At 42.7% G+C, this 60,836-nt stretch overlaps 2 protein-coding genes across 4 annotated transcripts in view; both read left to right on the forward strand.

Moving 5' to 3' along the window:
* TBCA (tubulin folding cofactor A) overlaps window positions 1-16,654 on the forward strand; it is a 31,003-nt gene extending 14,349 nt beyond the window's left edge. Inside the window, exons 2-4 of one of the 3 annotated variants that reach the window (XM_051643204.1) lie at window positions 2,585-2,690; window positions 8,668-8,794; window positions 12,519-12,605. In XM_051643204.1, the coding sequence (XP_051499164.1) occupies window positions 2,585-2,690; window positions 8,668-8,793 (232 nt within the window). In that variant the 3' untranslated portion in view covers window position 8,794; window positions 12,519-12,605. Of the gene's footprint in view, window positions 1-2,584; window positions 2,691-8,667; window positions 8,795-12,518; window positions 12,606-15,504 lie in introns of those variants that run through there. The other 2 variants (XM_051643202.1, XM_051643203.1) reach the window with 2 other exon arrangements.
* Window positions 16,655-32,756: 16,102 nt separating this feature from the next.
* OTP (orthopedia homeobox) lies at window positions 32,757-38,472 on the forward strand. Its single transcript, XM_051642994.1, has 3 exons — window positions 32,757-32,907; window positions 33,830-34,239; window positions 37,942-38,472. The coding sequence occupies exons 1-3, from the start codon at window positions 32,871-32,873 to the stop codon at window positions 38,470-38,472; spliced, it is 978 nt and encodes a 325-aa protein (XP_051498954.1). The 5' UTR covers window positions 32,757-32,870.
* The last annotated feature ends 22,364 nt before the right edge of the window (window positions 38,473-60,836 follow it).

The raw sequence follows: 60,836 nt of genomic DNA on the forward strand, positions 1-60,836 counted from the left end.
ACAAAGCACAGTGGAAAATTTGTATTTTAGATTCGATGTGTTTCTTTTTTTCTGCTACTTCTTCCATTCTGCTACTGAAATATACATTTGCTGCAGAAATAGTAGTAGATAAATATAGTAGATAAATACTCCTAAGTATTCCAGATATGAGAGATTTGGGCAAAAAATCCAGTTAAATTTAAACCAGGCCACCACATGCGGTCCTTAGGTGTTTGATAAAAGTATGCAAATTTGAATAGCACTCAGTTTGAAAAGTTAGTATGCACAGAGGGAGATATTAATATGAAAATGTAATGTGAAAACATAAGCAATGGCAAACACTGAGCCTTTTTGGTTTAGCTAAAAATTAAAATAATTAAAAATGCTGAGTTTAGTGATGCATGTTGCCTTCAGTTTCAATGGCATACTCATTTCAGTAAGTGAATCGACATAAAAACTGCATTTAATCATATCTTTCTTCCTCTGCCCTTCAAGGGAGTTTGCTGGTCTCATTAAAACAAAAAATCATCTGTCTCACAGGTTGTTTAAAATTAACTTTTTTGGAACTTAAGAACAGCAAAGCAAAGAATACTGTCTGGAACTAAATTAAGTAACCTTGATCAAACAATTAACTCGTCCTATATTAAATCAATATTTGCTGATGCTAATATTGGAGCTAGTTCCAGTAGCTGGAATTGCAGCCACTGATTTAGTGTCTTTATTATTAGTAATTAGTCTGCTGTCTTTCCCGAGTACTACTTCTCGAAGCTTGTACTTGGCTGACTTGTAGAAACTAGTCTAGACATACACCTACAGTACAGGCTCTACATGCTGCTAAAGCTTTTGTAAGGCTGAAGGCCCTCTCAGATGGTGTGACTCCGTGAGGGTTGACACAAGTTCAGGTGTATGTAAGCCCAACTTAGATCAACTGTTGTGAAGCCACAGCTTAAGGCTGTTTTAGCAAAACAATTTTTGATTATGTAAACCTTTAACAAAAGCAGAGAGAGTGTCTGCTGTTGCAACATCAGTATATTCTCTTTGGAATTTTTCTCAAGGTACTACTGTAGTAGTGTTTTTGTGGCTGTTTCAGTTCACAAAACGTTATTTCACCCCAGTACCATTCTGTCCATCCTCAGCAGCACTTCTAGTAGGATGCTAACTGTGATGAATTAGGAATGAATTTGCTCTGATGCACTTATGCACCCATGAAGCTCTCTATTACACGTTTTTTTTTTCATCTGCATATTCTTTACTTATTGGATCTGATTACTTTCTTTTGGCTATTAAGTTCTCCTTAAACTATCTTATACAGGCCGATCTGATGCTTATTTTTGTTTGAGGAATGGTCTCAGGTTTGCAGTAGCATCTCAATGTTTTGGTCCTGAATTAGCTGATCAGAAATTACTACATTATTCTCCAGATCCTGAAGGATGTTTTGGTTCTGATATGTAATCCAGCATATATCTAATTAATATATATAACAAAGTGTGAGATGCAATAGCAAAATTGCAGTAGCAACAAAAATAAAGTTTGATAATGGAATTACAATGTAGAAGTTACTGTAGCGCATCAGACTAGACCACCTTAATATTCCCTTCTGACCTCAAAATTTTTTTCTTAACTCTTGATTCCATACTTGTTAGCAAAAAGCATCCTGCTTCCACATACAGGTCCATTATTAGGACTAAAAGATAAATTGTTTTCCCTTTGAAAGACAGGCCATAGAGAAAATAGCTGTAATGTAGTTTATGGAACTGTTACTTCTGTCTGTAGTAGCCAAACCATCATAAAAGTAAATGGAGAAAACACTCAAAGGAACACAAGACTATGAAGCTACTTTTGGTAATTTGGGAATTTTGTAATTTGGGAATTTGACTTTTAATTGTTTTGTACAGAAACTAGGATGGGAAATAATGCCATTTAATGACTTGACTTGTAGTGATCAGGAAAAAAATACTCTGGGATCACAGTCTGTGAACCTGAAATCCTGTTTTGTTTATTTTCAAAGTTAGTACTAAGAAAGATGTCTATCATTATTTATCTAGTAAATGCAAGTGCAGCGGTGGTATTTGGTAGTAAGAAAGAGGAAAGACCACATAAGAGCCAATATAGGTCACTTGCAGAACTACCGGATCCTGGATCATGTTGAGAAAGTCTGGCAAATGCTGATAAGTGTTGTCTTTGCAGGCATCTTGTTTTGGCTACCTATGACCTGAGGACTTTTTTGAGATAGATAGCTTTCTTCTCTGTACTACTGTCTTTATTAGTAGTCATCCAGATCTATAAGGGAGCTTATGTGTTTCTTTAATGTATTTGAAATGAAGTACCAATATTTAGCATATTCTTTACGCATATTCTATCTGGATAAGCCCACAAAGAATCTTTACAAATGTTTTTATTTTAAATTCTTCTAATGAGAATCACTGTACGTTACAGCTAAATGCATTTCCTAGATGCATTTTTTTGCAGTGGTTAAGAACCTTTTTTTATTAAACTGTGTATTATCTTGCAGGGCTGCAGCTTTCAGGAATTTTTTATGTTATCAGTGATGTAACTTTTTGCTGTAATAGAATCAGATTAACACAATCACTTGGTTTAATTGCAGATTGGCAAAAGAAAAAGTTATGTATGAAAAGGAAGCAAAACAGCAAGAAGAAAAGATTGAAAAAATGAAAGCTGAAGCATGTGATGATTATGGAATTAAAAAGCAGGTAAAATATACTTAAGCTTGTTTTATAAAATCCTTCTTTGCTTTCATGTAATCATAGTAAACTGTAAATAAAAGAATGTCCTGTACCTTTTTCCAGACTCCTCTTATATAAATAGCAGACTAAAATCCTGGCAGTTATAAAAGTCATAATAAGCATTTGTAGAAACTTCTTTTACTCCAGAGTTACTGCCTGTGGATTACTTAGGACTTGGTGTCAGGATGGCTGTCACTCACTATCTATGTATGAGGCTATCATGGACTCTTTCACAGGCATAGCAGGAATCTGAAAGTATCTGGTCTGGATGCTTTTACGTAAGTGTGCCTGCTAGTTGCAAATGTTACGTGAAGTGAGAATGCTTGATAGTTAATATGAAGAGAAACATTTAAACTCTTGAGTATACCATTATCTCTGTGGTAAAATCACAGGCCTCAAAGAGAGCACTGGGTATGCAGCTGCTGGAGTTTGTAGTGAAGTCACTGACTAGCAATCTGCATGCTGTAGTTTCATCTGCTTAAGAGTATAGTTTAGTGTCACTATTAGAATATGATTTAAAGGACAGTGTCTGCAAATGGTACATGCTAGCTTGGAAGGAAGAGTGTCGAGTTTCCTTCTCATTGAGAGAGGCCTTATGTTTGGGAGATCTGTGTTTATTTTTTTACAGAAGGGTGGCACGTCTCTGTTTAGCTGAGGCCTTTATATTCTTTCAACTAAATATGTTGTATTTTAACTATGTTGTTGGGGTTTTTTTCTCAAGCATTTTCCAGATGTTTTCTCTTGAATCTACACAGAAACTGAAACTGTTAGTTAAAATTATTTTCATTTGTTCCAATAGTTTAGTGGCCTTGTGCTGTAAAACCTAGCTTGCTGTTTTCCCACCTTGCTTTTTAAACAATGGAATACATTAAACAAAGCTCAAATACAGAAATAAATGAAAAGAAGATCGGAGAAAGCCCCTTTAAAACAAACTAAACCAACCTTTTAGTAAGTTCAGATTCAGTTCATGGATATATGCCCTGTCTTGTTTTCATTATGCCATGGGAAAGAAATAAAGAATTTGTATACAAATAACGAATTGTATTTATAGAGCTGAGCTGTCTTATGCCTCACGAGAGACCGAGACTCCTACAAAATAGTAGTCTTTCTGAAGATCTGCTGGTGCTAACAAGAACTAATGAATGCAATTCTCATTTTTAGTGTCCCCCATTCATCAGATTATTTGACTGCACCTTGGTATTTCTGCAGTGATCTGCAAGATAGCACCAAAGTCAAAAAACAGCCGAGGCTGTGAACTTTTACTGTGAAACAAAATGTTACACACTACTTGAAGGTATCCTCAGAGACCAATGACAAAAGCCTTCACAGAGAACAGTCTCGATTCATTCAGAAATTGCCTAATACACTTTGAAAGCAATCAGTTCCTCCAATGACATCTTCACTTCTTGTTCTTTTAGTGTACTGTGCATTCTGGAAGTAATTAATATTTTAGATTATTAACAGTTTGGAGGCTCAGAAAGAATGCACACACTACACTTTTCATACGATCAAATCTAATAGTCTTAAAGAAAATGATGTAATACCAGGAGAGTTTGCTCAGAACCATATTTTGGATACAGTTAATACTTTGAGATGCTCTTCAGAAAAATGTGTAGTTACACATTTTAATAATTGTTTTTAGTTACTAATTCCTAATCTGAATAACTGTATTTATTTAAAAATATGGTTGTAGTCTTTATTTCAGTAATGAAAATTAACATTTGGATGATGAGAATGAATTAAATAATTTGAGACTAAGCGAATAATTTTAACTCTTATTTTAGCTGAGGTATTGGCTAAACCACATGTATATACAAATCAGTTCAGAGTTGAGGGAGGGATGCTTAAAAACCTTAAAATCATTACTCACCTCTCTTCTCATTTAGCTTTCTAGTTACAACTCTGCAGAACGCATGGTTTAACAGTACAGAAGTGACTATGGAAAATATTACTTTAAAATGAGTAATGCCATTCCTACGGCCTATGTAAGCTTTAGGGCATGTAAGGATGATTCAGTCCCTTTGTAGAACAATTGGGTTTGACACTGAATTTTTCTCCTCACTCCTTATGCAGGGGGGCAGCTTGTGGTTCCTGTGAACTCAAGTGATCTCTAGCCGAAGCAGTGACCAACAGGGGTTGTTTGCAGTTGTTAGGTATTAACTTTTACCTACACTGTCCAGAATGACTTATTTAATGAGGAGCAGATTCAGTACTCAAAACCAGAAAGGACAGTTTTCTTATGGTGCTGCTATACACTGACCAAGGTTATAATTTGAAGACCATGAGAAGATTCTTCCAGTAACCCAGGATAGTTCCCTTCCTCCCATCTGAGTATGTGGAGGCCCAAGCATGCTTTATCTCATTGTAGTTGGCTTCCCCCCTCATCTGCCCCCATGTCTGCATGGCACCAGTGTGTCAACAGCACCTGCAGTACATCAGCAAGTTCACTAATGACCAAAACAGGCCATTGTCTATGTATATGTTAATCAGCACAAGTTTTATTACCTGCCCCTACTGTGGTTTGTTTCCTCCGAGCCTGACCCCTGATCAGGGCTCTGCTGCATCAGGTCCTCATTATGGTTAGCATCAGTATCCCAGGGCTTCCACCATGGCAACACTATGCTTCCAATAAAGCCAGAGCTTTTACTTACTGAGTGTCATACCTGATGGGTTCACACCTGCTTTCCACATACATTACCATTGTCCTGGGTGTAGGTTGAATTTGCAGTAGTTGCTGTGTCTCAGCTCGTGTACTTCAGCTGAATCTGTGCTGGGTGAGAACTACCTGAGGTAGGTTGTATATCACAGGGAAAGAACTTCCAGCATTATGGGGCAAGGAAGGCCTTCCTTTTCCATTACTGATAGCTTATTCTTAAAAAATGTAAAAACCATACTATCTTGTGATTTTCTTTGTCTACAAAAGCCACATAAGAAATGTAGAATTTAGGGGAAAGCTTATAAACATTAATTTCAGCCATACTGGCAGAGAAAACATAATAAATGAAGAACAGTATTTGGGGAAGAAAAAATACTGTGGAAGAAGATTTTTTATCTCAAAATCACACAATCGTCAGCCATGAGACTTGTAGGGAAAATTATTAAGAACTTCAATAAAATACTACATTGAAAACAGCCTTATTAAAAAAAAACTATTTTATACAAAATTTATCAAGTTTGAAGAAGTTCAACAAACATACTGTAAGACTTTTTATGTATTCCACCAGGTGTAAATTCTGCATATAGTTTCTTTTTAGTTCTGTATATAGAACCCTGACTCATAGCAGCAAGTAGTGCAACTGTACTTCTGTGAGGATTTTTCCATAATTAAGCCTTCATTTTTACACAGATGTAAATGATTCTCGGTATATGAAGACTTCACACAGAGCTTCATAATGCTTCACCTGTAATAAAAACTTTTCACACTGAAATCACTCATGAGTGCAGACTAATGACAGGAACCAGTAGTTTTCTATATTTCTGTGGTTGTTGATGTGCCTCATACATAAACATCCTTTCCCAGCTAATGCTTTTATCTTGATGCTGGTTGTTCGTGGAAGAAGCCTGAGGTATCTATCTAGTTTTTATTAACTGTCATATTTTTACTGATAGTATTTCATTTTTAAGCTACCCTATAGTTCTGAATTACTTCCCAAGAAATGTCATCCCCAGGTAAATTAAAATCCAGTGAACTTAACATAGTATTTGCATGCAAAAGAGTACATCAGAGTACATAAACTAAGTCTTGCTAAGACACAGTTTTTTACAAGTATTAATAAAAACAGCAGTATTTGCTTTGTTGAGTGAAAGGTATCTCCTGAAAGAGCTACAAGAAATACATTGGTAAACAATGTATGCTGGAAAATTATTTTGGAAGATGAGTGCTGCTAATCTTGTTACTGAAGGAGTTCTTTCTGAAAGGAATGTAATACCGCTGTGTAACTTTTTCAGAAGCTCAGTTCACTTTTTACATTTTTAGCTCTTTTCATGCCCCATGTAATGGGTTCAAAAAGAATTTCTTACCAATCAAGTACAGTAAGATTTGGTGAAACATACATTTTCACTTCAGTCTGATTATTTTCATAATTTTTTAATTCTTCCCCACCACCCCCCAAAGAATAGCTGATCTCTGCTTAATAATCTGAACTATAGCTCTAGTTGCTTAGGTAAAGAGACACTGGACATGCTAATAAAGTCTAATGCTCCCCCTTATATATTTGGACAAAGTCCTTAACAAGGACAGTTAGTTTCCTTAAAAACTAGGAACTTAGAATTCTCTGTACTAAGTACAGAATAATATTCCTAACATACAACTGGTATTAAAAATGCTGTCCAACTTTGGTTTTATTGCCTAATGTGCTTTCTGAGAGAGACCAGGTGATGAAAGCTCATTACTGTGATCCTCCTTCTTCCCTTGTTTTCCAAAGGCTGTTTTCCCTTTTATCTAGGCAGGTCTAAGTATCTTTTGGATTCCAGATTTTATGGTTTATGCTGAAGATTAAAGTCACTCATGCAGGATTTAGAGTAAGTTAGTATGATGATACTCCTGTAGTAGAAAAGACCTGGCACCAATATGGGATATTAATTTCTTCTTCAGTTGGGCTCACTTTTCCTGTGCTGTAGAGGGAGGAAAATAATCTGGACTTGACTTCTCTGCCTTCTGTCTATCTAGGGAACATCCCATGTCTGTTCTGCCTCCAGTTTTAGCACAAATATTTCCCCAGACATTTCACATCCACAAAACAGACAGAGGATTCCTCACAAACCAAACCTTCTGGCTTATTTATACACATCTAACCAGTGTGCTACCTTTTCAGGATCTGTATCTTATCTTAAGAACAACCAAAAAAAAGCAACAGAAAAAAACCCCAACTCTCTCAACCTCTCCCCCAAGCTTAACTCCCCTCCACAAAAATTGTGTGAGGTTGGCAGAGAAAAAAATTGGCTATTATTTCTGACAAGGTTGAGCCCTTGCTATTAGAAGAGCAAGTCTTTCTTTTGTTGGTGTTTTCTTTACACCACTCCCAAATAAACCTCTTCATTCAGATGGTTACTGCCTTGTACCTGTTTATAAGGTGAGGTTTGCAAGTGTATCAACATTGATCTGTTCAGGTAGAATTTTGAGTTGCTGAGAGAAATGTGCTGTATGTTGATTAAATTACAATTTTCTGTAATAGATAATGATCCATTATAATCCACTAACTTAATTTTCAAGGAGCAATATCTTCAGTTTATGATACAGCTTATTTAATTAAAAACTTTTTCAGGGGAGGACACAGAGCTTTGCTTCTGTCCTCTGAAAAGCAGCACCATTTTTTAGCTTCAAGTCATGTGGTGTTCTCGCACCACACCCTGGTGCTGACAATGAAGAAAACCTGACAGTTGCACATTAGTGGAAAACAGTCAGTGACAACCTGTTTTCCAGAAAGACCAGAGGAACTTTTCTGCCTTTTGTGTCCTAAAGGGATTTGCTTCAGAAGAAACAGGATTAGCCCTCACCTGAGAGGAGCTGCAGAGAAAGCTCATTTGAAATACTGAGGCATTACATCTAGAGGGATTTCTTCTCCTCCAACTTTCTTGCTACAAATAGTATGAAGCCTGTGGTTAATATATGGCGGTTTCAGCACTTGAAATGCTCAAACACTATAGGAACAAAACCATGTTCTCCAATTCTTCAATGCAAGCTTCTCTTTGTGGTCCTTCAGAAGCATTGTCATCAATGTATTTGACAACTCACCTACAATGGAGTGCAGTGTGCTCTTGTATCTTGCATTTGTGGATAGTTCAAGCTTCTTTTGGGCCTCCTATGTGAAAATAAAACAAGTTGCTTCAAATTAAATAGAACTAATAAAGCTTGGTGTCCTACAGTTTTTGTGCAAGGTTTTTTTCCTGCTTTTATTAATTTAATGCTGTATCTCCTCTGAGTTCCTGCCTTCTCTCTGGCCAGCCTTCTACATCACCTGTGCTGTCCTACTCCGTATTTTCCTGCACCACCATCCTGGCCCAGCACATGGTGCTTTTATATCCTGTGGTAACCAGTGAGGTGAGGAGTAATACCATCCTGTGGATTTAAGGTACAAATACGTTGATTAGCCAGTCAGTAGGCTACAGCATGAGTGTTTGTATTACAATTTCTTCATTAGTGGGATGATTAATTTTGGAACCGTTTGGTGTTCCTGATACCTAGAGATGGCCTTTTGCTTTTCGATCTCTGTCCTTCCATCACGTATGGCTGCAATTAACCAATGGATTGCAAGTGTTGTACAAACTTTCTGATGAAAAGTAGTTCAAACCAGTAGCACTTTTCTTAGCAAACTTAATTGCATGTCTTTTCCTTCCTACCAACTTTGAGTAGAGCTCTACTGTTACGATTATCTGTGCAGCAGTGAAAGGGCAGGTGATTATCAGGCAGTATTTAAAAGCATGAAAATATATATTCATGTGTGTATGTAATTGGTACATATATGACTCACTCATATTTATCAGGTTGGGTTTTTTTAGCCTGTCATGCCTGTGTTTAGAAAACCACTCCTGTTACATAAAGCAATACTGTGACTATACCCTGTGACCCTGTAGTTCGCTAGACTGTCCTTCTAAGATCAAGGAATGACAGAGAGCCCTCTGGAGGTTTCCTTGTTGTTTTCAAATGATTTGTGTCTCTGCATAGCTCTCATCTCTTGGTTAGCTGTAGGTCAGCAGGGAAAAAAAACCCAGCAATAAACTCTGCTTCCATCTTTTTGAAGCAGATAAAACTCTTGTCCTCATTATATACACAAAATTGCTTCCTGTTGCAGCACAACTGGTATTGACACTCAGACACAGTAATACTTAATTGTATTTCTGAATTGTCAGATATTTGTTTCAATGTGTTTGGGCAACCCAAAAAGTAAAGAATCTGCCTATAGTAGCTTTGAGCTTTCATTTTGAGACCTGTTAAAAATCAAAGTTGCTTATGTTTAAAGGTTAATGTTAAAAGGCATTACCTCCTCAGCTGCTTCTCACAGAGTTGTGCTTGGCCCGTGTGCTTGTATCTTGAACGTGTACAGTAATTGTCTAATTTTAGTTATGGCGGCCTTCCACTTAAGCATCTGGTAGGTGGATCTATGTGTTTGCACCTGTTCTATCTATCACTGCAATCTGGAATTTACGGAAAACAGATTTAAGGGTTTTGAAGGGTGCATTATGCACACCGGTTCTTTGACATCTGATCCAATTAACAAAATATCCACATTGCATTTAGTAAATAGGTTATTTGCAACCCAACAGTTAAGAGAGCTGTATCCCATCTGAACAAACGGCCTTCTTTCAAAAGATGCCAGACATCTACTCCTTTAGTAGAAACACCTTCAATCCTGAAGGACAACTGACTAGAAATGGGGTGGGTTGAAGAGATTTGTTTAACTGGCTTTCTCAGTACACTTAAAGGAAAGGGGACATCATCCCCTTTCCTTTATAGCCACAATAGCTCTTTTGGTCCTATGTGCAGTTATTGACAACAAATTCAATTTGCTTTTCCCTGAAGATATTTTTGTGCTTTATTGCTTTTGTCTTAACACTGTATTTAGATGCACTTCAGTTACTCCTTTTTTTTTTTTTTTAATACTTCTGTTTGGCATTCTAATTCACGGAAACCTTGTAGATATTTATGGATCTTTGCAGAGTCAACTCATTTTCCTGTAATAACTTCCTTGTGACCTGCTTGTAATTTAAATAACTTGAAGCCAGAAAATCTAGCAGAGTTTTGATGGAATTTGGAGAGCAAACACTTTAAAAATGTCAGTCCTAAAGCTTGTATAAGTATTTGAGCTTTTGACTTGGGGGTTGGACTCAATGATCTTCAGAGGTCCCTTCCAACCCCTAATAATCTGTGACTTTGCTCTATTATATATATTTTTAACAGTAAATGGTGTGTCTGGCATTATCAGTATTAGCTGAAAAAATGTGTTTTATGCAGAATATATCAAAGTTTGCATACATAGTTATGTAACCAACTAATAATACTGGTTCCACAAAATTCCTGATCTAGTCTCTTTTTGAACCTACTGAATAGCTACCAGTATAGTTCCAGGACTTACTGTCCTGTTTTTTATTTATTAATGCATAACTGCAGGCAAATGTAAATAAAACTCAGGTACACCTTTGGATCTCAGTCAAATTCTGTTTGAACAGAGTGAATGGTGTAGTTTTTCCTCTTTTGCTACAGCAGCCAGGACTACAGCTTACATATTCTAGATTTATATGCCTTCCTAGATTACATATTGAGTGGCATGTATCAAATAAGTTACTACTTTTCATATTATCTACCAGCTTTACAGTACAAAACTATTTAGCAATGCTGGCCTAAGCAAATCATTATTGGATATTCTCACTTCTCTCCATATTCTTTATAGGATAAATTTTTACTGCATAAAGCAAAAGGCATCATCTTACGCAGTTTATGATGCACCTGATTCTGTGGAAGTTAGAAACCTTTATTTTATACATTCACTGCTGAAAGTGTAATATGCAGAGTTTGTATTCTTATTTTAATACAGTCCAGCACTGAATGCTTAAAATAAAGGGATGCTGTTGATGAGAACTAGAACTTGGGGGTGCTTAGCTTTTTTTAAAAAAAAAAAAAAAACAACGTTTGTCACCCATCTTTCCTTCATTAAAGTAGACAGGTTTTGCCCAAGGTTTTTAGAAAGAAAACTAGAAATAACACTTTTAGCCCTTTCTCTTAAAAATTACTTGAACTACAAACTTAAATATATGACACTTAAAACCGCAGTGATAATGTCTTACTATATATGGCCTTCCTGTATGCATAAATACATTCTTTGCTATAGCTTATCTTCACTTTTACAATGCATTAATCCAGAAAAGAGAATACAACATAGGAATGACAGAATGAAGTAAGCCATTTAAAGGGAATGCCTTCTGTTTCCAGTTACTCTGAATGCAGAAAAGGTTTCATATTTAAATATCTAACAAATTTTTATTTCTAAGTAGATTTAAGTTTGCACAACTTCTCTACTCCATGGCTGGATTTCAGATACAGAAATGTTCCATGAAATAAATGTTGCCCTGTTTAAATCTGTAGTTGTTTTGTGTAGGAGGAGGCAGGATGTTCAGATTCAGTGGGGTGCCAGTTTAGTAATTTTGTTCAAAGTGCATGGTGAGAATAATCTTTCTCCTAAAATGAAGCACAAGGATAAGTAATAACTTTTTATGCATGATAAGCATCAAAAATATGAGCCTGCTGGTCTTTGCTTTTCGTTTTTCTTTACTTTTGTCTTTCAGTCAGAGCCTCCTGCAGTGTGCACACAATGTGATCAATAACTCAATAACTTTTTTCATGCAGTAATTATCTCTATGTGGTATTATCTGAGCAGTGTTTTTCTTTATTACCCAAAAGATGCAGGAGATATTTATATAACCAGCTGATCCCATCTTGGATGAAGCTGCTTCACAACAGCAGGAGAAAGTTTGTTTTAAATAGCCTTTTTAACAAATGCTGTATGGAAGGCTTACCAGGCAGTACATTTTTTTCCAAGGGAAAAATTATACTAAATACTCTTTTGCACTTAATACTTAAATTAAGCAAAAAGTAAAAGTATCCTATAGATGAAGAATTTTAAGCAATTATGCTACATTAGTTTATTTTAATAAAAAAAAAACAACTATTCAGAAAATAGGTTCAAGTGTTCTGGATGTCCTAGATGATGACTGAAATATTTTCAGAGTAAAGACTTACCTTAAAAAAAAATATACCTACCTGGAATATGTTCTCATTTCATTGGCTTCTAATTTTCACAGATCGAGATCTTACAGGAGTCGCGAATGATGATTCCAGACTGTCAGCGCAGATTAGAAGTTGCACATGCAGATCTTACTCAACTACTAGTAAGTATAGCACCATAACCCACTGGTCATGAAGTGCTGCAGTTCCTTCATGAACTTGGATAAACTGGCTTTTCTGCAGTGCAATGGCGGCATATTAGAACTGGATTGAAGAATTACCTTTTATAGGTCCCAAGACTAGCATCCTATAACATACCAGTATTTCATTTTAGGTAAAAGTCTATGCAGACTTGGTCTTCAGTCCATGAAGATGTGTGTTAGAATGTTAGAAGCTGTCTTTAATGGAATGTACACCCATCATACACTTAAATACTGAACTGCTAGAATAGACTCTTGAGTTCCTTTGCTAGTTGCATGATCATAAAAAATAGTTCACCTGCTTTGGTTAGTTTTCTAGATAGTGTAGATGTATATAATAGGCTTGCAGTGAACTGAAATAATCAAAATACTTTGCTTACTACTTTCATTGTGCTGTGGAAAAGAAACAAAGACAGCTGAATCCTTGGCAAGTACTGCTTTATGTTTTATTAGTGATATTTTAAGATATGAATACCTGCAAGAATAAGTAGTACTTCATACAAATGGAAACAAAACTATACTAAGTTTGGAACCTGTGCTTATTTTAAAAGCTGTCTTTTCACCAAGAATTCAGCTACACATGTAAATGCTACTGTGTGGCTAGAAATCCATACCCTAAATTAAGCCCCAGACACATTTGATGGCTAAAATGCAAATCCCTGCTCAAAGGACAGCCCAGGGTTTCTCATCCTTGGGCAGTATGCTTCTACTATTTTCAAAAATAAATGCTCACCACCTGACAGGATTTAGGGTCCTTTTGTAATTCAGCTAGCTACTTGACAGTGCACTGGTTTAGATTTCAGTGGCATGCAGAAGTGGTGTTATTGCAACATACAGTGTGTACGAACTGAAAACTAGGAAGGGGGGGAGTTACTGTTGTTAAGAAACTGGAAGTCTTCAAGAGGTCTTCTTTTGTTGCTCAGCTCACATTTAATACTTGTATTAAAGTCAAATGTAGATAAGTGGTTTTTTAATTGTTAATCTGCTTAAGTTTTTTCCTAACAGCGTTAGGAAAACTTGTTTTGAGGTCTGTTGTTACTGGTTCCAGTTATACTATCTCTTCATTTTAAGTGTTTAACAGAATAAAACAGATCTATGCATATAGGTCAGATTTCCTTACACATGACAGCTATTATCTTGGACCTTAAGCAGAAGAAAATAAATTGCCTGTGCTTTGAGTCACGTAGAACTAGTGTGTTCCGTGATGATACATCCCTAGTTTCACAGAATGGTTCAGGTTGGAAGGGATCTTTACGGTTCATCTAGTCCAACCCCCCTGCAGTGAGCAGGGACATCTTCAACTAGACCAGGCTGCTCAGAGCCCCATTCAACCTGACCTTGAATGTTTACAGAGATGGGGCATCTATCACCTCTTGGAGCAACCTTTTGCAGTGTTTCACCACTCACGTTGTAAAACATTTCTGCCTTATATCTAGTCTGAATCTACCCTAATTTAGTTTAAAACCATTACTCTTCTTCCCATTGCTGCAGGCCCTACTAAAAAGTTTGTTCTCATCTTAGTTACGAGCCCCCTTTAATTATTGAAAGGCTGCAATAAGGTCTCCCCACAGCCTTCTCCAGGCTGAAAAACCCCAGCTCTCTCAGACGTTCCTCATAGCAGAGGTGTTCCAACCCTCTGATCACTTTTGTGGCCCTCTTCTGGACCTGCCCCAACAGGTCCACATCCTTCTTGTGCCAAAGACACCAGAGCTGGACATAGTACTCCAGGTGGGGTCTCACCAGAGCTGGGTAGGAGAGAATTGCACCCCCTTGACCTGATGGCCAGGCTTCTTTTGATGCAATCCAGGACAAAGTTTTCCTTCTGGGCTGTAAGTCCACATTGCCAGCTCACGTCCAGCTTTTCATATACCGGTAGTCCCATGTCCTTCTCCACAGGGCTGCCCTCAATCCCTTCATCCCCCAGCCTGTATTGATAATGAGGGTTGCCCTGACACAGGTGCAGGACCTCGCACTTGGCTTTGTTGAAACTCATGGAGTTCACATGGACTCACTTCTCAAGCTTGTCCACGTTCCTCTAGATGGCACCCTGTCCCTCAGGCATGTCAACTGCACCACTCAGCTTGGTGTTATCTGCAAACTCACTGAGGGTTCACTTGATCCCACTGTCTGTGTCACTGATGAAGGGATTAGGCATCACTGGTCTCAGTACAGACCCCTGAGGGACACCACTTGTCACTTATCTCCATCTGAACACTGAGCCATTGACCACCACCCTCTGAATACAACCATCCAACCAATTCCTCTCCAGTCAAACACTGTCATCACTCCATCATAGAAGTCCACTAGATTTGTCAGGCAGGACTTGCCCGTGTTGAAGCCAAGCTGGCTGTCTCAAATCATCTCCCTGTCCTCCATGTGCCTTAGCATAGCTTCCAGGAGGATTTGTTCCATGATCTTCCCAGGCATAGAGGCAAGGCTGACAGGCAGGTAGTTCCCAGGGTCCTCCTCCCTTTTTCCAGTCATATGGGACTTCTCCTGACTACCATGACTTTTCAAGTATCATGGAGAGTGGCTTGGCAACTAAATTAGCCAATTCCTTCCAGACTCCGGGATGCATCTTTTCAGGTCCCACAGACTTCTGTATGTTTGCATTCCTCAGATGGTCACAAACTTTTATCTTCTCTTACAGTGGGAGGGAACTTGCTCCCCTAGTCCCTGTCTTCACTCAAAAGTCCATCCAGTCAAGAGGTGTGGGAGGAGAGGTTGCCAGTGGCAAAAAAGTGGTTGGATACCTCAACCTTCTCATCTCTTGTTACTGGTTTTTTTTCCATAGCTGTCTTCTTAAATATAACCCCATAGCAATTATTTTCATAGTACTCAAAAATTTTCTTTTGTATTCCAGGAGAATGAAAAAGAATTGGAAGAAGCTGAAGAGTATAAAGAAGCACGTTCCATACTGGAGTCAGTGAAGCTGGAAGCCTAGAAGTTTTTCAGTACTCTTTATATGCATTAGCACTGGGTCCATTCCACAGTTTTAATTTGACTATGGCTCTGTTACTCTTGTTGACTTGCTGAAGTTCCCTTTACGCAAACTGGCCTTTCTCTAACTGCAAGATGCATCAAATAAAGGATGTTCTGAAACATCTGTGTGTTCCATATTCAGGCAATATAGAGAAACATTTCTAGTTCATCCCAATTACAAAAAGGACAATAAAACTTATTTAACATAAGTGTAATGGCTAATATACAGTATTTAATCTGAACAATTCAGGCTGAGAAACCAAGTTTAGCTATGCAAGGAATGTGCAGGACCAATAAATACTTCGGAATGAAACATAATCATAGAATGGGTTGGAAGAGAACTTAAAAGATTCATGTAATTCCGACCCTCCTGCCATGAGCTTTGGAAGCACCTTATATTTCAAATAATTTCAAGCCATTATAGCATAACAATCAGTACTGAAAGAGAAGATGGACTAAATGACCCTTCAAAGTCACCCATCATTTTTCTATGATGCAATTTATCTGTAATTGTATCAGGTATGCACTCCTTGTTTATCTATGAGCCCAAGACAGAATTAAGAGCTGATTCCAAATGATTTCTCAGTTTGCCTGGGATTGACTCATAGAGCCACATTCACACAATTACCATTGATCAAAATTCTGTACTTTTTCAAGAAGCAGAATTTAGTATATGCCTAGTATGTTTTTTGAATCTGCTGATTCTGGACTGAATGCTTTTCCTGAAAGCACCTTTGTTTTTAAATAAAGCTCAGACCCAGAAGATGAAGAGAACTAATGAGTAAGGGAACAATCCTTAATCTGCCTGGAACACCATTAAAACATTATCTACAAAAACTGTGATTCTTTGAGAATAGTTTCTCCAAACAGCAAACAGTAAGCTCAGCTAACAAACAATAAAGCTTTTTAAATTCTTTTTTCTAGTTTGAAAGTGCTCTGGCATGTTCCTTAAAGGCAACACAAAGCACAGTGTACCTTTTGTGTGGTGCTATACTGAATACTCTTAATAAAAGTTTTGTTAATTTGCCTGAGTTTGGGTAAACTGTGGTTTAAGTACCTCTGTTTGTGTACCTTAAGCACATCAAGAGTACTAAGTCTGCTTCTCCATCACTCTTAAGCACTGCTCGACAGATTAACACCACCACAAGATTTCTGATTGACTGCAAAATGACCTGCCTCTGAAGTGACCCCAGATCAGTACCTAGACAGTGCTAAGAGGTGAAAACTTTTGTGACACTACTACTTCATAAGAGTACACACACACCTTTTTACCAGCATTGTTTCCCAGGCACATAACTGTCAGACACCACATAAAAGAACTGCTGTTGAGAAGAACCTCTGTCTGAGTACTGATTTCAGCCAGCTTCTTCCATGGTCCTTCACCAGGAACTGGAAAAAGCAGATTTCCATGTCTTAGCCTACCAGCTGCAGTCAGCATAACAGTAACTGTGCTTGCGGCCATTGAGTGGAGTGTGGTGAAAAATGCTGTGCTGAAAAGAAGGTGTGGAGAGTGTGAGAAGGTGTCAAGTTTGCTAGGAAAAGCAGAATTTAAAATGAAAATCACTCTTCAGAAGAAAGACTACATAATTCTGGAAAACCAAAGCACAGAAAAATGATGTGCAATTGCTGAGCATCGCAAGAAAGGCAGGTCAGTGTGAAAGCTCAGAGGCATGATCTACAGTGGCTAAAGGACAGTAGCGTTGTGTTATGGCTTCAGTTGTCATTTAGAGTTAAAAGCACACGGAGTAAGTAGCTACCACGTAAACCAGACTCCAGGGAAGAGTTCCTCAGTGCAGTAGTTTATAGGCTAGAGCGGTTTCTCATGTCTGCCCGATACTTCTCTGTCAAAGCTATTTTCTAGCTCCCTCTGATTGCAGCATGAACCAAGATGATACTCTCCCTTATCTGTTTCTTCCCTCTTACTAAGTTCTCCAAAAGACCAAGCATGTTCTTTGGAATAGAAATAGCGAGCCTTACTGATGAAAACCAGAGCATGTTTACACCTGAAAGCACTTGCTCTTTTTTTGTCTCCAGATGCCTCAGAAAGTGTCGTAACTTCTGAGAGGACAAGCAGCATGATATCTGTAAAATTATACTAAAAATTGTGACAAGGCAGAAATAACGTAGGGCCAGCCCCTGAAGGGTAGATTGGAAAAGCCATGCAGATAATGCATTACTCATGCTAGCAGAACAATTGAACCAGTGATATATTACAGTAGACTGCATTTTACCAGCAGTGCTCTCTGAGTGGCCAGATGCAGATTATTCATAAAGATTATTTTTGCTGACAAAACATTTATCATTTAGACTGGATCCAAGTTCCATAGCAAAGTAAAATGCAGAAAATTAAGCACAAGCAGTAGTATTGTTACTACCCTCTCCGATCCCAAACTCAAAAGGCAGTTGCACATCAAGTAATACTGTCATTTTTAATTTTAAAGTTATCAACTCTTCTTGGAAACACAGTCTATTATTAGTGGATACAAGAAACAAGAAGAAATACGTAGGCAACATTTTTGACACCTGCATCCTTCTCAAACCTTTCCACTAGCTTTACTGACTCCTTGTGAGAAGTCTTAGGTAGACGAGTTGTATTTATCTTTTCATATGATGATACATGTTATCACTCAGTTTTCATGCTGCACTCCTACCATGAATGCATTTTTTACACCCTGGACAGAGGTACTAGCCTTTCAATTATACCTCCCTTGCTGGCAGAATATGTTTAAGATATGTCTATTATTATTTGCCAGTTGAACAAAGCATTTGTTTTACTGAGAGGTCACAGCAGAAGTCCATATTACACCAATGACTGAAGAAACAAAAGAGGTCATTTGAGAAGAAAAAGGTAGAATTAAGATAATTTGGAAGTATGTTGTCCTAAGTTATGTGCTCTGATCACATTTCCTAGCTCCTACCTGCTTTAAAGTTTACCCTTGCAGAGTTAAGATTCTTCTTGCTGTTTGATTCAGAAGATGTGCTGCACCCAAAATACAACTACAGAACAAATGGTACCTTCACCTGGAAGCTAGTATTTCTTAAGTCCTCAGTTATACTGTATAATCAAAACTGAAAGTAGTGTCAAAACTTTGCCCTCTGAATTTAAACTCCTTCCTTTACCTGAAAAGCTTCCACAACGCTTAGGTCTTTTCACATAACAGCTAATTTTCAGGCCAGTTGGTTTTGTTATGTTACTGAATATGTTTTAATTGATGCAAAGCATTTTCATACCAAACAATAACTTCCCAAGCATTCTTTGAAGGTAAAATTCTTATATTCATAAAAGAAACCATAATTCTAAAACTGTTCTGATAGGTCTCTAAAATACCACATCTTGAAGTCCCTCAAAACTGTGTGCATGAAAAGCAAACCTTGCGTTAGCACCACCTTTTGGGTTGTTGTTTTATGGTGTTTATGTTCTGGGAGCAAGATCCCGAAAGGTAACTTAATGTTCTTCTGAAAACCAGTGGTTGTAGTGGAGTACTTAAGAAACATCCACATTTCAGTACAAACCATAGGAAGCACACCATTAAGCCAGAAATCCTTTCCTCACTCCTATTCTTCAGGCTCTGACTGCAATAACTAAGCTGCATCTCTGCATGGTATTTGCTACCCTGAACCGCTGCTTAGAGTCCAACATCTATGTCACTCATTTCTTCCAAAATACAAGCAAAGGTAACAGCTCCCACCAGCATTTGGGGGCAAGTATCACTGGAACTCACTTAAATCCAAAATCTACAACCACTCTGCATAAATACTGCCTTTAACAGGAAGAAATAAAACTTCAACTTTACAATGGTTTTGTTTCCTTATTTGAAGTTCCTGTAGGTGTTACATTAAATGGAAGGAAACCCACTGACCCATAGAAAGAGCCTCAATTAGTAAGGTTAACAGAAGCTGAATAGGTTGAAATTGGAAAAATAAACACAGTATTTATGTATCAATTACCTACTTGCTCCCCATTTCAACAAAAGGAAATAAAATTTTCTCATCCTTCCTAACAATCCAGAGGCCTTCTCCTGCCCCAGCATAATTAGTGGTAAATTTCACCACAGCTCTCCATAAGCAATCAAAAAGACTACCTAATTAAAAAAGTAATTAGTTTTCACAGATAGATGTGAGTGGGTAGATTAGTTTATGAAAATAAAATGAAATTCCTCTGGATGCTTTTAGTGACTTGGCTTCCTGCTGTTTTACAGCTTATACACATTTCCAAGGGAGTGAGTTAAAAATAATTTTAAAAAGAAGACTCCATTTGCAAATTAAGATGGTACCTTTTAAAACCAATTGATTGGATATGTCAATTTCATAATTTGTCCTCAGTTTTTCAACACAGAAGAGAAACTTTTTGGGTTTTTTGGCATAAAAACCAATGCCTCCACAAAACAACTAAAATGTTATGTTTCATTTTCTTGGGCAATTTACACAATACCTACCACCACATCATCTAGGTACGAAGATGAACCAAAGCTGAACCTGGAACATGAAAGCTTGAGCACTAACACCCAACACACGACAAGATTTGTAAGAAGCCAGAACAGGTCCTGATACCAGACCAGTCCAAAGGCTCTTTCCCTCAAGCATTCTGCCACCAGTAAAGTCACAGGAAACATCCTGGGCAGGAATGCATTTTTCTCAGGGTGAAAATCAATCCTCACACTCCAATGCATTGACTTCTGCAATCCCCCAAAATGCAGGAAACTCAGCGACATCATTGTGGCAGAAGTAGGGAGCTGTATTCTCATACTGAGCTGGGGGACAGGTGTGGGACACAAAAGTCAGTAGTCAATACTTAAGGAAAAATGTAGAAACAATTATAACAGTAATCCGTGATGAGAACTAGGAAGCTCTGCCAGGGAAACCAGTGAGTTAAGAAACTTCCTCCCTCAAAGGCTTTATCATGGCCAGTATCTTCTGATGGACTTCAAATCCATGAATGCATCAAATACCATTTGTCACTTTTGACAAAATTGCAAGAAAAACTCTAAACAGTGCAAGAAAGCAAGCTGCCTTCTAAACAAGTGTGAACACACAAAGACTAAACTGTTACACTTTGTTGATCAAATTAAAAAGCTGTAAACTCCTTTAAATTAACAAGTATACATGAAACTGATATTTTAAACAGTGATATGAAAAAAAAAAAAAAAAATGTAACTACATATATTGAATTCTTTAACCAATTTGTTTTTAAAGGATCCAGAGATTAACTCTCTTTTTTTGCCTTTGCTACTTTTGAGTGATACTCCCTGATTTGCGTAATACTGAGTCAACTGGAAATTTCTGGCTAAAGTTGGCTCATGAGAACCCACACAGAAGACATCTGAAATTCCACATGTACCTCAGGGCACGGTAGATGGAGCTAGTGGGGAGAAAATAAAAGCTTCTGGAGTAATCAAAATGAAGGAATTTTCACATCAAAGCTAGCAAACTTCTGATTACTTAGGTCAAACCAATTTCAAATCAGTAACTATCAATATTACCCACACACTGTTCAGCAGCCTACATAAAGTGAGATGGTGAGCCTAGTGCATTTCTGAATATTATTGAGATTTTAGAGAGACAGGATCTAAAAACCCATCACATTAGGTCCTCACTGTGCTGAGTGCTGTACAAATAAAGGAGAACAATAATTCAAGCTACTTTATGGTCTCAATGATCCTGTGAATACATGAATAAGACATGTAAATACTTAAAAAAGTATCAAGAGTATCAGCCAGCAGGAAATTATGGTGGCCACTCCACCTAGCTAGTACTGAAATTCAGTTTCTTTCCACAGACAGGCAGAGCTGAGACTGCATTCAACTGGAAGGAGGGTAACCAGTGTTCTCACTGGCTTTGAACTTCAGTCCCTGTGTAACAAAAGCTACATGCAACAGACAAAAAAATTAAAAATGCAGTCTTAAAGGAAAAAAAGGACAGCTAGGAGAGTAGAGGTGACAATTAAAATCCAGTAATATCATATGGCAAATGGGACACTGCTTAATTATGAATGGCCACAAAGCAGAGCCGTTAAGGGGTAACAATGGGGCAAGAGGAAAGGACCCACGTCCTAAGTACCAGCTCCTTCAAAGGGACCTAGAGCCGAGCTGATCTGGAAACTAAACTACTTTCTTATCCTTAATCTTCTTATCTTAAAAAGGAGTACAGCCAGAGTTACATGAAGACATATCACAGAAATGAGGAGTCAGGGTAAGAAAGGTCAGACAGTTTTGCCAAGACCATGCACACCCTGTGGATAAACAGAAGATTCCAGTCCCTTCTACACCAAATACATCACCTTTCAGAAAGGCTCCTATTAATTTTAATGAAAAACTCAGCTGGAGCTAGACCAGTGCTCTCTATTTAGACTTCCAAATAACAAACTCTACTCAAAAATTGCAACATCACCAGCTGCCTATGATCAAGAGCACTTCACAGCTGGCTTAACTTCAGAGAGATGTGTTACTCCCCATATAGAGGTCCTTCAGAAATAGAAAATCTACTTTCAAGCTTTAGGTCTCCTTCATGAATCTCAAACAGGAAAATATAAAGAATGTTCTGTAGCTTCACAGGCAAAAAATCCTTCACATGTTGGCCAGATGCTTGATGAGCCAGACGCAAACTGTACTTTGCTTTAGAGCAATTACTAGGCAGAGCAGTAGGCCAAACTACCAACAGCACTGCATTTTTGTTTCTCTCCAGCAAACCAATAGTCTCTCCTACCTCTGGTTCATTTTTCCAGAAAAAAAAACCAACAACATAACAAACAAAAACAAACAATCAAAAAACAACCAACCAAAAAAAACCCAATAACAAACAAGCCCAAAAAAACAAGTAAGAACATCAACAAATCCCACACAACCTTAAGTGTCTGAAGATTTGTTCTCCAACTGGTGATGTCAGGATTCTTTCAATTCAGTACTTCTGTCGTCTGATGAAAGTTGAGTGAACAAACTACACTTAACTGAAGAAACAAGAATTGCCTTATCACTAAGAAGTTTACACTCAAACACAAGCTTCAGTATGTTGTATTGCAAGTAGTTAATACTGTTAATGAAGGAGAAGGAATTATTTGCTTACAGGAGAAAAATTACACATACGGCAAGATTAACATATTAAAAGGTATTTTTTTTAATGTCTAGCTGTGTTTTTAACGTCTTCTGCGCCAGAACTCAGGTTGTCAACAGTGGTAAATCTGATGGAAATTCCCAGGTGGACAGGACAGGATGAAGAGGAAAAAAACAGCTGGAGAGCCTATTGCCAGGTAGTCAGACTAACTCTGGGTGCACAAGACCTGGGCTCCAGAGAGAGAATGAATCCAAATGCATATCTCAAGGCAGAGAGAGAATAATGCCCTACTTTCCAAAACCCAACAGCTACCTGAAAGCACATACACTGTACTAAAAATGGAGTCATGGCAGGATGATCACAAAGGACATCATGCTTTGCAATCTGGATAAAGACCTCATAAAGGTGTCATAAGACAAAACACTTACCTCCCCCCCCATCAACTAGTTCTTGAGCTACAATGAGGTGGGAGAAGTTTTACCAGTGCTTCTATACAGACAAACCTTCTTTGAGTTCTTATTCCCCCTAGGAATCTCAATAAGCAGTCCAAGGAGCCTGCTACTGTTTTCAAACATCGAGTTGAAAAAGGAACACACTTATCCTGACTGTATTGGGCTATTTTATCTCTGCCTCTCTAATTCTCCCCCTGCAGAGCAGAAGGAAGGCATACTCTGAAGACAGCATAGGAGAGAAGAGCAGTGACAGCTGGGAGCCATCCAAAGTAAAGAAGGCCATTTGCAGGAGGTTTCCTCCCCCAGCATGTCACCATCCTCTACACTAGGCTCTCCCTCCTGCAACCCCTCACTGCTTCATTAGCTGTAAATGATGTGGCTTAGGAAGGAAGCAGAACTTTATTAACATTTGGAGAGGCCAGCATTGCACACAAACTCAATTTGCTGATTACCAGCAACCAAGCCCCACACTGTGTTCTGTCCCCTTCCCCAGTTTGGACACCTCAACACATGACTTTCTCTCTAGTTCCTCACCCTGAAAGAGTTTAAGTACCATCCTTGCCTCCAACACTGAAAAAGAAAATGTAGTACCTCCAGTTGAAAGCCACTCTTACACTGCCCATCTGAGTAGGAAAGAGCAGTAACTGCAATGGAGTTGCTGGACTCACTGACCCAAAAGGCCTCTTTCAGCCCAGTCTTACAACACTACCATCACGTTCTGTGTTTTCTGTAGCTACATGGCTAAGCTCTTTCATGCTATGACTCTCAGATGTGCTTTCATACAAATTTACCCACCTAAGTAACAGCTGCTATTTTAAGCTGAAAGTAACCCATCTAAAGCAGACTTAACTTATGCCAGGTGAGGATAAACCCAGTCAGGCACTTACCCCACTTGTGACATGTTACTGCTCCACTGTGTTGACTGGAAGCCTCTATCAATCAGCTCCCCAGTGCTTGTCACTAGGCGATGAGGTACCTGCAGTCCGACCAGCTGCCATCATGAGCACGTGCTGCTCTTCCAGTAAGGGAGGCAAAGGAGGTTCCAGGGCTCTAATAATTTCACACCCGGTCACTACTTCACAGCCGAACAGAATACTTTTTCTGTACAGTACTCCAGTCCCCAAACACATTATTTCTCCTAACACACAAAGTACCTTTTGCCTATTACAAAGTATGGTACCTTTTTCTCAATTGGAGCATACAGAAGTAATGGGTTTCAGCCCTGTAGCTCCCCTAGCAACAGAGGATCCTGAACTCCAGAGTCTCAGATCCCCTCACAGCACCCTGCTTACAGCAAACATCTGCTGTAGTTAACTTGTGCTTTCAGTTGAGAAAGGACAGCTGGATTTAAAGACTAAGAGATCCACAAGACTTATGTTGAGGCTCATACAATCCTTGCTACAGCTGAAACATGAGAAAACTGTTCCGTGTTCACAACAACTGTAGGAGGCAGAAATGCTTCTTTTTGCAGAATATTGCTTCAAACATGATAAGCCATGACTGAAATATCAGCTACTGGCCAGACTAATCAGGAGGAGACCTGCAAGTAGACAAGTTTGAGTATATGCAGAGATGAAAACAAAGATTAAGCAAACAACGGCAGTCTTAAAAGGCAACCCAAACAAAGCTAAAAAAAGAGTATTTTTTTAGAAAACATTTACCTCTTTCCAGTACCGAGTTCCTGAGAACTCAAATTCCTTTCTTTATCTAAACATGATTTGCAATTTCTTAAAACAGAATCAACCATCCAAATACCCCGAATGTCTTTTATTTTTCCTTTAAGACAAAAATCAAACTACAGTCTTAAGAGTTGTCCCCTAGGTCTACCTGGGAATCTTATGGTCATGAACATAAGCACTGCCAATAGGATACTCTGCACTAGAGCCTGGCTGGCCCTGGCACATCTCCATTGTTTTACAAAGTACCAAAACAGGAGACAAATGTCACTGTTTGGTATGTATCATCTCTAAACGGTTCAAGACTACAGAACACTCTACATACACAAGTTCACTGGAAACACAGAGGTAGTCAGACACCAAAACACCCCAGCAATTCGAACCTCAGCACGGCAGAGGAGCAGGAAGAGGGTTCAACCCCCGGAGCCATTGGTGCTTCTGGGACTCTCCAGCCTTCCCACATTTTTGCTGATGTCACAGACACTTTTTTTCCCCCCTCATAAAAAAACTTGACCTTTACTGTCTATGGCAGGTAACAGGCTGAAAGGTGAAATGCTTTTGGTGATAATGAGAAAAAAAATGTAGATTCCACCTCCTTTTTAAGTTACTGAAAGCACAAGCAAAGAAAGAAAAATACCCTGGCCTTTATTTTATTTTATCATTTCCTATGCAAGCCATTTTTCTTGATTACACGATGAAACATCGCGACGTGCCCCATCTTAAGCTATTAAAAACAACACGAAAAGCCGGGGTGAGGAGAGAAACAAGGCTTTTCCCTCTGCCGGGCAGCAGAGCCAGCACGGAACGTCCCCCGGGAGCGCTGCCTCAGCGCTGCCCGCCCCGGCCCGGCCCGGCCCGGCCGGCAGGGCTGCCCCCCGCCCCCCGCTGCAGCGGCACCGGCAGCGGCACCGGCAGCGGCACCGGCAGCGGCACCGGCAGCGGCACCGGCAGCGGCACCGGCAGCGGCACCGGCAGCGGCGTCACCCGGGCCCGTCCCCGGGCACCCCCGGCACCCCGGGCGGGGCCCTGCGCGTGCGCGGCAGGCGCCGGGCGGGGCCGCCATCTCGGTGGCTTCGCGCCTGTGGGGCGCTGGGGGAGCGCGCCCTTTGGTTTTCCTCATGGACCCCTGTAGGTCCCATCCGCGCTCCCCGACCCCGCCGTTCGCCCCGGCTTTGTTGCCCGGGGTGGAGGGGAGGGGGGAAGAGAAAAGACTCGCCCTCTCACGGCTTTTGCCTTTTGTCTTCTGACGCAGCCAGGCTGGGGGCGAGGCCGGGCGCTGCCCAACAGCCGCCCCGGGGCCGGGGCCGGGGCAGCAGCGCGGGGCGCTGCCTCCCGAAGCCGCCCGGGCTGCGCGGCGAAAAGACAGGGGAGAGGCGAGGCTTCCAGCGGGCTGCGCTGCGGGGAGGCGGCGGCGAGTGCCGGGTGTCCCGGGAGGGAGCCGCGCTGCCTTGGTGCTCCTCGGGCCGAAAATGGCCGCGTGAACGGCTCGTCAGGAAAAATTCGCCAGAATCCAAATGCCCGTCCCCAGGCCCTGCGGGGGGGCGAGGAGAGCGCGGCCGGCTCTAGGTGCCGGTCCCTGGGCAGGCAGGGCAGCCGGGGGCAGGCAGGGCAGGCAGGGCGGCCAGGGAAGCCGAGGGCAGGCAGGGGCAGGCAGGGCTGGCAGGGGCAGGCAGGGCAGTCGGGGGCAGGCAGGGCAGCCGGCACCGGGCTCGCCGCTCCCGCTCCCCGCCGCAGACACAGCCGGGCCCCGCGGCCCGGCCGGGATCGGGAGCCTATCGCTGGGTTTTCTCGGTAGTTCAGATATTTTGTGCAACTCCCAATATTCACCCAAGCCTCATTACCGCCTCTTAATGAGACCCCTTTACTCCGTGACGTGCAACCGCTCCATCTCATTAAGGAAATCGCTCTTCAATGCTGATTATTTTATTTGCAGCCATAATTATATTTCTTTCGGCTAAATCACGGTTTAATCGAGCCCACATGGAGGGCAGCAGCACTAATTACGGCGGGAGATGCGGTGGCGGTGGCTGCGGGGCCGGCCGGCCGGAGGAGGAGGCGGCGGGGCGGGCGCTCCCCCGGCGGGGCCCGGCCGGGGGCAGGGCGGAGGGCCGGGGACGGGGAGGTGGTCTCAAACACAACAACTTATTACTTCTAATTCCCCGACTGTCACCAAATCACCTGCACGAAACAAGAATCTAATTTGTTAAGCTGGCATTTCTGCAGATGGAAGATCGATTTTCTCTTTAGATTTCTCTAATTGAGTGAATATAGACGCCCCGAATTAGCCGCGGTCGGGCAAGAGGGGAAGGGAAGGGGAGAGGGAGGGGAAAGAAAAAAGTCAACAAAAATCATCCTTGTAAAATAAGCCATATTACCTCTAGAATTGCCCCCCAAATAATAAAGGAAGGTGGATCGAAAGGTCCCAGATTGAGTGACAGTCATATTTCTGGAACTAACTGGTTTTTAAAAGAAAAGGTTAGGACGGCTGGAGAATGCTAAGTAACGGCGCCGGGGAGAGCTGGCTGAGCTCTGAAATTGCTTACAGAATTACATTTGTTTTTCTTGTGATTTTATTAAAAGTCACTCCTCATCTCCAGAATGCGTGAAAATATCTACTTTCCACTCAGATACACCACATTAACTTGTTGGAGGCGAATTTGTTTGTTTGTCTATTTTATTTATTTGCCAGATAAGATTGATGCAGTCTTATTAGCGCTATATCTAGTTATAGGAAGAGATAAGGATGAGATGTTTTCTTTTTATTCCAATTACTAGACTTGTCACCTAACTGAATAACTGATATATGATTATTTATCTTGAGTAAATAGAAATCAGAAAAGCAGCCAACTTAACACATACAAACAAAATATGTATGTTCCTTATTACTATATACCATCTATGTAATTGAGAAGATTAAAACTACGGCGTTAAGAGGGAGAAAGTTAAATACTCTTCCCACGTCAGCCTCCCATGTATATTCTTTCACTGCTGCGCCTGGCTGTTGTTTATCCAGCCCATTGGGGAGATTTCAGGTTTTAAATTAAGGGCATGTGCTAAATAAATTCCTCAAAGCTCAGTAGGAAGAGTCTTCCCGGGTCCCTAAGCAGAGATGTATCTGAGAAATGCTTCCTACCGGCGCTCCCTTTGCCGTCGAGGCAGCCCCCGCGGTTCCTGTCCGACTGCATAAGCTGCAGGAGACTGCCTTGCGCTTGGGCTTAAGCGTTTTTAAGTTTATGAAGTTAACATTACACCAAAAGCCCCTGCATGCATATAAAGCTGGGGGAAGAGCAGGTGGCTTTTGTGTATAAAGAGTTTGCACCTCGGCGGGAAAAAGCAGGTAGGAGGTGTGTCAGGCATACCTTTATATTAAAACAGCTTTTTCCCCATAAAAGGCTGGTTGTCGTAGTTCTGATGGAAATTAATTTATAGAAGCCATCCTTTCCATCTAAAGCAACCGCTCCGCTGCCGAGAGCTTCCCCGCAGCGTGCCAGCGAGGAGACAGTTGGAGGCGCTGCCTTTGGCTCAGCCAGGACGAGACACAGATATTTAGGTAAATAAGCAAAGAGGAAAACGGGGTTCCTCGCCGCGGCCGCAGCACCGCGCTCGCCCCGTCGCCCCCGGGGAGGCTGCTCTCGGAACACCTGACGGCTGCCTTTCCGAGCAGCTGATGTCCTCCCTGCCTCGGATGCCTTTAAACTTCATAAAGTTGCTTTCAAAGAACTGTGCTTGCTGCAGCTACAAAATGCTGCATGCAGCTTAATGTCATGTAACGGCGACGATGATCACATTTAGCTCTGACTAGAGTGAATAAATTGGGATCTGTGGCTGCTGGCAGCCTTGTCCTTCATTTCCAAATAAGTCATATTTTTCAGAGGGTTTATTGAAATAAAAACACGTGTTTATGTTTTCCATTTCTTAACTCCAAATTACGCCTAACGAAAGGATATCGTTTGATTTGTCGTTTGTGTTTAGGGTATGCCGATGTGGAAAAGTAAACAGGAGCCTAAGTCACTTGATTTGTTTTCTGTAAGCAAATAACACTCAGAAGCATAGCTGTAATTTACAATGAATTAAAATTGATTCTTTTCATCAGGCAAGAAAATAGGGAAATGTGAGGTCGTTAATTATTGAGGGAGGCGCTTCTCATTAAAGCGAACAATGTTACGGTGCAGCACTGAGGAGCGGGAATGTGCATAATAATATCCGATATTTCAGCACTACTGTCTGGAAAAGGAAAAAAAAAAAAGCCAGGAAAAGAAAAAAAGCTTCACGAGCAAGGCACGCAACTAAAAGTTGCATTTAATAAACGCTGGGAGCCTTGCTAAGTGTAAAAAGCAACTACGGTGCTCTGCATACAGCAGCTCCCTTGACTGGATGGATGCTCAATAAATACATAAATAAAATATCAAATTACAAACCTTATCAGCCATTTATGCCGAGCCACCCCGCTGACTTTAGCAGTTTAACCTTATTTTACCATGTTTCTCGCTCTAAATGTAATTATTTTGATAGAAGAAGCTTCTGTTCCTAAATCAGAGCAGAATTGGTTAAATACAGTTGTTTATATTACAGCCTCATTCAATCAAGAATTTAGTTTAGAAGGGAGGGGAGCGAGGGGGGTTGGAAAGTTGTCTACCCTGTCTTCTCGGGGTCGCGGCACTGGAGGATAAGGGTTATACCGCTGCCGAGAGCGGCCGCCCCCTCCCGCCGCCCTGCCTCGGGGGAATCAGCCCGTGCGGGCAAGAGGCGGGGGGCGGAGAGGAGGGGAGACTTGGCCCCGCTCGGGACCCCGGCATCGGGCCCGCTGGGCAGGGAAGGGGTGGAAAAGGAAAGGAAAGGACAGGAAAGGAAAGGAAGGTGCGGGGGGAGGTGATCTCACAGTGCCTAGCCCCTTGGCAGGCGCTCCGGTACGAAATTCAATCTCTATTTTTTATGAGAAGTAAACTGTCTAAATAAATTTTATTAGGGGCAACCAATATATTTTCTGGTAGTTCCCTTTGTTCCAGTTCTACGTGTGTGTAACAATCTAAAACCTATTTATTGAGGAAAAATCACTGAATCCGTCATAGAAAATCCTTTTACTTTGCTCTGAAGTGATTTCTGAAGACACTCGTGTCACTCTGAAGATTTTGGGCCGTTGTGCTAAAGCCTTTCCTTGTTAGGAACTTCAGTCCCTATGATCATGTGGGGAATACCGTAAATTATAACAGGGAATGGATTTGACTGGCAGTTTTCTGGCTACATTGGGAAAATGGAAAGATGATGGGGAATAAAATCCTTGTAAATACATCTCCGACGCTGCCCAGGTGAATTCAGGCACTTGACAAAACAGGAGTGCAGGAAGCAGAATGTGATGAGGATATTTTACATGTGCCTCATTGTCGCTTTCTTTCTGACACACTTAAGTATCAGCCCTGGCTGCTCTTTTCTCTCCCACAGACTTCTTTCGCTGATTTCCCCCCTTGCCTGAAGACGATTGCGCTCTGAAGTCTTGGAAGAAATGATTTAGTTTGTTTATACTGCTATAAAAATCAAGAGCAATAGAAAAGTCATAAAATGAAGCGCGCTATCAATCACACCGCAACATTGTTATTCAGCAGTTACTAACAGAGATTGATAATCCTTTGATTTCATCCCATTGTTATTACTCTGATGTGTCTGCGCATTAACTATTACACATTTATTTATCGACCTGGAACATACAACAACGCGGTGTAGCTGCAGACTCACGCCGTGCGGCCCTGCCGCAGCACGCTCGGCAGAAGCCGGCGACGGGCACCTGCCGCTCCCCAACGTTTTTCCCAGTAGCTGCAGCTGACACTGAGACCCAAACGCCCCGGCCAACCTCTGACCGCTCGCCTAACTCCGGACGCAGGTAGGGCCGGACCCGCTGCAGCCTTCCGCGGCTCCCGCTGGTCCCGGCCCCTGCCCGGCTCTCGCCCGCCTCCCGCCCGGCGGCTCCGCGGCTTCCGCGGGCTCCGCTCCGTTGGTCCCGGCTCTCGGGAATTTTCAACCGCCTGGGCTTCCCCTTCTGCCCTGGAGGTGCACACAGACAACAATATTCAAAGGAAAAAAATCAAAACAAACGAGCCATCTGCGCCGCCCCTCATCCAACAGAGGGGGGGGGGGGGGCGGAAAATAAAAAAAAAATCCCGAGACTCCCACTCCACCTCCACCTCTTTCTTTCTCTCTGTCTCTCCAGCTAAATTGTGGCCCGGCTCTGTGTCTCTCTCCCTGTTCTTAGCGGCCGTTCCTGGGCACCCAGGTTCAATGCAACAGCCCGACCTCTCGAAAGCCGAATTGAATCAATGCAGCCTCAGCAGGGAGAGCGGGGAGGGGGAAAGAAAAAAAAAAAAAAAAAAAAGCAAAACTGCCCTGGAGATCGGTCGGCCGGTTCCTTTGTCTCCTTGTTCAGTCGCTGCTGAAACCCCTGCACATCTGAGATGCGAACAAAACCACTCTTGCATCTGTTCGAATGCAGTATTTACAATGTTTTGTGTAAGTCAACTGGATGGCAGAAAAAAAGCACCATTGGCTCTGTATTATTTAACACAGACTTCACTACGCTCCCTTTTTGGTGGAAGCTTTATTTGCACTAAATGAATAATCTTAATTGCATCACTTTTGAATTAAAAATCAATGTTAATCAAGTTGGAAGTAGTAAATATCAGTTTTCATTGTGCCCGGGTAGAGGGTATTTTTCTTGTTTTGCAAATAAAAATACAAGTCAAATAACTTTAAAAGGGCATTATGTTCTGCTACAAATACAATTGAAACGGATTGTTTAGGAGCGGATCAGAAATGGTACAGAATTTTGCACTTAATTTCCTCAGTTATCATTTACAATAAGAACCTCTTGGCTTGACAGCCAAGTCTAAACAGTAGTAAATTAGTACAAATTTATACTGATTTTACTCTAATAATCGTAATAAAAGCTTATAGATTTGGCACTAATTACATAAATGCCTAATGATCTTGAAAATTACTCTGGTTAGAAATATATTACTAATCTAAACTTTGTTGTTGGCTGGCTTTGAAAAATCAGAACATTAGAAATGGTTCGCTTCACTTGTGCAAAGCACTTTAAATTGTTCAAGTAGTTTAACATATTCAAGAGGAAAATAAAAAAGCATTTAACTTTATTTACTGCTTTAAACTGACTTTGTAGGCGATCGGGACTTGGAAACTTTACCCGAAAAAAGCAGTGCTTTCGGGCTCTGAAACCTCGGCCAGGGAGGCAGCGCTACCCGGGCGGGCGGGCGGGACGCGCGGTGCTCGGCGCACCTCCCGCCTTGCGGGGCGCGTCTGCACGCAGCGGGGCCCGGACGGGGCGGCTGCAGCCCCGGGGCCGCTGCGGGAACTCTCCCAAGTTTCCCACTCCTCGCCGCCCCGCAGCCGTGGGAGCCCGGTGGGTGCGTGAGAGTCGGACCGCGGCCTCCGCCGCCAGCCCCGCTCTACGGAGCGAGCGGGGCCAGGGCTGCCTGCCACCGCACCGCGCAGCCGCCCGCGATCACCCACTGACATTCCCCCGGGGGCGCTGGGCTTGCCAACCACCCCGGGAGCCAGATCGGGTCGGGTCCGAGGAGGCATTCAATAAAAGAATAAAGAAAAAAAAACCCAAATAAATCAGGGGTGACCCGGAGAGGGAGGAGGGTGGCAAATGTGCGTTTGGAAGAGGAGAGGGAGAAGGAGGGCGGCGAAGGCAAGCGGAGCAGGGTAAGGGAGCGGCGGTGCGGGCCGGGCCGGGGCGGCGGGAGGCCGGGGCGGCGGCGGCGGGCGGGCGGCGGGCGGGCGGAGCGGGGCGCTCCGGGCGCTGACATTTGCAGGCTGCCCTCCTGATTGGTCCCTGCGCCGAGCTGCTCACGGGTTCATTGAAGTGTTAAGCACCTCCCCGTCTCTCTAAAGGACATTATAATGCAAGAGACCCCCTTTTTAACCACACACCGAATTTTCTTTCATTTAGGCCATCTATATATATCTATATCTTATATCTTATATCTTATATCTATTTTAAATAACTTAAGGCCGCTAAAATTTGGGGGGGAACAGCCTTCGCCCTGGAGCGGTGCGCGATGCTGTCTCACGCCGACCTCCTGGACGCCCGTCTCGGTGAGTTTCCCCCAGCACCCCCCCGCCTCGCGGCGGCTGCACCGGCGGCGGCGAGCCGGGAGGAAGCCGGGGCAGGAAATTGACAATTTGTTCCTTATTTTACCTTAATGCGATCTAAATGGGCTAATTCCTTTAAAAGTAATTGTACTGTATTAAAGTTTAATTTGATTTAACATAAAAAAAAGAGAGCGAGAGGGAGACCTACGGAGTATGTAGATCTACAGCGAGTCGTCGACCATTTAATTTCTCACTCCCTTGTTTTTACATACGTACCTACACATTATTACTATGATGATGATTATTATTATTATTTTAGGACAGATTAGTTCGATGGTATTTTTTGAGGAGTTCGGGGTAGCCTTTTCCTGCTCGCCTGCTGGCTTTCCTCTCCCCTTATTTTCCTTAAAAAAAACAGGGAAATATCTGTATCTAGCTACTTATAGCTCTTCATGCGTTTGTTTAAAGAAACAGAGAGGGAAGATCGGTCAGGTTGGCTGAGGTCCCCTCACAGCTGTCGAGAAGTTAAAGCTCTCGGCAGCAGAGCGGCTGGAGTGATGTGTCTTTTCTCTCCGTCTCTTTATTTTACCAGTCCCGCTGGAAAACCCAAGCTGAACCCGGCTAAACTTGCCCTCCCCCTCTTCTCCCTTGATCTCGCAAGGGGAGGCCCGGCAGGGAGCTGGTTATTTAAGCAGGAAGAGGAGCTGCTCGGTGTAAAGTTTTCTCTCCCCCGCCCCCAGTTGCGACGGGCCGGGCTCCCTGCGCGCCGCGGAGACGAGCCGCGCTGCGGGGCTGGCAGACGGGCGGGGGCGGCGGGGGGAGGCGGTGGCTGGATGCCTCTCTCCGGCTCGGTGCGCTGGAAAGCGGCTCCGATGGATACATGCCCAGCTGCAGGGAGGTGACCGCGGCTCCTTTGCTTCCGCAGGGATGAAAGATGCTGCCGAGCTGCTGGGACACCGGGAGGCGGTGAAGTGTCGGCTGGGCGTAGGGGGCTCGGATCCGGGGGGGCACCCGGGAGACATGGCCCCCAACTCGGACACGGTGGAAGGGACCACCCTGCTGCCGGGGGAGGACATCACCACGGTGGGATCCAACCCCAGCTCCTTAGCCGTCAGCTCCAAAGACCCCGACAAGCAGCAAAGCCAGCAGGGCGGCCAGAACCCCAGCCAGGCTGGGCAGCAGCAGGGGCAGCAGAAGCAGAAGCGGCACCGCACCCGCTTCACGCCGGCGCAGCTGAACGAGCTGGAGAGGAGCTTCGCCAAGACCCACTATCCGGACATCTTCATGCGGGAGGAGCTGGCCTTGCGCATCGGCCTCACCGAGTCCCGGGTGCAGGTATGAGCAGCCGCTTCCGCGCAGTGCACAGCCCGGCTGCGCCAGCCGGCCCCTTCCCCGAGCGCACCGACGGCGGCACGGCCGGCCGGCGGCGAGACACAGCCTTTGCGGGTTGGGATGGGTGGTCCCTAACATGGACCCCGCTCACGGGGGGAGCAAGCCCACCCCTGAATGCAACAGTCTGGGCAGGAATCTTTGTAACCGGACCCCTTTCCGCAAAACTGTCCCTTTGGGGTGTCCCCTTGTCCCCTACCCGCCTGCAGCGCGGTGGTCCCGAGAGGAGCGCGGGCGGAGCTTTGCCCCTCTCCACGGCCCAACACGGGGCAGGAGAAAATCCGAGGAGTCACAGTCCGCGAGGGGAGAGCCACAGCCTGAGTGGGGCGGGTCCCTGCTCTTGCCATAGCTGGGCGCTAAGAAGCGAGCCCAAACCGGTGGGGAACGACCCTCATTCCCCGGTGCGGGGCCGGGGGCTGCGGCGGGGCGCGGGGCAGGGTCCGGGCTGCTCCCGGCGGCTCTGCCCGGTGCCCGGTCGGGGCAGCGGCCGCTGTCCAGGGTGCTGCCGGCGGCACGGCCGCCGCACGGGCGAAGCCGGAACCGGGCGTCCCCGCAGCCCCCCACGGGGGTAGGTCGAGGTCCGCGGCGAGGGAACGCAGACAGGCTTGTGGGAAGGCCCTTCGTGAAAGTCAGTGGTATCTGGAGTCGAAGTTTCCCTGTACTGGCTTTGATAATGCCTGAAGGTGGCAGGAATAGTGAGTAACTTCGACATCTAGGGTGTACTTTGTTTCCTAAAGTACATCTGTATACATACGTACACAGACATGTGTTCGCACACAGGCACATAAGAAACCATTGAGTCAAATAAATGCAAACGAAATTTGGAAAAGGGAGAGATGGATCCAAATGCTAGAGTGTTCAGATGCAGTGCTTGTGTGTAGGGGGATATTTTAGCCACTTTCCGGGCGAGTCCCTTCCCAGGAACCAAAAGCCTGCACAATGGAAGCACTTGTGGGATGTGCATCCCCGCTCAGCACGGTGCTCCAGGAATGCTGCCACACTTTGCTGCAGTCGGCGTTCAAAACCCGGGCAAGCCCAAGCTCCTCAGCTAAACAGACACGTAAAAATCCATAAATGAATGTTTTTATGAATGGAAATGGACTCCGTTCTCGAATGTGACAGAAAATGCACGTCTGCTTTTAAAAAGTAAAACAATTTGACTCAGCCTACACAGGACTATAATTAGTTTAAATTAAGAAAGAAATTAGGTTCACAAATAAAATATAATTGGACAACTGACTCTATGAAAAAAAGAAAACGAGGTCTATTAAACTTTATTGGGTTTCCCAAAGGTTAATGATACCAATTTCAATATTAGGAGTGTGGTAAATGAAGTAAAATATAAAATATAAAATGGAAATAGTTATTTTCTAACAGCACATCAAAGAAATTCGTAGGAAGAAAGACAAAGTGTTTTAATGGCCTCGGCATAATCTTAACCAATGCTAATAGCTCAAGACTGCTGATAAAAACAGCTTAATAGAGTGGCAATTTAAATATTTTTTACAATAATGTTCTGTAGTTTAAAAAGTAATCAGATCAACATAACCTTCTTAATTAACACTTCAAAATGATTAACACTATGTAATCTAAGGCAAAATAATTTATCTAAAATGTATTTACTTCGCAATCCGATGTATCACTGCTCCTTGACCAAATTTAAATTAAATAGTAATTGGTTTATGTTCTTATAAGAGTACTTTACAGTTTTCTTCATAGTTAACAGATTGCCTAGACATTCCTTGTTGTATGCGGGCTCCACACTGAGTAAAGAATGCTCCAAATAGTTAATTTATAACTGTTGTATATGTTTTTTAAGGGTTTCAGATGCTAGGATAAATCACCTCTTTCCCCATTTTAGATCTATATTTAATGTATATGATACATTTAAATAATTATTAAAGTGGCTGGTGGTTAAACGGGAGTCCAATTCCACAGCTGATATTGCTCTGCTTTTCAAGCTGGTGTAATAAAACCATTCTTTTTATAGCATGCCATTATTAGAAACCAATTTCAGAATTATTTATAACCTGGAATGGCTTATTAAGCAGCAATGCGAGAATCATGCAAATTACGCGATCAAATGCAATATAATAAGCATAATCATTAGTCTCTAGCACGGATTAATTAACTTTCAATATTTTATTTACATAAAAACCAAATCAGTGAAATAACTTCTGCACAGTCAGGCTTGCCTTTCAATATTTTATACGAACAAAAATAATGTGCTGTAATTCTATTGACCATGTCCCCCACAATGGTCCCGTCACCTGCCACATCTTAATAGGGGACAAGCTGAGAGTATTTTCTAGTTTTCTAATGGAATGAGAAATTGCATTTTCTTCCTCTCCCAGCACTATTAAAGCGTAATGAATTCGGCCCACAGTTCACGGCTGGCTGATCGAAATGAACCTGAGATCTGAGCTTTAATACAGCTCTCCAGATTTCCTACCAAATCTTCACATTAATCATCCGCTGGATTCCAATGAGATCTTCATAAGGCTTCGGCTCCTGAAAAAACCCACAACAAACAAAACAACAAAGAAAAAAAACCAACCAGCCAAACGAAAAATTTAAGAAACACAAAAGTGATATTTTCTCACCTTCTCACTCTCTCTCTCTCTCTCTCTAGCACCATTTATAGCTGGGGAATTAAATGGGCTATATATTTTAAAACACATTTACAGTATGTCTATATTACTGTAACAGCAGACATCATCAAGGTAGATTTTTAGATTCCAACCTCCATTAGATTCTCACTGTTATATTAATAATTTTCAGGGGATAGCTGCATTTTAAAAGGAGTCAGAAGTTGCCAAACGCTCCTGGTTAATATATTTCTAGAGTTGTCATGTGTGCATTCTCAAAATCTCCCTCAGGTTTTCCCTGCATTTTAATCTGTCATGCACCAGTTTTCAACTGGAAACATTCGCGTTTTGAAAGCATATGCAGCACAGCTATAAGCTGAGGCGCTCAGACCTGATGGAGATTCTTTACAACCGCAGTAAACCATGAAACATAAAAAGATTTTGTAGCCGCAATTTAACTATTAACCCTAAAACATAATTGAAGGCGATTTTTTGATTATTCGTATAACATTTAGCTCCCTAACGGCTGCTCCTTCCCTCGAACGGGTGCCCGCGCTTCCCAGCCCGGGCAGGCAGCAGGACACGGGGGACGCGGGCGGGTCCGGGCGCTGCCTCGGCCGGACCTGGGGCAGAGCCGGGTTTTCACCCCTGCCGGAGGAGCAGCACCCGCTTATCCAAACTGCCTTTGTTGTTGGGGTTTCTGTTTTAAGTATGGCTATTCATACTATTATTCAGCCATTTATTTTTCGTTTGTGTTATTGTTTTTTGGGGTTTTAAATTTTATATATATATATATATATATATATATATATATATATATATATAATTTTAACATTTTTGTGTTTTCGGGGCAACTCCGCTAGAGGAGCCTCCCGGCCTCCCTCCCAGGGAAGGAGGCCGCAGACGACTCCGTCCCGGGACGGACACACCGGCCGGTTTCGTTACCCAAAGTGGCAGGTTAACCCGTGCCGGGCACACGGGCGGCTGTGCGGGGCGGGGCGGGGCGGGGCGGGGCGGGGGGCGCTGGCTAACGGTGCGTGTCGCTGCCCGCCGCCCGCAGGTCTGGTTCCAGAACCGCCGGGCCAAGTGGAAGAAGCGCAAGAAGACCACCAACGTCTTCCGCGCCCCGGGGACGCTGCTGCCCACGCCGGGGCTGCCGCAGTTCCCCTCGGCCGCCGCCGCCGCCGCCGCCGCCATGGGGGACAGCCTCTGCTCCTTCCACGCCAACGACACGCGCTGGGCCGCCGCCGCCATGCCGGGCGTCTCGCAGCTGCCGCTGCCGCCGGCGCTGGGCCGGCAGCAGGCCATGGCGCAGTCCCTCTCCCAGTGCAGCCTGGCGGCCGGGCCGCCGCCCAACTCCATGGGCCTCTCCAACAGCCTGGCGGGCTCCAACGGCGCCGGGCTGCAGTCGCACCTCTACCAGCCCGCCTTCCCCGGCATGGTGCCCGCCTCCCTGCCCGGCCCCAGCAACGTGACGGGCTCGCCCCAGCTCTGCAGCTCCCCGGACAGCAGCGACGTGTGGCGGGGAACCAGCATCGCGTCCCTCCGCCGCAAAGCACTAGAGCACACAGTCTCCATGAGCTTCACCTAATGGCCGCCGCCTCGCCCCGCGCCGCCGCCGCCGCCTCGCCCCGCTCCCCCGGCTCTCCCGCCCGCCCCGGCCCGCCCCGGCCCCCCGCCTGCCCCCACCTGATTTACCAGGGAGTCGACTCAGGGTCTGAAATCAGACGCCAACAGACTGGTTTGTGGGCCGAGAAGCACCCTCCCCCCCTGCTCAGCTCCTGCCGTGCCCCCGCGCAGCCCCGACCCCCGCGGCACGGCCCGGCCCGGCCCGGCCCGGCACGGCCCGCCCGGCGGCGGCAGCGCCCTCCGGGGCCGCCTCGGCTCCCTCCCGCGCCGCCACCCGGCGCTCCCGCCGGCCGCCCGACCGGCTTCGCCAAGGAAGGCGTTTGGGGTTTGTTTCCTTAGTTTTTGTGGTGTATTGAAAAGCAGCGACCCCGCCACTGGCTCCCTCCGCTGCGAGGGCGCCCTGGGCGGGGGAAGAGAGGGGCGGCCGGGCGGATCCACGGAGATCCCAGAGAGAATCCAATCCGTTTTGATAAAGCTTTTACAAGTAAGAGACGTGGAGGTGGGGGGGAGAGGGAAGTAAAAACAAGTTAAAAAGTTTCTTCTTGTAAAAGTAAAACAAAACACACGGGGATAAAAAAAAAAAAAAAAAGGCAAAAAAACCCGCATCAAAACACAACAAAACAAAAAAGCAAGAGCACTTCCCTTTCCTGACAGTCGAGTTACCGATCCGCATTGATTTACGTTCCTGCTGCTATTGTCCCTTCTTGCATCTTCCGCTGCCGCCGGCGGAGGCGCCGCCGCCCCCCCCGGCCCGGCCCGGTTCGGTTCGGCCCGGCCCGGCCCCGCGGCCCGCCCGCCTGCATGTGCCGGTCACCCCGCCGCAGGGCTGGGCCGCTGGAGGAATGAACAAACGATGTGAAATAGGATGTTTTGTGTAGATAAAGCATTCTTGTTACATACTGGTCGATTCGTGATACGTTTTAACTTATTGTCTGTGCTTATTTATTGCATTTTGGGTTTCTTAAATGTTTGAGCTAATATAAAACATATTACTTGACTTTTGCGGACACGTTTATATCAAGTTAATGTGAATGGATAAATAATATCATTTTAAGTATGTGATATGAATAATTACGAATTTTGATGTGGCGTGTGAGATATGAGAGGTGTCTTGAACCGCAGGCAAAAACAAAAAACAAAAGACAGGACTTCCTTGTGTAGACTTCACTAAGTCCTTTGTCAAAAGTTTGGGGATAGTTTGCTTGCTTGAATTTTGCATTTGAAGCCTTTCATTTATCACAATTTTAATACTTCATGATTAATAAACTTTTGTTAATCTTTCTGCGTGGTTGGCTTTTAGACCGCAAGGGAAGAAGTTCTGGGGGGAGGCAAGGCGGGGCCGAGGAGCGGGGGAGCCGGGCGGCGGGGGCCGGGGGGCGCGGGGCCGGTGCGGGGCCGGTGCGGTGACAGCGGTGTGAGCGGCAGGGGGTCTTTGCCGTAGACCTTTCTGCCGGCGCTGAGACGAGTGCGCGGCTGCTGGTGGGCAAACCCCACCGAAGAGAAAAGCCCCGTTTGACTACCGTGCAAACTTTGACACGGGAGGTAAAAAGAAGTGCAAGACTTCGGAAACATCCTACAGCTCGGGAGGGGTTTCTTCTTCATTTTTTTCTTCTCCCTCCTCCCGTTCCCCACCCTTTTTTTTATTTTATTTTTTTCTTCCTAAATGTAATGCGCTGAGATCTCTTCTCCTTGCACATCAATTACACACCTCTTAATTGCACACCTGAGAGTGCCCGGCTCCATAGGCATCCACAGAAGGGTCCTTGCCCGCTCCAAAGTGCACATTACGTATGCATATTTAATTTAAAAGAGAAATAAAAGCAGAAGAAATTATTGGTGATCCAGGCCATGAGTGAGTCCACTGGGGGTCACCTGAGCAAGCTGCCCTGTGCCCTTCTGCAGGAGCCTGCTCGTGCACATGCCAAAACAAGCCCAGGATGGTCATCCTGATGAAGACCGGGCCAGGCAAGATGGGTTCTGTACCATAGTGCATACCATGGTAATTGCTGGGGTAAGAAGACACCTGTCCCTCCCGGAGCCATGCTGCTATGCCCCAGCCCAGCCTTGGGCCAAGCAGTGGCCCCTCTGCACCCAGGTGTAGCTCTGATTTTGATGTTTGTGGTCAGCTTAAATCAGCTGTCAAAGATGTGGGCACATGGGATGTCTGGGTCAGTGTGTTCCCAGACTCCCTATCCCAGGAGTGCCCCTGTGTGGGCCAGGAGGAGTGGTGGCCCTGCTGGGGTATCTCTTGGTCCTCTCAATCCCACAGCGATCCCTTCCCTGTGCTGTAGTGCATCGGGAGGAAGAGCAGGCCTCCCCTTACCGAAACGGAGTGCAAATCTCACTCTGTTTCTTCCGAATATATGGAAGGTTGTTTACAAGCATGTAATGTTTACAGCTGCTTTATACTGCTATAAGCAAGACAGCTTTATGATGTAGGAATGTCGTAAAGTGTGGTATGGAAGATCTTTAAAAAATACGTGCTTTTTAATGACAAAGAAAAATGCTTTTTCTGCTTGGGATCAGGAGATTGAGACGTAACCTGTGAGATCCAACTCTTGACACCAAATGGTGCAACTCTGTTGCAGGAGCCTTGTAAATGTCATTGGGCTGAATTCTTGCTACTAAAACGTCCATCATTTCCTCCATATTCTAATGCAACTCTTGTCCTGGTTATGAGTGAAGCTTTTTGATCCTACCCAACTTTGATACAACATTTGTTTCCATGGCAATAGATCTTCATGTTCTGAGGTTTTTGAAACATACCCTTAGCACCAGCTGAAGCTTTGCAACATGAAACATCTAAGCTGATGCTCTTATGTATTTAACATGGATGAAAGGAAGGGGACTGCAGCTTCCACTCATATATGTTACAGGTTGCCTGTGAATGATTTTATTACGAAATCTCACTCATACTGATATTAAAAGATAAAAATTAAACAGCATTGACTAGTTCTACCTAACAACAGGAACAGCTTTGCTTCATTCACATAAAGTGATCAGAATAAACGAGTGAATTCCATATGCATTGAGAGGGAATATTTATGCTGAATAACAATTAGCCTATTGCTAAAAGCTAAAACCAGGCAGTGGGGCTGTTACACGCTGGGCTTATTTTCTTATCGTAAGTGTGTTTTAGCTTTGAGCAATTCCACCCAGCATGTAAACAGAATCAGTTTTGCATTCATGTATATTGATTAATTTCCAGACCGGCACATATCCATGTAGGTTTACTTCCCCTTAAACACAAAAACACCCCTAATGTCTAAGGAATATATATAATGATAATGCCACTGAACCTCTCATTTGCTCTCTTGATGAAATGCTTTGACACTCTCTCTCTCCTTTCTTCCTGCCCTCAAATCCCCCTGGAAGGCAGAGCCTGCTCTACCCGCTGCTGGAGATTGCATTCACTGAGCAATTACTAACATCAGAAGAAAGTTTGTGCAAGGCAAGGGATCAGATAACACTGCAGCACAGATTATATTATTGTACTAGCAGCAATGATCCCTGCCCCTAGAAACGAAAATGTGGTATAATTTGTGTTGTGGTCTTTAAATTTTCATTTTTCAGAATAAAAATCTCCACACATGAAAATGTATCTTGCAGTAATGAAGGTACGGCAGTTAACCTGTCAGTTGAAAGTCTGTAACCTTCCTTTTCTCCTTTTCATGACAAAGGTAATCTCATCTGAGGGCATTTATGTGAAGAAATAACAGCATGGCATGGTGAAACCACTGGCTCATTAATCCTGGCATCTACTTCCTGCAGGGCTTCTTGATTAGTTAGATTCATTCATCGGGCATTTCAGAGTTTTTGATTTCTCACCACTGGCTAGGTTCACTGGGTTCAGGCTAAATTGAGCCAGAAGCAATGTTTATTAGTAGTTTTGTAATACAGACTACCCTAATAATTCAGTACAAATATCTCATCTGAAATACATCCATTCACCCTAACACCTAATGCAGTTTGCAGCTGTGTTCACAGAGAACCGAGAGAACACAAGTGATTGGGCATGTATTTTCTAAATTATTAATATGAGAGCTAATAGCAAACTCCTCTTCATATCCAATGCTGGAATTAGGATTTTTTTTGTTGTTTATTTGGGTTTTTTGTTTGTTTGTTTGTTTTTCTGTTGTTTTTTTTTTTTTTTTAAGCAAGCCCTGACACAAGGCAACCACCTCCTGCCTGCCATTAAGGCTGAGCTCAGAGCAGTTGGTCTGGGAAGCATGGCCTATTTAGCCTTTCAGCATAAAGACCAAAGGGAGAACAAAGGAATTTCAGTTTTTCTCTCAAGTGTGCTGTAAACACAGGAAAAAACCTAAATGCTGCAAAAGGAAAAGGAAGACAAGACCTTGGAAATTAGCATCCTGTAATGTAACAGAACTACCTCAACTGTTTTATAGCTGTAATAGAGTTGGATAAAAGGGACAAAGAAGCAAAGGATCTTATCCTGTACACTTTAAAGCACATGCTGACCTGCCTAAGAGTTCAGCAGATACATGTTTGAAGATTTGTAGGGTTGGTGCTCAAGATTGTACTGTCAGAGAGTTTCTCTGCTGGAGAGTCCTTAAACAGTCTGATCATCACCCACGTCAGTAATGCAACTGCCAAAGGAAAACAGAAGTGGTGGTGGTGGGCATAGGGAGTAGGGACAGCACAGATTTAATTTTTCACCTCATCATGGGAAGAATAGTGAGGATTGCAGCAAGAGCCAGAGGAGCTGGTCCTGCCTGAGGTGTGGTGGGGGGCTGTTTTTGATTAACAGTCATTATTTTATAGGAGTAGTGCTCAAGGGGCTGCTTTAATAGCCACAAGAGGCCCTCTGTGAGATTCACTTCTGTTCCTCAGGGAAAAAATGGCAGGAGGATGTCTTTATTTTCATGCTCCTCACAGCCAGGTCTTGTGCATAGATCAGCTCAACTTTGTCTTCTGCCTGGGATGTTGTAAAGTGGTGTGGGTTGGAGGTTGCCTCTCTTATTTGCCAATAATTTGTGCCTGCTTCAGCTTTTCCTGAGACTATCTTTGAAGCTCAAGAGTGCTGCTTCACTTTTATGTTGTATCCTTCATCCATCTTCATGCTTAAAAACATTTTTCAGAGCTAATTTTATACTTTTAAGAGCTTTGAAGTCCACCATAGGAAAATCACTCACTGGGAGGAAGAATTCCAGATAAATTTGTGCAGGGTTTGCCATTGGAGGTTACAAAAGCATTCTGCAGAGATCCTTACCTCCTTCGAAGGTCAAGAAGGAAAATGCAGAATATGCTTAATACACTGCCTGTGAGGGTGACGTTCTCTCCTGACCCCCATACACAGTTTGTGCCTTGGAGTATGAAGTTTGATTAGCCTTTTCTTGTAGCACTGGAAGCATCATGGTAGTGATCCAAAAAGTACTTCAGAAAAAAACAAACTACAGACTTTCTCTCACTGACCTCCCGCTACAGTGAATTTCATAAGCTGACGGTGCACCCTGTAAGGACACATTTCTTTTTTACTGGTTTCGATTTATTGCCCTTTAATATAATTTAAGTGGCAGCTATGATTCCCTGTAGCTCCTTTACAAGCTTTTAAGGTTTATTTTTTGGTTAACTTTTTAAAGAACATTTCAGAATGACTGCAAGCACCCTCCCCTGTTTTTGGTATCTAATAATTAAGAGGAAGTAGCATACCCTGTTTCAAGGCATAAATGTTACTTTATAATGAAATTCCTATGTACTGGAAGGCTGTGATGTTGAGCTTCCTGCCTTGTATCAGCTCAGGCAAAACCTGGTTTGACTGTTACATGAGGATTCCCCGTGTTGCTGTAGCCACAGGATTTCGTTGTGCCACAGTCAGTGTAAGTCAATATGTTGGGTAAGCAGAAGACATGATATTCAAAGGGAGCATAGTGTGGCCTTGCTGCTCTTTGCCACAGCCACAGCCATTATATAGTGCTTTTTGGAGATACCTGTGTTCTCAAGGCCAGAATATGCTCAGAAAGTCTCCAGGAGGGAGGGAGCTCTCATTTCAGCAATGTCACCCGGCTTACAGGCTTATGTCACTAGGCAGATATCTACTGAATTCAGATTTATAAACAAAACCAAGTGTAAAAGGATATTTCAGCAGCTGCATGGCTGCAAAATGTCACCAGAAATTAGCCAGCTTTGCTCTTTCAACTGGAGAACAAAATGAGAAGTCTACAGAAGGTCAGACATATAAAAATGCATTGAGATGAACAGGGAAGAATATTATATTGCTAAATAAAGAATTATACTGAGTACTGTTGGTGGCTCTGCTCTTTGTGTCTATTATAAGCAATAATTAACACCCACAACTGTATTCATTGTTAGCTTGTGTTCTTATCTTCAAGTCTTGGTAACAAATACATGACTCATGCTTTGTTCCTGAAATTGTAATTATAATAAGAATTATGCAAAGACAATTACACTGTATTTTACAATTCCACTATATTTTATATTGCTGTCACTTTTTCTGTGCAATTTTAAGCTTGGTTTGCCCATACTGTGACTGGTCAGATCCCCACAGGATCAGAGAATCCTGCTGGATTCTGAGGGACCCCATCTAGGTAAAGGCAGCTACAATGGAGGTGCTTTTTAAAGGATGAGGGGTCCTGTGTTATTAGCTGATTGCTCTGGCCTTTCTTCGTATCTCAGATAAGAAACTGCTGCCTCTGACCCACTCATCACGTGTTTCGTATCCTCACTTAAATCAGACCTTTCTCATTTCTGTTGGAGATTATTCTTGTCCCATCTACAATAAATTGCTCTAATAGTCCTTCATTCATTATCTCCTCTTCTCTTAGCCTCTCTAGTAGGGTGTAAATCTGTAGATTTCATTTGTGAATGTTATAGTCAATCAATTACACCCAAAATGTAAAGCCAGCCTATTACTTGTTGATGCCTTCCGTACACATCCTTCTTTATGTTATAACTCTTGACAGCAGCTGGTTACACCATTACTTCCTAAATGAAAGCATCCAGTATTGCAGGTATTTTTTTGAAAAACGTCTAAGTGTCTTAGTACCTAAGTCTCCTCTTCAAAGTAATGTAGACTGCCAAGTTCCATCAATTTTAATCCTCTTGTTACTTTCACCAGCTTCTTATCAAACTCCACAACTAGTTCAGAATTTTCTTCTTTATTGAGTAACATTCTGTGAACTTGCCCTGTCCAAAATCTCTACCAACATACAAATCTCTTCTTTCCAGTAAATGCAGTGCTCTTATGCTCACCACCTTTGACATGCAAGCTGTCCAATCTTTCTAGAAGTGCCCAAGACACAAAGTCGCATCTCAGCTTTAAGTTTCATCTTGATCCTTACATTTTAGCTCTAGCTTCAGAATGACTTAATGAATAAAGCAGTTTGGGATCCTCCACGTGAAAAAATTAGCTACCTTCCTGCTCCTGCTTTCACCGATGCCTCTAGCATTTTGACACATTCCATAGACTTCTGATTAATCGTATGAACCACAGCAGGTGAAAAAGTATTTAGTGCACTTTTCTCTGCCTTTCACTTTCACCTTCTGCCATCATCATGTGTGCCACTCCACTGGTGAACCTCCATGGAATGGCTTGTATAGCTCTAGGTCGTATCTAGGTATTCTCATTTCCAAACTGGCAGAAAAAAATTCAAATGAGCTGGCACTTGACCCATCAGCAAATCATCCAGTGACAAAAAGCTTCCTCATTCTACATACTCAGGGTAGTTTTAATCAGTCCTGCCATGTATCAAGGTCTGCACAGCAGCGAAAAATCCCAAAGGAGTCCTGTTTGCCTCAGCACAAGTTTCTTGAGAGGCTCCCAGGGGAGCAGCTTGACTGGCAAAGGCATTTGGAATCTCACTTGTGCTGTAGCTGAGCTGTGCACAGGGCCAGGTCACTGCTTCTCTGCTTTTCAGGAGACTAATATAATCTTGGGAGTACCTAGATGAGATGCCTCTGCTTATGGCTGAGTCTGCCCTGCCTTGCACAAGAACCCAACATGTGAAAATGTCTCAGTTTTGCATTCCTGTGGAGAAGTAGCCATAATGCAGAGTGTTGTGGAGACTTACACTGTACTGCTCTTAAGCATAGGCAGCTGACATGAAGGCAGCAAGAGCATTCCTGACTTGTTGAATTGCTCTTTGACTGCTGTGCTTTTACAGCGTTATCCTAGAAAGCAAGTGGCTCTGTGGCTTTACCAAGGGTTATAGCACTACTTCTGCTTTTATTAAACATGAGTTTGTGTTTTCACATATTGACAGCTAGTTTACATGCTTGCATCAATGCAGCTGGGGCTGATTTTCAAGGTGGTGGTACCTGAAACTCCTCAAGCCTTTAGCTGCAGTTCTTGGTGTCCAGGCTCTCTGAATATCAGATTCTCCTGTTGTTGCATAGGTCATATGGCACTGGAGGCACATAGAAAATTCTCACATAGTCTTAAATTTTATTCTTATGGGCTGAATTCAGACTGCAGTTTGTTTGAGGAGAGGACAATAGGCAAAAAGGATGGGTGACAGGCATTCACAGCATGGTGAGGAGACCCCATTCTTCTCCATTGCCTAAGCAGGAGACCAGGCTGCAGCAGCCTTGCTCCAAATCACTCCTTGCTGACTTCAGTTTATGCAATCCAATGTTCTAAACTCTTGAGTAGCCCTGCATTCACTTGTGGCATACTATCTGAGGACTCTAAGTAATGCCAACAAGAAATACAAAACACTGGGTTTATGGATGTCTGCAGATGGCTGGGTGCAACTCAGGTGCTGCTTCAGGCCTTTGTCTTGCACACTGGGATCCAGTGCCATGGCTTGGAGTCCCAAATGCAATCCCAGACATGATTCACTGGCCTGGAGTTGTATTTGGCGAGGAGTAATATAAATTCTAGAATCTTACTATGGATTATTTACTGGTCATACTAGCATGTGAGCTGATTCACATTGCCACAAAAAGCCTTTGCTTGCGTAGGAATATTATTATGCTATCAACCACTTCTGATACTTCACAGATTTTTTTCTATTTTCTCCCTCCTAATCTATTTTTTTAGGCCGACAACCCTGCATCAATGCCAGCATCTGCCTTTCTAATAATGCAACTATTTACTGCATCACTGTGCTCTACTCTCATTTCTTGTTGTCATATTCTTCATGACATTATTTGAAAATTGTCAGAAGCTACAGTGAGAAATTTTTACCAGAGGTATAAATGAGAAACTCAAGCAGTACAGCTTGGTTACCATGTAAAGGCATGGAGACTGAAGTCACACCATGCCTTTCCAGTGTGAACTCCTTCAGGACTCAGGCTGAGACACTCAGCCCACATACGCTAGAAAATCTGATGCTTGTTTTATCCTGTCATGTGTGCTTTCAGTAAAGATGTTGAAGTTTTCTCCGAATCCCTCTGGACAGCTCTGCACTGTGTTTCCATCATCATCTTTTGTGTCTTTTGCTCGACAGAGTTCACTTCTTTCTTCAGCAGCCAATGTCTGTGCAGCGATCAGTGAATTATTATAAAAGCAGGAATTGCTTGTATTGAGTTGTATCTCCAGGATTGAGCTAGCTGACTTAGGCTAAGTGGCTTTAACTGAGTCAAATGCACTAGATAAAAGAGAAGCCAAAATAACTGAATGAATATGTTGAATGGTGCTTGTTATCAGCACCTTTCAAACATTTCCCTGAGCTCAGTACCCAAATGTGTCTACCTATGTAGTTGCTTTGTCCTTGTGAAGGTGGTCCTTAGAAGCAGAGAAGTAGGTAGGGATTGCAGAGCCTCGTCAAAGCCCTCCCACTGGGTGGCCTCGGCAGTCTGTGGCAGCCCAGGACGTGCTACAGCCACCACACTCAGGGTATGGAAGAAAAGACTTTTTAGGAAGGATGGAGCTTTTAGGCAATCAAGTATTCAGGGCAGCTTGGCTATACAGTAGCAGACCTCTAGGATGTTGCTCACTATTTTCGTACTGTTTTCCAGCTTCCACCTCATGTGCTAACCAAAGTTAGCCTTGAATAACACCACATTTCAAAACTCCTGAAGGTGACTGCTGAGCCACTCAGCTGCCCCAGTACAGAGAGGTGTGCCTGGCACCAACATGTTCCTGCCTCCCCCAGCAGCAGCATACAGCTCTGTTTTCATGAGCTGACTTCAGCTGGAGTGGACACACCAGGTGTTAGCCCATTCCATTTGCCCCCCAGAGGTCAAAAGCACTCCTTCTCAGGTGTTACACCAGGGTTGTTCATGGCATGAATGGGAGTTAACCAGCAGCTGCAGAAGACACCACCACAGAAGGGAGCAGCTCAAACCCTTCCAGGCTGGCTGGCACTCACAAGCATTTGCTTCTCTGTGTGCCAATAGTACGTGGACCAATCTGGGAAACAAGAAGTCTCCAAAATGAGAGATCTGGTGTTCTGCTTTGTGACCATACAGTTTCAGACTGACCCAGACAGGAGTGTTCCTTGGCTTTTGCACAAACTTCTGAGTAGAAGCCAGGGCTTAAAGGGCAGGAGGGATATGTACAGCTAAAACAAATAATTGTGTTGGTACACATTTAGAGTGTCCCTTCTCAATAAAGAAGCCAGATACAAAGTGGTACTGTAGTTTTATGAGGCATACAACTGCTGGATGCCTGCATGTCTTGTTGCACGTAATAAACATTACATTGTTTCATGCTCTATATTTTGTAGTTTGAAAGTCTTACCCATAAATTTACATATTCTCCTGTATCTGATGTGGCTGTACAGAAGAATTTTCTAAACACTGATAAGAAAAATGTGTACTACTAAAAAATAACCCCCTTCTACTCCCAAACTGAAATACACATTGAGTTTCCCAACATGAAAAAGAGCTTTTTTACTGTGAGGGTTACAGAGCACTGGAACAGGCTCCCCAGAGAGGCTGTGGAGTCTCCTTCGCTGGAGACTTTCAAGACCTGTCTGGATGCTTTTCTGAGTGATCTGGCCTACTTTTTGGTCCTGCTCTGGCAGGGGGGTTGGACTCCATGATCTTCCAGGTTCCTTCCAACCCCTAATATTCTGGGATTCTGTGATTCATTTTAATCTGAATCAGTCATCAGAGTGTTTGTAGAATAAAGCTGGTATGATTTTCTAAGTTTTGTTTGGTTAACAAAATGAGGCTTCTAAATCTCACCAAGTATTAAGGATGTGAAGTCAAAAATTTTTTTCAGCTCAGCTGTGCTGAATGGCAATTACACATTCTGAACAATGATACAACTTCTTTAATCAAAGGAGGTAATATGAAAATGGCTAGATTTTCCTCAATACTTTCAACTTCAGTGAAAAATACAATAATTAAACTCTCGGTACAATGACTTTCAAACCTCTGTGCACTCTCAGCCCCCTCCTTTCTTCTGTCTCTGGATAATAAATCCTTATGAAAGCTGCCACCACGACTGAGACAGGTTGTGAAATTGTTTAATAATGTTGACTCAAGTAGTGACATAATTTGGAGACTTTGGTTTTCTTGCAACATCTTTAAAGACAACTGTGAGCTGCTGGATGTGGCAGAGCAGACACAGAGCCCAGCAGCAGGAAGCAAGGTGTTTGTAGCCACCAGGGCTCTCTAAGCTCCATGAAGACCAAGATGAGTCAGATTTAGGGGGAGAAAACTCCTGTGTCGCCCTCTTTCTCCTTCCCTAGTAATTCATCTTACAAGCTCTTCTTTGAAATACTTCTCACAGGAGAGGGGCAGAGACGGGTGAGCTAATGCCTCATATTTTGGAGACTAGGGACAGTGCCCAAGCCACTTTTGACAGCCCAAGCAATACATTTTAACATGCCTGTAAAATAAAAACATCTAGTGGAAAGTAAACCCCGCAGAGCCAATTGCTTTCTCCATTCTGAGAAGCAGCCACCACATCAGGACCCAGGCACTTGATGAACCTGTGTGGAGTTGGCAGTTGGACTCCATGAACACTTCTTTTACAAAACTGATCATTTCACCAGGAACACACAAATCTACTTTTAAAAAGGAGATAAAGAATAAGCCTGTAAGGTTCCTTCCCACTGCCGTGCTTTTTCATTTGCAAGTGACATTAGCCTAACTCCAGCAAAAATTACCAGTGTATCTCAAGTAGCTGTATATTGGGAAAAAACCTCAGTTTTGTTGTTCCTTGTGTGGGAGACGTGAGTCAGAGCACTCTGGCTTTGGTGTGAGAACCACACTGTGTTTCAAAATGCAGTTCAGCTTCCATGAAGTCCTGAAAAAGAATAACATGCTCTCAAAATACCTTGTGGTTTTAAAAATATGTATCTAATAAATCAGAACATTATTTGTTTAAATGGATGTAAAATGTCTGTCTCTCAAAAGCTGGGCTGTAATTCTAAGGATGCCATGGAAAGAAGAAAAAAAATTACTAGCACTAGTAACAGATGTGAAATTACATTAGATAAATATAATCATTAGTTTCAGTCTCACCCTGGTTAATTTGTTTGTGGAAATGTGCAACCCATTATTCATTAGGTAATTTTTCACACATTGATTAGAAAGCCATGTCAAATTGTGACCTAGCACATTGGGGTTTGCCTATCTTGCAGTGAACTATATCACTTACAATAGTGGAAATGGGGGACAAAATGTTTATCTCAGGCTGATTTTGTGCCAATAAATAAAGTAAATCAATAGCCAGTGAAGTGTGAACAACATTTCTCTGCTGTATAATATGGTTTTGGGGGCAATTTGACATGCTACAAGGGGAAACAAGGGTCTTGAACAGAAAGGTAATAAAAGCAAATCATGCTGGTAACTGTTACTGAGGTCCTGTATTTTTCTCTACATGGGCAGCTTTAAGATGAGAAAAATAATGCACATAACAGTCTAAAACCACCGAGACACTTCCCAGCTTTGTAAACTTTGGGGATCAGATCCAGATGTGGTCAATGGAGGGGCAAGTTTCTGGAAAATGAATGTGGCCATAGATGCCAGCTCTGCAGATAGATGGGACTCTGAACTGTGCTGGCAGTGCTGGCACTTCCCTGACAGCACTTGCCTCTGGTGGCGACTTCTCTCTGGTAGCTTTCTTTCTAGGGAGTTAAATTCTAAGGCTATAAATAATTTTGCATCGAATTGCAGAAGCAGTATTCCCATACTCCTGTGGGACAACTGCAGCACAGGTGTAGCTTATTTCAAGTAGCATGTGCCACTGGTGTAGGCTGGTGGAACTTCGTCAGCTTCAGTGTGTTACACTGGTTTGCATCACCAGAGAAGCTGATCCTTCATTACTGTTGTTTAACTTTGGTATTTGGCCTTTTCACATTACAGATAAGTAAAAAAGAAAAGGAGAGAATTATACATTTGTGGCTGGTGGTGTAACACCCTGCTCAAATTATTCCTTCTAAAAGACAGTTTGGGAAATGTAGGTACACAATCAGTGGTTTTACCCAAGCATCAGTTGTGGGGTACTTTCTTTTATCCACACTGCTTCTCAACTCAACTAAACACAAACGAGAGTGAAACATTATTTATTATTGTTATTATTATTTATTTATTTTTCATTTCTTGGCATTGCTATGAAGGAGAGAGGAAGGGATGTTACAGTACAGCTCAAGCCAGTCTTTAAAGAAATCTCAGAAATAAGTCTCAAATATTACCATGCCAGGCATGGAGAAGCAGTGTAATAAACTCAGCCAACCCCAGCCAGGAACCTTTCCCACCTCCATGCCCATGGCTCTTGGTGGGTCTTGGTTTCCTCCTGTGGAGACCCAAGGGGCCACATCTGCCACGCAAGAGGGAAGAGTGCAGGGCTGGAGTGTGCCATTGCTCATTTCCCAGCTCTAACAGCTGGTTAATAATGCTGAGATTCTATCAGCCATTAAACTAAATTTTGGGCAGTGTACGCAAGTAGGGAGAGGTTGCTCCCATGTCAACCCAAAGATGAATATGTACTTTCTAGTTCCCTCTTTCCCCATCACTCCAGGGCCAAGGGCAGAAAGGCTGTGCAGAGCTTGGGCCAAGCCAGCATAAAAACTGCAGGTAATTACCTGGCTGCTGTAATGAAGTCTCTTTGCCCAGGTGCCGAGTAGTATAAGAGAAGGTGAGTTTTTAAGCATCAGGTTGCAGGAGGGAGGCAGGTTGCTCTAGAGAACATTTGGAGCTGGGAAGTGGGCAATCCTATTTCCTCAGTGGTCTTGGCAGTGATTCATATGAGGCATGGTCCCTCTGAGGATGGTTGCACAAGCATCTGCCCACCACAGAGCGGGCAGCACAAAGGTGTTTTTGTGTATCCAGGCGTTAAGATCCTTTGATCAAAGCACACCCTATCTGCTGAAATTAGAAAGAAAGTGACTTCTGATGTGTTTTTAATTCAAAATAAATATTTTATATAATAATAATAAAAAAAAATCTTAATATCATGTAAAACCAGCTGTTGATGCTGCATTTGTGGTTTTCACAGAAATAAAATTAAATTGTCTGAAGCAGTTGCTACCTGAGTGTCTGCAAAAGTGTCTGTTAAACTCAGGAATATCTTCTAACACTGGAAGGGCAAGAGCAATATGTATCTGTCAATTTATAAGGTGCCTCTACCTGGCATTTTAAGCCTCAGATGTTTTCTTTAAAATACAGATTAAAATAACTTGCGGTTTTCCACATAATGCAGACTGCATTAAGGCAATTAACATTTAATTAACAGCAGGTTTTCCTCGGCAGGTCAGATTGCAAAGGGCTCAATGTTGTTGCCATAGAAAGTGGAAGGCTGGGCTGTTTGGTTTCCAGAAAAGGGACATCTGTGTTTGAGTCCTAACAGTCTGAAATAATCCTGGGTAGGCTATAACACTCCAAAGAACAAGGAGAGGAGGAGGCTGCTAGTGTCAGAGAGACCATCTCAGGCTGCTGAAGAATGTAATTTGCTTCAGAAATCAGTGTGCTGTTGTTAGGGTATTTTTTTAATTGAACTGACAGTAAAGCTTTAAAACTCCTGTAAGCACTCAGTAAGCTAATTTAACTGTTTTCCTCTGATATGCTTCTTAATTGCACGAACAGAGCAGTGCAATTATTTTTTAGTTTTGCTTTTCATCTTTTATTTTTGCTGCTTCTCTTGTCTTCAAATTCTTCACTCTTTCTCATGGTAGCCATTTGGGGCTGATTATGGATATTATCCAAGAGTAGACAGACGCACATATTTCATTAAGAAGTCACATTGTTGCTCTGAATTTAAAGCTGCTATCAAGATGGTGCAAGCAACATTTGTGAAGGGATCTTCAAAAAGGACAGAAATACTGAAATGAAGATAACAAGATAAACGTAGTTAATCTATAATAACACAGACTAATTTTTTTTAATGGGGAAAAAAAAAAAAGCTCTTGGAGAGAACTTGGAAGAGCCATAAGGGCTCCCAGAATGCTGTTGGACCTTACATTTTCTCTTCAATAGGCACAAGAAAAGCCCCCAAATTACAGTATCAGTGAAATACCATAGCAACAGCAGCAACAGGCTGTATTTTTCAATAGTGTGATTCAAAGCTTCATACTCTGGAAAGACATTGTCCTGGTCTGCTCCTAGACTTCAGCAATTGCAGGCAGAGCAGCTCTTATGGTCCAGGGCAGTCAGAGATAGAGATATTCAGCAAAAAAACCTGAAACACTCGAATGGTTTAGGTTGTGGTTTGCTCCTCTCCAGAGGTGAGCAGTAGATCAGCTTTCCCTCTTTTGATAGTAGATTTTAACCATCACATTTATCCATCTATCCTGATGAAGTCATTACTCCCCATGCCTGCAAAAGTTTGCTGAAGAGGCTGGTGAGGAAGATCTGTGATGCAGTGACAGACCTTAGGGAAACTGATCCAATGACTGAGACTGATGCAGATGTATAATACATATTATATATTTATAATCTCTGGAAAGGGTATACATTTAAACAGTGTACCTTGGTAAACTGCTGTGTTCATGCTGTTCCTCAGATTGCAGAGGAGACATAAAGAAACACAAAGTATGTGAAGAAACAAGTCTGCTGAGGGCCTAGGCAGGAGCAACAGCTCTGCTACTTGTGAGCAATGTGTCCAGCCTGTCCCAATGTGGCCTTTCAATGGTGTCAGCTAAAACTATGGAATGCACTGGCCCAGGAAGCCCAAGGCACATGGCCTAGATAGACATAAAGGAGAAACCCAGAAACTGAAAAAGCTGGTGCTCTCTGCCTTCACACCCTGGTGCCAGGAGCTCTAGTGAGAAACTAAATCCAGTCTACATGGACCATTTTGGGCTACTTGTCCTTCAGAAGCTCTTGGGAGCACAGCAGGGCTATAGGCATCCTCCTCCCTGGGCACCGAGGTGCAGCTGAGAGCCAGGGCCAGGTCATCACTTTGCTCCCTAGAGCCCTCCAGTTCCTCTCTCTCCACATGGTGGGGCTCTTCTTAGTGGAAAATGCTTAGAAAAGAAAAAGAGGACCAAAGTGATTCAGCGCTATATTTCTTTTCATAAATAGCATGGGTCTGACCAGTTTTAACAGGGGGCAGTTAAGAGTGGGGGCTTTCTCTGAATGCCAGTGTGATTGCCTGCAAGGGCAGCACTCTCAAAGCATGTGAGGAGCACAAGACAGAGAGCAGGTTACAGTGGATTAATCTGGGTTCATTACTGCAGGTAACTGGAAGATGTTGGCAACCTGTCTACTTGTGCAAATCAGTACAGAATGATCAGAGATGAAAGTTTCTGGAGCAATAGCTCCCCAGTGCTCACTCGTGTTAGGCTACTGACTAGAGCAAAAGGATCTTTGGAAAACTTTCTGTTTGGACAAGACAAACCATGCCAAAACTACCCTCTACGGAAACACCCTGTAAAAGGAGGAGGGGGATTCCTGAGATTTCCTGATATCTAGATTGCCTGGTGCCTGCCCTCCTTCTGGGATCACAGCAGTGTTATGTTCAGGGTGAAGGTCTCCAGGGCAACCGCAAGACCTGCTCTACATGGGAGTGAGCCACTGCAAGGAGTGCAAACTGCTCCTGGACGGTTTGAGTTGCTTCTGAGCTGGCTGTGTAAGGCCCAGATGTTGTAAATTGGTTGCCATGCCTGTCTCTCACCTTCCCATTTTTCTTTTGTTTCACCATTATTATAAAAAATTGGTAGATGGCTAATATTACAAGTCCAGGGCAAAACTACTCATACGTTTAGTGTAAGGACATTTAAATATTTAAAGCAGATGGTTCCCAATGACCTTACATGTCTCCTTTATAAATGTATGTACTGTCTTATAGAACCATCTGCATCCCAATATGCAGCTCATATGTTTCCAAGTGTTTCCTCGTTAACCAGTGGAAAAACTTCGTCTTCTGTCCAACATGAGATAAAGGTTCAAGCTGAGTTAGAGTTGAGTGAAGCAGCACTGCAGTTGGGAGCAGAATTTAGCCCAGGACAGTGAGGCTGTTGATGCCTTACACTTTGAGTACCAGGCAGATCAACAAGGGTAGGATTTGGAGCATGCTGGTAGACTTCCTCACATGAGATGAGCCTGGAATTCCAACAGGAGAACAAACGATTTGCAAAAGCATAGCCACTGGTGAAGACAGCACATGCACGTTGCCTGATGCATTGCCACTGCGAGGCTTTTTGTGACATGCAAAGCAATGTACAGTGATGCATGTTTTTCTGTGCCCCTAGATCAGCCTCGCTTCTTGCTCTGTTCTTGTACAGAAGAGCAGAGCCTAACTCGTAAAAGCAATTTGCCATTCTCTCAGGGACCCAGGGGATTTGAACTCTGATCTTGTGCTTGTCTCCCTCTCCCTTGATTCACTGGACTGGCAGCCTTCCCATGTGAGTGTCCAACATGCAGAGCTGCTCCATCACTAGAGCAGTATGGTTGCCTTCCTTCTTTCAAAGAAAAATCCTTTATTTTTTTAGGACTCATCCTGTGACTGGCCTTTTGCTACCTGCACTTTTTTGGTAGAAAATCAACTTAAAGAATTGTTCATAAAACATATATAAGTGGCAGGTTGGTGTGAAGTGGCATGCCTCTAATTTAAATTTTGATCAGAAAAAAATACAAAAATGTATTACATGAGGAACTGCTAAGAGTTGTATGGAATATTGTGTTTTAAGACCTACTGTAGATCTATGTCGGTGCCTGTGAAAGAGAGGATAATTAGTGCCCATACTCTCAGTCATATCAGACTAAAGGTAATGGGGTGTAAGAAATGGTTCATTAGGCTCTCTCAAGTACTTTTACTGTGTCCATACTATTTATACCAGCAGAAAAAATTCAGTGTCTTTAAAATCAAGTCAAAGCATTCGCCTTAGAGTCTTCAGTTTAAGAAATAACATTGAGTGATGATCTCTTAAAGTCAAACGGAAAAAGAATGTACATTAAAAAATCCCCTTAAACCAGTTTTATTAGTATTCTGTGTCACTCCAATGCAGTCTCTGTGCCTATGCAAATCCTGCCTCCTTCATTTGTGCTTTCTTCTATATGTTTAGCTTGCATATGGGGAAATTTGTGGACACAGCAGGCAAGCAGGCAGATGCATAGCATTAATTTTTGAGAGAAACATGCACAGGGAATATAATTTGCTTCCTGGTCTGAAAAAAAGAGCAAACTGTGTGGCAAACAGCAACATATGTGAGTAAGGTAATGGAAACAATGACGGATAAAAAAGAGTTAAAAAAAAACAAAGTATGTGTAGCTTGACTAAGTGGGGAGGACAGGATGGCATGCTACAAATGTTTGAAGGGTACAGCTATCAAATGAGGGTGGGAAAGTTATTTAGGCTGACAAAGGAGATATAAGTAGGACTAATAGGATGAAGTTAACAAAGGAAAAATTTAGGTTAAGAATCAGGAAAAGCTTCCTGACAGCAAAATATATAATACAGCTCTGGAGCAATTTCTCATGGGAAGCAGAGAAGCCCCGTTACATGAAGCCCTATGCATTTGAACTAAATTGTAAATGCATTAGAAAATACAAGGAGAATAAAATACGAGGTGCTCTTCTTCATACAGGAGGCTGGACTGGATAATTGAGGGCTGCTTTCCCCCATTCCACTTTTTCTGGTTCTTTGCTAACTATATGCCAGTTTTACTTTCTAGAAAAGTAACTAGCACAGCAAGGGTAAATTTGGGAGTCAGCCTATTAGCATAAATTATGCTATATATCTACAAGATAATAAGGGCATAGCAAAGACACATTGTACTAATACTGCATGCAATTCTGAGTGCACTTTTGAACATATCTCATTTTTTGATTTGCAGTCTTGTGCATCTCCATTTTGAGAATTTGGCCCTTAGTTAAGTGCTTAGTCTTACACCTTTGCAGTCTCTGGCCAGAATTAAATGAGCTGCATCTGACAATGTAGGCGCCATAGGTGGAGTGAGAAACACAACTAAAAATAGGTGTGGAGCAACCACAGCTCCCACTGGCTTGAAGGGAGAGCGGTAGCGCTCAGCATCCTTCGAAGGCAGGTCCTTCCCATGGCTCTCAGGTCAGTGGCTTGTTTTGCACAGGGCTACACAGACACAAGCCCAGGATTTTGAGCTTGATTTGACAGGCAAATATTTCACAGGGACAGAAAGTGCGAGAAGGACTGCATGATGCTGTGGTGGCCTAAACCTGAATCCCTTTGCTGGGCACCAGAAAGGGACTGCATTCATGGCCACAGTTCCCCTGGGATAATAGGTTTTTCAATTGACCTATGTAGGGCACAGATTGGCCCAGTAGCCATATTGTATAAGGACAGGTAGGACACTCAACTCTTTAACATACAGACAATGAGCACCTGCACCCAGAGAGAATACACAATTAAGGCATTCTGATTAATCTGATATCACAGAACAGACATACAAGGGGGAACAGGCATATCCTGAAAGATGTAAAGAGTAATTATCTACCTATGCAAAATATATACTGTGTGTATTTAAGTGCAAATTTAAACTTGGGCTATTGCCACCTGTTCTAAAATCACCTTGTGAAAGGAAAAGGTTCTAACTACAAAATGTAATTGGGAGGTTTAGTTATAGTAGCATCATAAGTTGCCTTTGCATACATTTCAGAAGGTGCGGCATCTTTGTTATAGATTATGGTTTCCCTCACACAAAAGAACAACTGCATCTTGTCTAAAGATGCAATTGGATATGAGGATGGAAGCATGTTGGAAGCTTTCTTTTCTTTGTATACATACATGCAAACAAATGTTCAGTAACCCATGACCTCTACACAGGGAAGGGTTTATGCATAACTGTAAGTTAAATACCACTCAAATCACAAAGAATAATAGCTCATATATTTCAGATAGCTCTCTTGGGTACAAGAGCTTGAGCTTTAAAAGACAGGGAATCAGAACATGTACTGGCCTCCCACAGGATGTTTGTCGTGCATAGTCTTATGTAGGGGGAGAAGACGAGCTGTTCTCCACAGTGTTATAAAAAGGTGATGAAGCTTTTGTGATTGTCACAAGCACATGGAAGATTTTGGGATGGGAAAGCCTGATATTTTCCTGCATGTGAATATTGTTCCCTTGTCTTCCACAACAATGTTTTTTGTTCACCCTGAGAATTTAGATGTATTAAAATCAGCCTCTGTAGTCCTTACAGAAGAGAAAGAAGAAATGTTCAAAAGCCCATTGACTTCAATGTTCGTTTGATTTATTTTTTTTTTTTCTCCTGCACTAGGGCTTCAGGACCACACCATCATTACTTTGTGAGCTGAAAATTGAGCTTTCGGTGCTTCCGACGTTTCATGTGTGGCCCTGGAAAACAAACTGAAAAATGGTTCATATGTTTTATAGTCATTTAGAAAGCAACAATATATCCTTTATACAGAAAGCAGAATGCAGAACGAAAGCTGCCCTCATGTTTTAGCATGAAAAACATTTATCAAATTTTTAATGAGATTGCAGTGTACACTTGCTTTATTTAAAAAATATTCTGTACACCAGCCAGAATTTGTGTTACTTGAAAAAAAAAAATAAATCCTCCATACTATGGAAGTGCTTAGGGCAACCACTAATGAGTCATGATCCTGCTGTGCCAGGTCCTGTGCAAAGAGAGAACCTAAAGATTATGCCTGTGTAGAGCTGATGACACTGATTATATGAGCCAGCACTAAATGATACCTCCACTGTGTTTACTGCAGAAGTTAAAAACTCTGGGTTAATTCTTGCTGGCGTAAGGTTTGGTAAAGATAAGTAAGGTCCATAGTAAGCTGAAAAAGCAAGGAAAATGTCAGTTCAGATGCTGTGCCCTGCACGGAGGTGCAGCACATCTCCCTTCCCAGGAAGCTACAAGGAGTGCAGCACTCTTGCTATCCGTCACACCTGCACATTACAGACCTCTTCCCTGCCCTGCCATGACTCATTTCAGTACAGTGAGGTATTTCTGCACAGAAATGCCCTTTGTTATGAACTTTCGGACCATTTCACAATTTCACACAGGGCACCTTTGAAATAATTCACTTTTCATATGCTACTTTGTGGCTTTCTCTAGTTACACTCCCCACCCCACCCCCTTCCAAAATTCCGGGGAATTCCAGAACATTTTGCAATTAGCTAAGGATTATATTTCTTTATTTTTATTAATTTTATGTAAAGTGGGATTTATCAGTGGAGCATTCATTGACACTGACTTCAATTTATTCTGATGAAACTGACTGACATCTGTGTGTGCTGTTCATCAGTCATAATTTAAACCATTCTTAATTGCATTAAATGTAAATTAAGACATTCAATTTCAGCCATTATTTTTCATAAAACACTGTGAACTGAATTTTAGTGGGTCATGAGATCTTACATTCAAAATAAATAGGGTAAATTCAAAACTTACCATTGATGTTCATATTTCACCCTTTGTCGGCTGTATTTCTTTTGTAGCTTACTAGATTGGAACAATTAATTTTCTCTCTGAAGGGAACATGAATGGCTAAAGATGATGTAGCTGAGATTTTTAACAAATGACTTTATCATTTCTAGAGCTTGCTTGTTACCACAATGTATTAAGAGAAAACGCAATTAACCTTTAATCTAAACCAAATGACAAATTAAAAAGGAAAATGCAAACCATGCCAGAATCAGCCCTCTGATTTTGAATTCACAAGGCTACACTGCTGCATTTATTTGCTGAGCCTCCTCGAGGAGGATTTTGCTTTGCAAAACCTGCTTGGCAATGAGGCCTTGGGTCAGGCAAGGTTAAAATAATGGGGGGACAAGCAAGCTACGTTTCAGGGAGTGGGTTGGCGGACTGTCAGGTATCTCATTTTTGGACATTAAGATCAGAGCTCCAGCTTAGTCCTGTGGATCTGCTCTGAAATGACTAGCAAAGCAAGCAGCAAACCTCAACAATGAGGATACAATTTTTAGAATTAGGTGTGTTTTGCTCCACATCAAGTGACTAAACAAATGCTATGCCTTTAATGGAGGGAGCATCCTTGTCAAGC

Source organism: Apus apus, chromosome Z, assembly GCF_020740795.1.
Source record: "Apus apus isolate bApuApu2 chromosome Z, bApuApu2.pri.cur, whole genome shotgun sequence".
Lineage (NCBI taxonomy): Eukaryota > Metazoa > Chordata > Aves > Apodiformes > Apodidae > Apus > Apus apus.

Bases quoted from the DNA above. Each gene is read 5' to 3' on its own strand.
- OTP (XM_051642994.1), top strand. From the start codon at position 32,871: ATGCTGTCTCACGCCGACCTCCTGGACGCCCGTCTCG. The intron at 32,908-33,829 runs GTGAGTTTCCCC...TTGCTTCCGCAG, and splicing joins CCTCCTGGACGCCCGTCTCG to GGATGAAAGATGCTGCCGAG. The intron at 34,240-37,941 runs GTATGAGCAGCC...CGCCGCCCGCAG, and splicing joins TCACCGAGTCCCGGGTGCAG to GTCTGGTTCCAGAACCGCCG.